This window comes from Muscardinus avellanarius (genome assembly GCF_963383645.1).
Source record: "Muscardinus avellanarius genome assembly, chromosome: 1".
NCBI classification, from domain to species: Eukaryota; Metazoa; Chordata; class Mammalia; order Rodentia; family Gliridae; genus Muscardinus; species Muscardinus avellanarius.
Genome location: NC_137786.1, coordinates 229,325,321 through 229,386,268, shown reverse-complemented (window position 1 = coordinate 229,386,268; position 60,948 = coordinate 229,325,321). Strand labels below are relative to the sequence as shown.

General features: G+C 51.8%; 2 protein-coding genes across 2 annotated transcripts in view; both read left to right on the top strand.

The window, feature by feature from the left end:
• Positions 1 to 716: 716 nt before the first annotated feature.
• On the top strand, positions 717 to 16,396 carry EEF1G (eukaryotic translation elongation factor 1 gamma; the record flags this gene model as incomplete). Its single annotated transcript, XM_080691960.1, has 10 exons — positions 717 to 860; positions 1,894 to 2,052; positions 3,044 to 3,107; positions 3,238 to 3,380; positions 5,318 to 5,461; positions 8,060 to 8,189; positions 8,538 to 8,742; positions 15,569 to 15,741; positions 15,832 to 15,956; positions 16,166 to 16,396. 10 exons carry the CDS (start codon positions 717 to 719, stop codon positions 16,322 to 16,324), a joined length of 1,446 nt encoding a protein of 481 aa, XP_080548086.1. The 3' UTR covers positions 16,325 to 16,396.
• Positions 16,397 to 48,439: 32,043 nt separating this feature from the next.
• Positions 48,440 to 60,948, top strand: part of AHNAK (AHNAK nucleoprotein) — a gene marked incomplete at both ends in the record, with an annotated part of 19,473 nt that continues 6,964 nt past the window's right edge. Inside the window, 3 exons of the mRNA XM_080709463.1 lie at positions 48,440 to 48,596; positions 49,877 to 50,064; positions 51,215 to 60,948. The exon at positions 51,215 to 60,948 is cut by the window's right edge and continues 64 nt beyond it. Coding sequence (XP_080565589.1) covers positions 48,440 to 48,596; positions 49,877 to 50,064; positions 51,215 to 60,948 — 10,079 coding nt within the window. The remainder of the gene's footprint in view (positions 48,597 to 49,876; positions 50,065 to 51,214) is intronic.

The following is a 60,948-nucleotide window of genomic DNA, read 5'->3' as shown; positions in this document are numbered from 1 at the left end:
CTTGGGAAGCTGAGACGAGGATCTCAAAATCGCGGCCAGCCTCCGCTACTACGTGAGACCCTGTTTCAAAATAAAGAATAAAAAATAGGGCTGGGGGTGTAGCTCAGAGAGAAAACACTCCTGGGTTCAAACTCCAGTACCACCAGAAGAAGAAAAAAAAAAGCAACCCATCTGAACTGAGGCGCACTTTGCAGAAGGGGGCAGGGCCGTCTCGGGAGGCGGCGGCGGGAGGGTCGTGGCGGAGGTCTGGCGCCCCTTCCTTGGCCACATCAGCATCTGCAGCCGCGACGTGGTTTCGGGAGAGCAGACCTATTTTGCAGAAGGTTTCGGGCTGGTGCCCCAGTTAAGACACACACCCCTGTCTAGAGAAAAACCCCAGAGGGACAAAAAGAATTCGGCCAGCTGCCACCTCCGCTCAGCGGTCGCTCCTCGCTCCCGTCGGGGGGTTCAGGGCATCAGGGGGTCGGCAGAAGCCCCCAGCACGTCGCGGGGCCGAGACCACCTGCCGCCACGCAGCCCCCCAGGAGGCCGCCCCGCCGGTTCTCACACTTTCCCCTCCCTCCGCGTCGTTTAGCCGCAGTCCGGACTCCGATTGGCCGGCTACGCCTAAGGGGCGGGCCAACCAAGAGCTCCACCGCGCAGGCGCGGGCCTCTTCCGCGGGCCCCACCCCTTGCCTTTTCCAATTGAGCGCGCGGGACGCGGAACTGTCGTGCGTATGCCTTCTGTGTCGTCCTCGCTTTCCGGCCGTGGTTCTCCACGGCTCTCCCCTTCCCCCCTCCCCGCTCGCCTTGGCGGCGTACTTTGCGGCAGCACCGAGCGCCCCTCCCCCTTTCTCTGCGGAATCACCATGGCGGCCGGGGTGAGTTTGCCGGCTCCGCGGGACCGCTTCGCCTCATCCGCCGCCATCCTCCGTTTGAGTGCGGCCGGTCGCCGTCAGGGGCGTTCTGGGGCCCAGAGGAGAGCGGGCCCGGGCTCCACAGGCCGCACTGTCGCAGAGCGGGGCCCCTAGGGCCTGGGAGCTGGGCTGGGGCTCTCAGAGGCCAGAGGTGGGAGGTTTTGGTGTAGACGGGAACAGAAATGTGGGGTCCACGCCGCGTGGAGCCCCAGGAAGTGGATCCGCTTTGTTGCCGCTTTGAGACATGGGGTCTGGGCCGCGGGACGGAACTTTTGCGGCCGTTTTGTGGGACAGCCGCGGGGACGGGGCGAGGAGGGTCTTTGTGGGCAAGGCCAGCCGGCACCTCCTCCTGGCCCGGAGAGATTGGGGAGCGAGAGGAATCTCCGGACCGAGAAGCCCGCAGTTGGGCCACGCTGGCCAGCTGAGTGGAGGGCAACTCGCCGCGGGACAGGACCGGAGGGAGGGATGGAGGGCGCGACAGGGAAAGGGCATTTTAGGAACAAGAGTTGATGTCGGAAGGGAGCAGGCCAGGGCACCGACGTGGCTGTTCTGAGGGCAGCGGGAAAATGTCCTGATCTGTCTGTGCGCGGTGGGGACGAGGTGATGCTGGGCGCAGCTCAGCCGTGGAGTCCTCCGGCGCCGGTGACCATGAATGAATGAAACAGGGCTCCGGGACGGGAGGGAGGGGGTGTGATGGAACCAGCGTTCTGGGTTTTTTTGGAGCTCGACTTGAAGGGATGAGTGCATCTAGAGATGTCCTTAGGAAGGTCAAACCTGTCAGGAAGCTTTATTTAGCAGTTGGTATGTAGTTCTGTTCTTGATATTTCAGAGGACTCTGATTACGGATGGCAGATGCTTGAAGAACTTGGTTCACCAGGCGTAGTAAAAATAAGTTGGACAGATGAGAGTTGCTCAGGAAGTTGTCCTTTTTAGGGGGTTTAGGACTAAGACCTTTCTACTCAGTACTCTAGTAATTCGACTCTCTTTTTCTGCATAGACCCTGTACACATATCCTGAAAACTGGAGGGCCTTCAAGGCCCTCATTGCTGCTCAGTACAGCGGGGCTCAGGTCCGCGTGCTCTCCGCACCCCCCCACTTCCATTTTGGCCAAACCAACCGCACCCCTGAATTTCTTCGCAAATTTCCTGCCGGCAAGGTGAGTAGGGAAGCGGAGATGGGCTTCTGGTCCTGAGAGCCCGAGAAGCCTTAGGATTCCATTACTCCGGGGGTGGCCTCCTCCTCTCTAAGGGAGCTCTCTCCTTGGTATTCGGTGACTTAGAAAAGGTTTATCCTGAGATAATTGTAGATCCATGTATAGTTATCCAGTGACTATTAGCAATTCACAGGCTGGCTTCTCGTTTTGGGAAGGAGAATACATTTCAAGGAAGTAAAATCATATCAAGTATCTGTATCAGCAAGCTATAGACCCTCTACCCCAAGGGGCTTGTACAGATATATATAAACAGGCTAAGAGGTCAAAGTGCAAAGTGGTTGTCACCCTAATACTTAGGGTGACACAGACATAGACGAAGGACTTAGTTTCTGGCCTTCTGCTTATTGGACAGGTTTTTATACGAATGGCCTGTGATATCCAAATATTCGAATAGCTTCAGACATCACTGTGAATTCAGATCACAGGGGATATCAAGAGGCTGAGACAGGAGGATCACAGGTTCAGGGCCAGCCTTAGCAAGTTAATGAAGCCCTCAGCAACTTAGTGAGACCCTCTTTTGTTTGTTTGTTTATTTATTTTGGTGGTGGCGGTCCTGGGGATGGAATCCAGTGGCCTTCTACCTCCGGGCTACACTCCCAGACCTATTTTATATATTTATTTGGAAACAGGGTCTCTTAAACCAGCTGAGGCTGGCTCCGAACCTGCGCGGTCCTCCTGTCTCAGCCTCCCAAGCGCGGGGATTACAAGCGTGCGCCACCACGCCCGGCTGAGACCCTGTTTTAAATAAAACAGAACGGGGGATGTAGCTGGGAGGTAGAACACCTATGGGTTTAGTCCCCAGTACCTGAGTTCCAGATGGTTTCATGAGTTGGTGGCCTAAAGATATTTTATCTACGTAGCGTCTGGTTCCTGGAGTTGGTTAGTGAGGGAGTCCTTTGCATCTTACTTTCTCTCTTCACCATTTTGTCCCCAGGTTCCAGCATTTGAGGGCGATGATGGATTCTGCGTGTTTGAGAGCAACGCCATCGCCTACTATGGTAATTCGCAGAGTTCTATGGGAACGGGAGGGTGGGGAGGTGAGAGCCTAGGAGAGGGTGAGGGGGGGCTGCAGGGGACCTGGCTTGGTGCTGGCGTGACCCCAAGGGTTGCCCTCCCCTGCCTCTGCAGTCAGCAACGAGGAGCTGCGGGGAAGTACGCCAGAGGCGGCCGCCCAGGTGGTGCAGTGGGTGAGCTTTGCCGACAGTGACATCGTGCCCCCAGCCAGTACCTGGGTGTTCCCCACCTTGGGCATCATGCACCACAACAAACAGGTGAGCTTGGAAGTGGGGAGGCGCCAGGGGCGGGGATGGCACCAGCCCCTGCGTTCTGGGGAGCAGGAAAGAAAAAGATGGCAAGAGTCTTTAGGCGATGCAGAGACGTGGCCTGTGATGTACAGGTGTGAGGAGCAGATGCTGATGGTCTCGTCCTTTATCCAACCCAGGGCAGATGGTTTCTGTCTTGAGTGGTCAGAGGTGGGATTTCTGCTAATCCCAGATGGAAGGGGAGGTATGTACGTATGTATGTATGTATGTATGTATGTATGTATGTATGTATTTAGCAGAACTGGTGATGGAGCCCAGGGGCATTCTACCTCCGGGTGTCACCCCCAGCCCTATTTTTTATTCTTTATTTTGAAACAGGGTCTCACTGAGTTGCATAGGGCCTAAATAGTAGCTGAGGCTGTCCTTGAACCACGATCCTCCTGTCTTAGCCTCCCAAATGCTGGGATTACAAGTGTGCACCACCATACCCGGTTCCCTACCCTATTTTTATTCTTTATTTTTATTTATTTTATTTATTTTTTTGTGTGGTACTGGGGTTGGAACCCAGGGGCTTTTCTACCTCCGGGCTATACTCCCAGACCTATTTTATACTTATTTGGAAATGGGGTCTAAGTTGCTGAGAGCCTCACTAAGTAGCTGAGGCTGGCTTCGAATCTGTGCGATCCTCCTGTCTCAGCCTCCCAAGCACTGTACAAGGGTGAGCCACCAAGCCCAGCTTATTCTTTATTTAGAAACAGGGTTTCACTAAGTTCCAAAGGGCCTCACTGAGTAGGTGAGGCTGTTTGCGAACAGCAATCCTCCTGTCTCTGTTTAACTTACTTTTTTTTTTGATACTGGGATTGCATCATACCTCTGTGCTACATGGTTAGCCTGTCTTAATTTTCTGAGGCTGGCTGTGAACCTGTAATCCTCCTGTCTCAGCCTCCCAAGTACTGGGATTGTAAGCATGTACCATCATGCCTGGTTTTATTTTTATTTTGAAGCAGGATCTTGATAAATTGCTGAGGTTGGTCTCAAATTTAGAATTCTTCTATCTCAGTTTTCAAGGCCTGGGATTTGGGATTACTAGTGTGTACCACCATACCTGGCTAGATTAGATGACCTTTGTGCGTGTGTGGTACTGGGGATTGACCCCAGAGGCTTTTTTTTTTTTTGGTGGTACTGCGGATGGAACCCTTCTACCTCCGGGCTACACTCCCAGACCTATTTTATGCTTTATTTGGAAACAGGGTCTCTTAAGCCAGCGATTCTCCTCCACCTCCCAAGTGCGGGGATTACAAACTCGCGCCACCACCCCTGGCTACCCAGAGCCATTCTACCTCCGAGCTATACAGCCTGGCTTTATTTCTCACAGTCTTACTAGGTTGATGCAAGTCTCGCTACTTGCTGAAACTGTCCTCAGATCTGCGCTCCTCCCGTCTCGGCTTCTCAAGTACAGGGATTACAGGCGCGCGCCTCCATGCCCGGCCAAGGCTAGATGGCTTTTTTAAGTTCCCTTCTGATAAGTTCACCTTTGGTGCTGTGGGAAGTGAGGCGAGACTGCAGAGTAACCGGAGAGCTTCACTTGTGGACTTGGGGACGATCCTCCACCGGCTCTATTGGGAGAGGGTGGGTGGGATGAGGAAGGAAGGAGTCAGTGAGTAGCTTCTTTAGTTCTGTTAGCGGGAGGGGGTTGAGGAAAAGGGGTTGGTATTCGCAGGTAAAATTGAACATTTTATTTATATATATATTTTTGGTGGTACTGTGGTTTCTGGAAGCCCTTCTACCTCCGGGCTACACTCCCAGACCTATTTTTTATATTTTCATTTAGAAACAGCGCGGCTGGCTTCGAACCTGCGCGATCCTCCTGTCTCTGCCTTTCAAGCGCGGGGATGACAAGCGTGCGCCACCACGCCCGGCTAAAATTGAACATTTTAAATCAACAGGCCACCGAGAATGCAAAAGAGGAAGTGAGGCGAATTCTGGGGCTGCTGGATGCTCACTTGAAGACAAGGACTTTCCTGGTGGGCGAACGGGTGACACTGGCTGACATCACAGTTGTCTGCACCCTGTTGTGGCTCTATAAGCAGGTGATGTTCCTAAAGACCCTCTTGGGGGTCGCGGGTAGGATCAGAAACAGTGACGAGTCACCTTGGTTACCCTGTGCTCAGTTGAAGACTTGAGTGACGGACTCCTAGGTAACCCTCGGCTGGTGGAGTCCTGGATTAAGTGCCAGGGTGACTCTGAGAAGTTGGGTACAGTTCTGTTACCCTTAGTTTCTGCTTGGCAGGTGAGATGCTCGAGTTTGTTTACCACATTTCTTAGGAAGCCTGGTTGGGCTAAGTTTTGAAGGCAGAGAGCTCAGGTAGCTCTGCAACATTAGGATCTTGTGAATTCCTTTAGTCCCATCTGTAAAACCTCTTCATAACCACTGTTCAGGTCATGGGATCAAAAAAGGAGGACATGTTGCTGATTTCCTAATAGCAGCTCTGGACCCATTCTTGTCCAGAACAGTAATGTGATAGTAGCAAAGAAAAGAGCACCCATTGCCTGCCAGTCCCTGTGCCAAAGGCCTCAGGGATCATCTCTGCCTCTCCACCTGTCGTGTGTGAGCGAGGAGGAGCGGAGCGTAGCCTGCCCACGGCGTGCGGCTAGTAAGTGCTGGACCCCGTTTGAACCCAAGTACTGCAAGACCACTCCTGACTACTGGGTTCTGTCTCTAAAACATTTCCCCCTTCATCTTGTCAAACTAAAAAGTGACAATGAGTTCTTTGTGTTAATTGGTCATACTTCATGTTGATTTTTTTGTTTTTGTTTTTGTCGGTACTGGGGTGGAACCCAGTGGCATTCTACCTCTGAGCTACACCCTGAGTTCTATTTTTTATTCTTTTATTTATTTATATATTTATTCATTTATTTTGCGGGTCTGGGGATGGAACCCATGGTCATTCGACTTCTGAGCTACACCCCCTGCCCTATTTTTAATTTTTTAGTTTGAAACGGGGTCTAAGTTGCAGAGAGCCTCACTAAGTAACTGAGGCTGGCCGTGAACTGCGATCCTCCAGTCCCAGTCTCCTGAGTGCTGGGATTACCAGTGTGTATCCCCCTGCCACCCCCCCCCCCCCCCGCTCCCTGCCTTATTTTTTTATCCTTTATTTTGAGACAGGGTCTCACTAAGTTGCAGAGGGCCTCACTAAGTATCTGAGGCTGGCCACGAACCATCATCCTCCTGTCTCAGCCTCCCGAGTGCGTGCGCTACCATGCCCCTCTTGAGTTGAATGTTTTTTTGAGGTTTTTCTTTGGTGCCGAGGTGGAAGCCAGGCCCTTGTGCATGCTAGGCTTGTGCTCTGCCACTGAGCCCACCCTCAGGGCCCTGAAGTTTGAGGTGTGTGTCTAGTACATAGCTCGTATAGGTAGTTGATGGCGATAGTTGTATGTATGTTTCATCATCTAATTGTAAAGTAAGTCCACGTAGCTGCTTGGGGGCGCTGGGGATCAGACCCAGGGCCTTGTGCCTGCTGGGCATTGTTTTGCCACTGCACTGTGCTCCTCTGGCATTCTTAAACCTTTTTTTATTTTCCTTCTGTGGTGGGTAGGGATTGGAGCCCAGGGCCACCGTACTTCTGAGCTACACTCATAGCCCCCCCCCCTTTTTTTTTTTTGGCGGGTCTGGGGGTGGAACCCAGAGGCATTTGACCTCCGAGCTACACCCCCTGCCCTGTTTTTTATTCTTTATTTTGAAATGGTCTCAGTGAGTTGCAGAGGGCCTCACTTATGTAGCTGAGGCTATTTGAGAACTGCGATCCCCTGGTTTCAGCCTCCTGAATGCTGGGATTTCAAGTGTGTGCCACTTCGCCCGGCGAGCCCTTTTTATTTTGAAACTGGGCCTTGCCAAGTTGCTGAGGCTGTCGTCCTCCTGTCTCAGCCTCCCAAATACTGGGATTACAGCCTTGTGCTTGAATACTAACCACGGTCCCACTTTATTTTTTTTAATTATTTTTTTATTTTTTTATTATTTTTTTTGCAGGTCTGGGGATGGAAACCAAGGGCATTTGACCTCCGAGCTACACCCCCCTGCCCTATTTTTTATTCTTTATTTTGAAACCTGGTCTCACTGAGTTGCAGAGGGCCTCACTAAGTAGCTGAGGCTGTCCGCGAACCGCGATCCTCCAGGTCTCAGCCTCCCAAATGCTGGGATTACAAGACGCCTAGCTGTTGAGTTGTTGGTTTTTTTTTTTTTTTTTTTTTTTTGGTGGAGGATGGAACCTAGAGGAATTCTACCTTGGAACTATACCCTCAGTCCTGTTATGGGTTCTTTTTCTTTCTTTCTTTCTTTTTTCTTTTTCTGGTGCTACTGAGGATGGAATCCCGGACTTTCTATTTCTGGGCTATACTCCCAGACCTGTTTTTATATTTTATTTTGAACCTGTGCGATCCTTCTGTCTCAGCCTCATCCTAAGTACTAGGATTATAAGCGTGCGCCCCTACGGCCAGTTTCAGCCCTAATTGTTTATTTGGAAACAGTCTTACTGAATTGCTGAGCCTGGCTTTGAATCTGTGCTCCTCTTGTTTCAGCCTCCCAAGTCCTGGGATTAAAGGACTGCGCCGCCATGCCCAGCGCGGGCCCTGTTGAGTCTGTTCTGGGCCTTTGCTCTGCTGACTTTGTTCCCACCCTTCCATCCTGGCAGGTCCTGGAGCCTTCTTTCCGCCAGGCCTTTCCCAACACCAACCGCTGGTTTCTCACCTGCATTAACCAGCCCCAGTTCCGGGCTGTCTTGGGGGAGGTGAAGCTGTGTGAGAAGATGGCCCAGTTTGATGGTAGGTCCGAGGGGAGAGCGTAGCATGTGGCCGGGGTCAGGCTCAGACTCCTCTTCGGCTAGCTTCTGGGGGGACCCATCGAATGCAGTAGCACGTGCGGAAATTCCTGTTTTGTAAAGACTTCTCTGCATACACACATCCTTCTTTGGATGGAAATTAGCAAGTTGTAGTATGGCGCCTGCACACGTCTGAGGGTTGTGTGCTTGGTCAAGGGCGCGTGGTGGCAGTCTCGAGTCTGGGTGATGGTCATCCCCCCATCGGTATTCATCTTCCTTCCCTGCCCGCTGCCTGGTTTGGAGGATCTGGAAGGAGGCAAGACATCCACTTTCTTCCCTTCCTCTCCACCAGCTAAGAAGTTTGCAGAGAGCCAGCCTAAAAAGGACACCCCTCGGAAAGAGAAGGGCTCACGGGAAGAGAAGCAGAAGCCCCAGGCTGAGAAGAAAGAAGAGAAAAAGGCGGCTGCCCCCGCTCCCGAGGAGGAGATGGATGAGTGTGAGCAGGCACTGGCTGCTGAGCCCAAGGCCAAGGACCCCTTTGCGCATCTGCCCAAGAGGTCAGGATGCTGGGCGTGTTCCCGCCTCTATGCCTCCCCTCGTGCACAGCCAGGGCCAGGATTTTACTTTGCGTAAAATTGAAAGATTGATTTGACTTTTTTATTTTTATTTTTCTAGTACTCTGGGTAAGGAAGGAGTCCAGAGGCATCCTACCTCTGGGCTACATCTTGTATTTTGTTTGAAATAGGGTCTCTCTAAGTTGATTTGTCTCGCTCCTTGCTGAGGGAGCCCTTGAACCTGTAGTCCTCCTCCTCAGCCGCCCAAGTATTGGGATTATGGCCAGGTGCCACCACACCCACTGAAAGGTATATTTGAAAGCAGTCTCTTGAGCTTTTACACAGAGGGGTAAATTATGAGTGCAGAATGCCAGTTTTAGCTGGGTGTAGCGTCACGCACCTATAATCCCAGCAACTAGGGAGGCTGAGGCAGGGCGACTGCAAGTTTGAGGCCAGCCTGGATATATCTCAAAATAAAAACCCCAAAGCCACGCATGGTGGCACACAATTGTAATCCCAGTGCTTGGGAGGCTGAGGCAGGATCAGAAGTTCAAGAACAGCCTCAGAAGCCGGGTGTGGCGGTGCACACCTGTAATCCCCACACTTGGGAGGCTGAGACAGGATCACACAGGTTCAAGGCCAGCCTTAGCTACTTAGTGAGGCTCTCAGCAACTCAGTGAGACCCTGTTTCCAAATAAAATATAAAAAGAACAGCCTCAGCAAGTTAGTGAAAATATCATAAACATTCTTTGAATATATTCATTTATTTGTTTATTTTTGTGGTACTGGGGGTGGAACCCAGAGGCTTTCTACCTCCGGGCTATACTCCCAGCCCTATTTTATATTTTATTTTTGAAACAGGGTCTCACTGAGTTGCTGAGAGCCTCACTAAGTAGCTGAGGCTGCCTTCGAACCTGCGCAATCCTCCTGTTCCAGCCTCCCAAGCGCAGGGATTACAAGCGTGCGCCACCACGCTGGGCAACCCAGAGGCTTTCTACCTCCAGGGTATACTCCCAGACCTATTTTTTATTTTTATTTGGAAACAGCCTCACTAAGTTTCTGAGACCTCACTAAGTAGTAGCTGAGGCTGGCTCTGAACTTGCATGATCCTCCTATCTCAGCTTCCCAAGTACTGGGATTATGAGCGTGGCCACCATGCCTGACAACCTTTATTTTGAAACATTGTTTCAAATTATAAATAAAGTAGGTCTGGGAGTATAGCCCGGAAGTAGAATGCCCCTGGGTTCAGTCCTCAGTACCACAAAAAAGGGGGGCCTGGGGATGCATCTTAGAACACCCTTGGATTTTATCCTTAGTACTCCAGAAAAGAAAAGGGATAAAAGAAAACCTGTTTCAAATATATCCAGTGTGGTAGGCAAGCCCTTTACTGCTGAGCTACACCTTCAGCCTCTGGAACTCCCTTTGTGACCAAAAAAAAAAAAAGTAAGCCTGAATAGAATTCGGGTGGAGGTAAATTGGTTACATCTGTCCTCATTAAGAGTGTCCAAAATCAAGCCGGGCGTGGTGGCACACACTTGTAATCCCAGCGCTTGGGAGGCTGAGACAGGAGGATCGCACAGGTTCGAAGCCAGCCTCAGCTACTTAGTGAGGCTCTCAGCAACTTAGTGAGACCCTGTTTCCAAATAAAGTATAAAATAGGTCTGGGAGTATAGCTCAGAGGAGAAATCCCCTGGGTTCCATCCCCAGTGCCACACACACAAAAAAGTGTCCAGAAATCTTCTAAGTGAGGGGTGTGGGGAGGAAGACGGAGTGGAGTACCTCCGGTCTGCTCTCAAGGACCAGCAGCGCTCAGCGGTGGGCAGCAGAGCAGGATGCTTTATTTTTTGCAGTACTGGGGTTTGAACCCAGGGGCATATGGCATATTCTGCCTCTGAGCTGCACCCCCAGCCTTATTTTTTCTTTTGAAACGGGGTCTCACTAAGTTTCAGAGAGCCTCACTTAAGTAGCTGAGGCTGTCCTGGAACCTACAGTCTCAGCCTCCCAAGTACTGGGGTTACAAGCGTGCGCAACCACACCCTGCCAGGATCCTTTAATTATTTGCTGTTGTGATGAATCAGACCATACAAAAATTGCTTGTCAACAAAAAGTATAATTTTAGCTAGCTACGTAGTTGTCTGTGAGCTCATTGTTAACAAAATTAGGTAGTTGAGCCCCCAAGGAGGAAGAAATAGATGGGGTAGTTCTCTGTATCCTATTTTCAGTAAATGGTAAGGACTTTTTTGTTTGTTTTGTTTTTGCGGTACTGGAGATGGTATTCAGGAGCATTTTACCTCTGAGCAACACCCCCAGCCCTATTTTTTATTTTTTATTTGAAAACAGGGTCTCACTGAGTTGCAAAGGGCCTAAGTAGCTGAGGCTGTGAACCGCCATCCTCTGGTCTCAGCCTCCGGAATGCTGGGATTACAAGTGTCCATCCCCATGCCCGTCTTTGTAAGGCTTTTTGAAGAAAGGATACCAGTTAGTAAGAGGGAGATTTTAGGTGTGGAAAAAGTAGGGTACCCAGAGCTTGGCCAATTCTTTGCTGTTATATCTTATTTATTTATTTATTTATTTATTTATTTATTTATTTAATTTTTGACTGGGATTGAGCCCAGCGGCGTTCTACCTCCAAGCTAACACCCTCAGATAACACCCCCCAGCCCCATTATTTTATTCTTTATTTTGAAACAGGGTCATTTTGAATGAACTTGAGTAGCTGAGGTTGTCTGCACACCTGGGATTACAAGTGTGCCCCACCATGCCTCGCTGGGCCTCACTAATTTGCCGAGGCTGGCCTCCAGCTTGCGATCTTGTGTCTCAGCCTTCCACACACTGGGGTTAGGGCTTGCACCTCCACGCCCAGCTCATACCTCTCACTGCCCCAAGCCCTTATATTAGGATTTGAAACAGTAGAAGTGTATTTTCTGAGGTCCTCTGCATTGTGCAACTTGTCTCTCCATTCTGCTTGCCCACTCACTGTGCCAGTCCAAAGCCACCCACCCTTTCACTACTTGGTTATTAGGGTTCAGATTATTTGACTTTACCTTTGTTGTGTGTGTGTGTGTGTGTGTGTGTGTGTGTGTGTGTGTGTGTGGTACTGCAGAATGAACCCAGAGGCATTCTACCTCTGAGCTTCACTCCCAGCCTCTTTCTTTCTTTCTTTCTTTCTTTCTTTCTTTCTTTCTTTCTTTCTTTTTCTTTCTTTTTTTCTTTCTTTCGTACTGGGGATTGAACCTAAGGGCATTCTACCCCTGAGCTATTTCTTATTTCTTTATTATTATTATTATTTTGGTGCTACTGGGGTTCCTGGAAACCCTTCTACCTCCGGGCTATACTCCCAGCCCCATTTTTTTATCTTTATTTGGAAACAGGGTCTCTTAAGCCAGCAAGGCTGGCTTCAAACCTGCGCGATCCTCCTGTCTCTGCCTCCCAAGTGCCGGGATTACAAGCGTGTGCCACCACACCCGGCCCTATTTTATTTTTATTTGGAAACAGGGTCTCACTAGGTTGATGAGTGTCTCACTAGTTGCTGAGGCTGTCCTTGAACCTGCGTTTTTCCTGTCTCAGCTCCCCGAGTACTGGGATTTCAAGTGTGCCACCATGCCCTGTTTAGGCATGTTTTGATGTGTATATGTGGGAAAAAGATGAAATGGGGCTTGTTAACACTCATTATCCTGCCCTACATGGGTTGGGCGAGCCTGCAACCCAGTACTTGGAGATGGGACCACAGGGAAAGGCCAGCTGCAGCAGTTAAGCGAGACCTGTAGCACCTGAGTGAGTCAGTATTTTAAGATTAAAAAATCAAAAGGAGGCACGAGCATTCAGGAGATGGGGACCAGAGGATCACGGTTCAGGGACAGCCTCAGCTACTTAGCAAGGCCTTTTGCAACTCAGACCCGGTTTCGAAATAAAGAATAAGAGCCGGGCGTGATGGCGCACGCCTGTAATCCCTGCGCTTGGGAGGCTGAGACAGGAGGATCGTACAGGTTCGAAGCCAGCCTCAGTTACTTAATGAGGCTCTCAGCAACTCAGTGAGACCCTGTTTCCAAATAAAGTATATAAAATAGGTCTGGGAGTATAGCCTGGAGGTAGAAAGTCTCTGGGTTCCACCACCAGTACCACACACACACACACACAAAAAGAATAAAAACTAGGGATGGGGTATAGCTCAGAAGTAGAATGCCCTGGGTTCCACCCCCAGTACTGCAAAAAAAAAAAAAAAAAATCAAAAGGGCTGAAGTGTAGTTGAGAGGTAGAATGCCCCAGAGTCAATTCTGGTATGTATACACACACACACACACTTACACACACAGATTTTATTTAATGGACTGTGAAAGCTAACCCAAGTTATATATGCTGTTGCCATGTTGCCAGCTCTTTTTATTTTTTGTTTGGAAACAGTCTTAACTAGATTGCGCGCGCGCGCACACACACACACACACACACACACACACGGATTTTATTGAATGGACTGTGAAAGCTAACCCAAGTTACATATGCTGTTGCCAGCTCTTTTTATTTTTTGTTTGGAAACAGTCTTAACTAGATTGCCGAGAGACTTGCCATTTTGCTGAGGCTCGTCTTGGACTTGGCCTTGAACTTAGACTTGAACTTAGTCTTGAACTCTTGTCTCAGCCTCCCCAGTAGAGAGTGGAATGCCACCGCGCCATGCTGAGGCTAGCCTCAACAAACCTAGGAGCCTCTTGTCTCAGCCACCTAAGTGCTGGGATTATAGTCATACTACCATGCCTGGTTATAAGAATTTTTATTTGGCAGGCATGGTGGCGGCGCGTGCTTATATTTCCAGCATTTGGGAGGTTGAAACAGGATTGCCATTAAAAAATAAAAAATAGGGCTGGGAATGTAGCTCGGAGGTAGAATGCCTCTGGGTTCCATCCCCAGTACCTCAAAAAATTATTTTATTTATTTTTTATTACAGGCATGTACCACCATGCCCGGCTTAAGAAATGTTTTAGTAGCATAACACAGTGTTAAACTCTAAAAGCACAAGCACAAAAGTGCGTAGATCATGTCTGCGTCTTTGGAAAGCCAGAGGCCAGAGGAAAATGCTTTTTTTTTTTTTTTTTTTTTTTTTGCAGGTCTGGGGATGGAACCCAGGGGCATTTGACCTCAGAGCTACACCCTCTGCCCTATTTTATTTTTATTCTTTATTTTGAAACAGGGTCTTACTAAGTAGCTGAGGCTGTCTGCAAACCACAATCCACTGGTCTCAGCCTCCCGAATGCTGGGATTACAAGCAATATACCACCATGCCCAGCTGCATAAAAATATTTGTTAATCGTCTTTCTCCTTGGTATAAATGATCTTTAAAAATTCAGCCGGGCGTGGTAGCGCACGCTTGTAATCCCCGCGCTTGGGAGGCTGAAACAGGAGGATCGCACGGGTTCGAAGCCAGCCTCAGCTACTTAGTGAGGCTCTCAGCAACTTAGTGAGACCCTGTTTCCAAATAAAATATAAAAAAGGTCTGGGAGTATAGCCTGGAAGTAGAAAGAAAGCCTCTGGGCTGCACCCCCAGTACCACCAAAAAAAAAAAAAAAAAAAAAATTCAGTATGTATTTTATAATTGGAAAGAAAGAAAATTGAACGTCAGCCATGGGAAGAGTGACCCTTTTTTTTTTTTTGGCAGTACTGGGGATAGAAACCAGGGGCATTCTACCATGGAGCTACACCCCAGCCCTTTTTTATTTTTATTTTTTGTGGTACTAGAGATGGAACCCAAGAGCCTTCTACCTCTGTGCTAAATCTCCAGACCTATTTTATATTTTATTTGGAAACAGGATCTCACTAAGTTGCTGAGAACCTCACTAAGCTGCTGAGGCTTCGAACCTACGATCCTCCCGTCTCAGCGTGCGCCACCACGCCTGGCTTTTTTCCTTTATTTTGAAACAGGGTCTCACTAAGTTGCAGAGGGCCTCACTAAGTAGCTGAGGCCGGCTGTGAACCGTGGGCCTCCTGTCTCAGCCTCCCACATGTTGGATTAGAAGTGTGTGCCACCACGCCCAGCCCCTTCTTTATCAATCTGGTCGTCTTGGCACAGTATGCTAAGATGGCTGCGAAGGTGACCTGAGCCTTAGTCCTTCGGTATCCAGAACTGATTTCTGGACAGAGGAACCAAAGGACAGGAGTGAGGTTTGCGGTGGGGCCAGTGGCTTGCATTGCTGTCTCCCCCCTGTATGACCTGAAGAGGCCCTGTTGGGTTGGGGGAAGACTTGGGTGTCAGTAATGAATGTGACTGGAGAGAAATGGCCCAGGAGGGCCTGGACCCAGAGAAAAAAGGAGTCTTCCCTCTGAGCGGCCACCGGGGGGCAGCAGTCAGCCATGCCCTTGCCTGCTGGCTGGTTCACCGGCCCCACCCCCGCCCCCACCCATCCCGCCCTCGTGCCTAGCATACTCAAGCAGAGGAGAGGCTTAGGCCCCTCTTCAGGCCTCTTCCCTCATGGGTTATATGTATCTGCCAGCCAGTGACCACTTCCTGGAAACCAGTACGTTTTCTCTTTATCTATTTTGGGGGGGGGTACTGGGGATGGAACCCAGAGCCTTTCTACCTCCAAGCCACACCCCCAGCCTGGTTCTAATTTCTTATTTAGAGGTTTTCACTGGGTTGCTGAGAGCGGCCCCACGTTGTGGAGGCTGGCTTTGAACCTGGTGATCCCACTGTGTCAGCCTCCCAAGTACTGGGATTACAAGTAGCACCACCGTGCTTGGCTAAAGCAGTACATCTTAGAGGAAGCACCCTTGTTTCTCTTGGCCTGGCGCCCTTTGCTGGCATCTCGGGCCTTTTTCTCATTTTGTGTTTTCTTCCTCCTAGCACCTTTGTGTTGGATGAATTTAAGCGCAAGTACTCCAACGAGGACACGCTCTCTGTGGCGCTGCCATACTTCTGGGAGCACTTTGACAAGGACGGCTGGTCCCTGTGGTTTGCTGAGTACCGCTTCCCCGAAGAGCTCACCCAGACCTTCATGAGCTGCAACCTCATCACTGGTGAGAAGCGGGCACCTGTGGGAAGAACGAGTTCAAAGTCGAGGGTGATGGAGGGACCCGGAGGCTGAATGTGTCCCCTGGTCCCTTCAGGAATGTTTCAGCGGTTGGACAAGCTGAGGAAGAACGCCTTTGCCAGTGTCATCCTCTTTGGAACCAACAATAGCAGCTCCATCTCTGGAGTCTGGGTCTTCCGAGGCCAGGAGCTTGCCTTTCCGGTGAGAAGGGCGGAGGGAGCGAGGGTCTCCTGCGGGCAGGGCAGCGGCGCTGAAGCGCGGTGTCGGGCCTGGGCCAGCGGGCGCTTGGTGTGTGTAGGAAGCATCCCGGGATGTGTGAGGCCTCGCATCTGAGCTGGAATTAGCACCGGTGTGGGGCAGGGTCTGATAACCTGCTCACAGGCCTCTCTTGCTGGCTTTTTTATCCTCAGCTGAGTCCAGATTGGCAGGTGGACTACGAGTCATACACGTGGCGGAAGCTGGACCCCGGCAGCGAGGAGACCCAGACGCTGGTTCGAGAGTACTTCTCCTGGGAAGGGGCCTTCCAGCACGTGGGCAAAGCCCTCAATCAGGGCAAGATCTTCAAGTGACCACCTCTTGCCACCACCTAGCTGCCTGAGCCTGCCCTTCAGGGAGATGGGGGTCATTAAAGGAAACTGAACATTGAACCTGTCCTGTCCTTCCTCCTCTGTGAGTGGTGGGGACTAGATGTGCCGAAGCGGCATTGCCTCTGGCCGCAGCGTCTCACCGGCAGGAGAGGAGCCCTTCAGAGGAGCAGCAGAGGCCTGGTCTCAGCTGCCTCTGTTGCTCCGCCTCGGGCGATGGCCCTGTGTCCACCTGGGAGGATGGGAAGCGATGGGGGGGCTGCCACAGGGCGCGGGCACCACCTCATCCTTAGGAGCCACCAGCTCTGCACTGGACCAATGCTCTACCACTGAGCTGCACCCCGCCTGCGTGTTTGTCTGGTTGAGCTGGTGGATGGAGAAGGCCAGCTGTCTTTTCTGTGAGGTAGGTAGGTGGCAAGATCCAGAGGTCTTAGTTTACCAGAGGCGCGCAGGATGACTAGACATTGGTCCTCACCTGGCTGCAGTTCAGCCCTGGCGGTGTCCGTGCTGCGTTCTCACAAGGAAATGGGGTTCAGAGATTTCAGTAACTTGAGTGTGATCACACAATCACACATCTAGTGTGGTAGGGTGGGGTGCTGAGCCCAGCAGGTGCCCAGCTCAGTCCTGTGCCTCCTAGAATGACAAGTGGTCACAGCTGTCTTCTAAGATCCAGCTGAGACCAGTGGTTGCTATTTCCTCCCTTTTATTTATTTATACCCTTTGGAGATTCTTGTTGTTTTGCTGATTTGCATAAAAGCATTGAAGGTCTCCCTGAAAGTTTTAACAGGTCAGGTTACAAATCAGAAACAGCCAGGTGTGGTGGCTTGTATCTGTAATCCCAGTACTTGGGAGGTTGAGACAGGAGGATCACATGTTCAAGCCTAGCCTCAGCCACTTAGACTCAAAAGGACTCTTATTTTGAACCAGGGTCTCTAAGTTGCCTAGGAGGAGAAGAAGGCCATAACCTGGCCAGGTACAGGCAGGGGCTCGGGAGGGGATAGGCCCGGGGTCTGGCCTGGACACTTGGACCTGCAGTTGGGCTTCTGTGCAAGTGGGCAGAGGAGAGCTGCCGGTTGGAATCCAAGTGGGGCGGGATAGGCTGGTCCTGGCTCAGGCTCATTTCAGGTTAGGTCTAAAATTGTATACCTGTCTTCTGAGTAGCGTGAGTTTTAACCCGGGCTTGGGGTGTGCCCTTAGCTTGGTGCTGGGGCCTTACTGAACCTGTCAGACTCCCCCTAAATTCCGTTTCCCACCACACCTCTTTTGCTTGTGCAATCTTCAATGCTTCGTGTATCTTGATCTTTGCAGTGCTTGAAGATTTAGGCAGGAGAGGCCATATTGCGTACGGGATTGAGGCTTAGGGGCATGCCTGTGAGGAAGGTGGGCTTTCTCCTGGTGGGCCTTTGCTTAGGCTGCAGTCAGCCTGGTGGCCGTGTTGATTGGGTCGGTCTGGGCCCTGGCTGGGGGACCAGGGACCCCACCTCCCACCCTCTGAGCCCACAGGAAGGGTGACTCATCCTGTACATCCTGCCTCTGGCCCTGGTGGTTTGGTGCCAAGCAAGAGCAACCAGGTTGGATGAGGCCTGGGGGAGAGCCAGAATCCAGAAGCTAGAGGTGAGGGAGGATGGGGAGGGATGGAATGTGTCCCTGGCTTGGCTGTTCGCTTGGGGGGGGGATCAGGAAACGGTTCCTAGCGGCAGATGGGGGCAGAAAAGGGAAGCGCATCTGGAGTTGGTTCTGCCCCGCCCGGCCCCAGGGAGGCCTGAGTCACTGCACAGCCAGCTTGGCCTTCCCAGCCCTGCTGGGGCCAGCGCATCCCACTGGAGGCTGGCCTTCCGCCTGGTTGCTGTGGCGGCCAATCAGAGCCTGTGCCTGTGGACATCTCGGGTTGCCAGGCAGTTTTCCCTGTGTACCAGGGAGGCATCTGCCACCCAGCACCTAGCGTGTGTTTGTGTGTGTGTGTGTGTGTTTGTGTGTGTGCGTGCGCGCGTGTGCCAGTGCAAGGTGGCAGAAGCTGGGTTTGGGGCAGAAAGGGAGGGGTGTTGGGAATGGGTTGGGTACACTGCAGTCTTAGAAAACTAGGAGAAGCTGGGCGTGGTGCCGTATGCTTGTGATCCCCGTGCTTGGGAGGCTGAGACGAGGATCGCACTGGTTCAAAGCCAGCCTCAGCTACTGAGTGAGGCTCTAAGCAACTTAGACCCTGTTTCCAAATAAAGTATAAAATAGGTCTGGGAGTATAGTCCATAGGTAGAAAGCCCCTGGGTTCCACCCCCAGTACCACCAAAAAAAAAAAAAAAACAAAAAAACCCCCAAAAAACTGGAGAATGAGGAAAGGATCGTATTTTATCCATTTACTGGTCCGAATCTCAGAGGTTGAGAAGGTTGAAGGCAGCTGAAGAGGAGGTGAGGCTGGGTTGCAGTTTCCTCAGAGAGAATCTTTGCCGAGCCTGGAGTGTGAATGAGAACGCCAAGACTTGGTTTAGTTTGTAGATAAACCAGTAGATACTGGTTAGAAGCAGCTATTTATTTTAGCTTTGTTGGCAATTCTACTTAAGTCATGTATTAAAAAGTTAGAAGCCTTTAAAGTTCTTCCAAGAAAGAACTAGGCTTTTTTTACCGTCTTTTAGCCAGAGCTGGACAGCTGTTGCTCCCCGTGGGTCAGGCCCATCCCCCCCTGCCTACATGCCCCCTGTGTGCCACTTCCCCTTCTGAAGGGCGGGGGAGGGTCTAGTTCTCTGGGGGCTCCACCCAGTCATTTCTGAAATTCATGCTCATGTTTTCATAGCAACCAGGACGCAGAGCTTACCCTACACAGACATTAGATAGATTTTTCTGGGTGACTGTAGCTTCGTGGGCTCTCTTAACTTTCCCAACCTGCTTGGGCCTTATGTTTGAATGTAAATCTGGGGTCCCCACCCTGTTCTCTCCTTCCCCTAACGCTGTGGAGCTAAAATACTGACACTCCTCAAAGGTTAGAGCACCACCACCTGCTCCTGTCTGTCTGCTCTAATCAGGCTGGCATGGCTCCCAGAGTAGGCCATCATTTTACTTCAGAGGAATTACTGGGGTGTCCCAGTGCCTCAGCACCCAAGGGATGGGTGGAGAAGGGGGCACAGGGGGTGGCTGGAGTCTCACAAGAGGAAAAATACCTTGGGAGGTGGCACTGGTTCGGTGGCAACACCCCCGATGCTGTTGACTGTCAGAATGTCCCTGGGATTTTTTTTTTTTTGTACTGGAGGTGGAACCCAGGGCCAATCTACCTCTGAGTGACATCTCCATCCCTATTTTTTACTCTTTATTTTGAAATAGGGTCTCACTGAATTGCAAAGGGCCTCACTAAGTAGGTGAGACTGGCTGCAAACCCAGATTCTTTGGTCTCATCTTCCCAAATACTGGGATTACAAGCCTGGCCCCACACCCGGCTCCCTGGGGCCTCTTGCCTCTCATCTGCCTGTATCCCAAATTTCCTCATGTTTGGGGGGGCGGGGTGGCTACTGACTCTACCCTTTCTACACAGGGCTTGGCGGGTGCAGATCAAGAGCTGGGCAGGCTTTGGGGCTATTTCTGATAGGATTTCCCGTGGAATTCGCCTCTTCTTCCAGCTGCTTTCTCTGCAGCAGCGGCTGCAGCAGCTGTCATGTGAAGGCCTCTTCGCTGGCTCAGCCCTTTTGCCATCCACGGGCTGGCTCTGCCAGGATGGGGGTGGATGGTGCGATGGGCAGAGCCAGGGGGGAGATGAGGGAGCAGGACCGTGCTGGGGGGGCTTTTGGAGGACAAGGCGGGGCCAGAGCCTTGAGGGAAGAGTGGTTGCCAAGGTCGGTCGGGTGTGGCTGGTGAGGGGGGGGCAGAAAGATGAATTTAGGAAGCCCAGCGTGGTGGTCACCCCAGCATCGGGAGGCCGAGGCAGGAGGGTCGCGGTTCGCGGACACCCTCAGCTACTTAGTGAGGCCCTCTGCAACTCAGTGAGACCCTGTGTCAAAATTATAAAACAAGTTGGGTGTGGTGGTGCATCCTTGTAATCCCAGTGCTCGGGAGGTTGAGACAGGCAGATCGTGCAGGTTTGAATCCAGCCTCAGCTACTTAGTGAGGCTCTCAGCAACTTAGTGAGACCCTGTTTCTAAATAAAATATAAAATAGGTCTGGGAGTGTATCCCAGAGGTAGAAAACCCCTGGGTTCCATCCCCAGTACCACACACACACACTAATAATAAAACATAAGGCTGAGGGTGTAGCTCAGAGGTAGAATGCTTCTGAGTTCCATCCCCAGTACCCCCCCCCCCAAAAAAAAAAAAAAAGAACTTAGCTTAGGGCTCCCTTCACAGGAAATCTGGGCTGGGATTGGACTAGGTGTAAGACGAGTTGGTTATAGCGGGACCCTGGCCAGTCATTCTTCAGGGAGACCGCATATCCCTTGACTCATACGGGGAAGCCATGGGCACTTTCCGGCCAGTCCACTGCCGCATGGGGCCTGAGTCACTGAGGCGTGGGTGCCCTTTGGTGGCGGTGCCTCTGCCCCGCCCGGCCCCGCCCCACTCATTCACTCCCGCTGTTAAGGACTGGGGTGAGCACACGCCCCTTTCGTGGTAAGCAGCCATCTCTTTGACTCAGACTTACAGAATGTACCTCATGCAGGAACTGCCTGAGAGACCATCTCAACTCTTTATTTACCCATGAATAAACTGGAGCCCCGGAGAGGGGAAGTGACCTATCAGGGGTGCAGCCAGGCCTTCCCACAGTTCTGGCAGGCCCTTTTGAGTCAGATGGCTCCCAAGTCAGGTCGAGGGCGCCTCCCTCTGCAGCGAGGGCAGGCGGCTAGTGGATACCGCAGGCTAGCTTTGGAGGAGCTGGGGAGGATGGTATCCAGAGGCTTCCAGCAGCTTGGTGTTCTGTGCTAAGGTGTGGAGCAGGTCCTGGGCAGGGGCAGTTGTGGCGATCTGAGTCCTGGGGTGGGCAGAGGGCACTGGCGTAGCAGTGTCAGGAACCTCAGCTCTGCGGTGACTCAGACTAGGCCCTTCCTTCCTTCCTTGCTCAACCTGATCTTGGGCTGGGCGGGAGGAATGTGAACAGGAGTAGAGGGAAACCCGGGCTGCTAACCCTTTCCCCCGGAAACTTAGGAAAAGGCGGAGGAAGCTAGAAGGGACCAGAGGAAAGTAGATTCCAGGGAAGGGGCGAGGAGGCCGGCCTCCCCTCCCGGCTCCTCCCTCCCGGCTCCACTGGGGAGGGGAGCTGGCTGCTCCGGTCTCCCCAGCTCCCTCCCTCCGCTCCTGTTTACAGCCCGGCCCGCCCAGTCCCCAGCCCTGGTGTTTTCTCTCCCTCCCTCCCTCCCTCCCTCCCTCCTTCCTTCACTGCCTCCTGCAATCAGGTTCTGCCACTTCTTTTCCCAAATCCTGGGTGCACATCTCCTCTGTTGCTCCTACAGGCACAACTGCCTGGATTCCACTCACAGCCAGTGTGGCTACCTGAGCGCTTCTCTCTGCTCAGTTCCTTACCTTTCTCCTGCCTGGACAGTCTTTCTTGGCTCTCTCTCCCCCGCCCCCAGGCTTTGTACTCTGGAGACTGAGACCTGTGTCTCTTGTTTTCTAACCAGCTTTAATTTGGGGTCTGTTTGGGCCTTATGATTTCATTTGTGTGGGAGAATTTCTATGCATTAGCTATCTGATCTGAGTAATTCAGAATTCCTTCTTTGAAGTTTTTTTTTGTAGTATTGGGGATTGAACTCATGGCATTCTACCTCCAAGCTACACCCCCAGTCCTATTTTACTTTTATTCTGAAACAGGGTCTTACTAGGTTGATGAGAATATGGCTACTTTCTGAGGCTGTCCTTGAGCCTGTGATCCTCCTGTCTCAGCCTCCTCTAAGTACTGGGATTACAAGCATACAAGTGTGTGCCATCATGCCCTGCTTACCCAGCCTCTTTATTTATTATTATTATTATTATTATTATTATTATTATTATTATTATTATTATTTGCAGGTCTGGGGATGGAACCCAGAGGCATTCACCCTCTGAGCTACGCCCCCTGCCCTATTTTTTATTCTCTGTTTTGAAACCGGGTCTCACTGAGTTGCACAGGGCCTCACTAAGTAGCTGAGGCTGTCCGTGAACCATGATTCTCTGATCTCAGACTTCCGAATGCTGGGATTACAAGCGTGCGCCAACACGCCAGGCTCTCTTATTTTTTACTTTGAAACAGTGTCTCGCTGTATTGCTGAGGTTGGCTTCCAACCTGTGATCCTTCTGTCTCAGCCTCCAAAATCCTGGCATTACAGGCATGTGCCACTGCCCCCGGTTTATTTGGAATTTGAGGTTTAATACAGGCTGAGATGTGTGTTGATCTGGGGAAGGATGATTTTGTTTGGCTTTATATTTTGAGTTAAGGCAAGGAGATTGGAGTTTAAGATTTGCTTAGGAAACATTTGGATTCCAGAGTTACCCAATAGGGGTGCTCTTTGGCTGGGAAGCAGGGCAGATTAGGAAGGGCTGAAAGTGAACAGAGCAGGCCGCTCTGGCAGAGATGCTAATCCCAGAGCCCTGGTATAGGGCGGAGCTGGGGTCTGGGGGGATCCCCGTGGTTGGTCCTATGAAACGCTGACAGTCATTTCTCTGCTTCTAAGGAGGCCACGCAAAAAGAAAGTCTGTTTCTAAAGAGACTGCGAACAGACTGAGTACTTGACTTCCTTTCTGGGCTCACACTTTAAACACGATTACCCTTTGAGCTGTCAGCCGCTTTTCTTCCCTGTAACATGCTGATTTCAGAATGGGGGATTGTGGCAAGAAGGGAGGGGAAGGGGAATCCCCTGGCACGGGGCCTGTCCACAGAGCTCCCCTTTGTAGTTGCCATGGAAACAGGCATAATAGGAACAAAACAGAGGCCCGTTGCCTAGCTACAGAAGAGCCCAGGGTTCATCACACACACTCATACCATGTACACTTCAGGGAACCCCCAGGAGGGAGCGTCACTTGTGGGGAAGCTGGGCTATCCCGGCGATGACGAATCCTAGAGTTCACCTAGCTTTGCCAGAGTCTGGAGGGCCAGGGCACTGGACACTCCTGAGCGGGGTGGAGTGCCAGCCTGAGGGCTGACCTCCTGGTTCGGGTGGGCGTGTTAATAGAATAGCCTTTATCTTGGCAGAAGTCTAAAACCTTGGAAAAGACATTTTCTTTGCAACACTGGCAAAGAGGGGACTCTTTGTAAGTAGCCAGTTGTGCTAGCCAGGTGTCAGTGCACCTTTGTTCAGTGTGCGTGAAACTGGGATTGAACCCCAGCCGCGTCCCACCTCCGAGCTACACCCCCAGCCATATTTATCTTGTTCTTTATTTTGAAAAGGGTCTCACTAAGTTGCAGGGGGCCTCACTAAGTAGGTGAGGCTGGCTTCCAACCTCCTATCCTCTGTCTTTGCCTCCCAAGTACTGGGATTACAAACGTGCGCCACCATGCCTGGTTTTTTATTTTTTTTTTTATTTTTATTTTATTTTTATTTTTTTGCGGGTCTGGGGATGGGACCCAGGGGCATTCAACCTCCAAGCTACACCCCCTGCCCTATTTTTTATTCATTATTTGGAAACCAGGTCTCACGGAGTTGCAGAGGGCCTCACTAAGTAGCCGAGGCTGTCCGTGAACTGTGATCTTCTGGTCTCAGCCTCCCAAATGCTGGGATTACAAGCGTGCGCCACCACGCCCGGCTTCCGGCTTATTCTTTATTTTGAAACATGTTCTTGCTAAGTTGCAGAGGACCTCACTAAATTGCTGAGGCCAGCTCTGAACCTGCAAATCTTCTGTCTCAGCCTCCCAGCTAAGATTACAAATATGTGCTACCATGCTCAGGTACTCAATACACCCTTGTGATCCCAGTGTTTTGGGAGGCTGAGTCAAGGGGATGACAAGTTGGAGGCTGGCCTGAGTAACTTAGTGAGACCCTATCTTACAATAAAATATTTTTTAAAATGACTGGGGGAACTGGGCATGGTTGCGCACGCTTGTATTTCCGGTACTTGGGAGGCTGAGATGAGAGGATCACAGGTTTGTGGCCAGCCTCAGCTACTTAGTGAGGCCCTCTCCAATTTAGTTAGACCCAGTTTCAAAATCAAGAATAAAAAATAGGAGCCGGGCATGGTGATGCACGCTCGTAATCCCACAATTTGGGAGGCTGAGAAGGGATGATCACAGTTCATGGCCAACCTCAGCTACTTAGTGAGGCCCTTTGCAACTCAGTAAGACCTTGTTTCAAAATTAAAAAAAAAAAAAAAAATAGGGCTGGGGTGTAGCTTGGAGGTAGAATGCCCCGGGGTTCAATCCTTGGTATCACAAAAATAAATTGAAAAGTAAAGTAATTAAATAAATGGACTGGGGGTGTAGCTTGGAGGTAGAATGCCTCTGGCTTTAATCCTAGGTACCAAAAAAAAAAAAAAAAATAGGGCTGAGGGATGTAGCTTTGTGGTAATCTTTGAGTTCAACCTGCAATACCACGGAATAAAAAGTTATGTGCACGTGTGCACCTGCTTATGCTCTCTGCCTGTGTCGGGAGGAGGTATTAGTATAAAAGGCTTGACTCTTGATTTTCTTTCTTTCTTTCTTTTCTTTTCTTTTCTTTTTTTTTTTTTTTTTTTTTTTTTTTTGCGGTACTGGGGATGGAACCCAGGGCCATTGTACCTCTGAACTACATCCTCAGCCCTATTTTTTTGTCTTTTTTTTTTGTGTGTGTGTGGTACTGGGGGTGGAACCCAGGGGCTAGCTACCTCCGGGCTATACTCCCAGACCTATTTATATTTTATTTGGAAACAGGGTCTCACTATGTTGCTGAGAACCTCCCTATATAGCTGAGGCTGGCTTCGAACCCGTGGATCATCCTGTCTCAGCCTCCCAAGCATGGGGATTACAAGGGTGCGCCACCACGCCCGGCTATCTTTTTATTTTTGAAACAGGGTCTCACTGAGTTGCAAGGGGCCTCGCTTAGTAGCTGAGGCCGTCCGTGAACCGCGATCCTCCAGTCTCTGCCTCCCAAATGCTGGGATTACAGGCGTGCACCACGCCCGGCTTGACTCTCAATTTTCTCACAGCATAGGACCTGCAAAGAACTCAGAAGACAAGGTAAAATACGGGGAGGGGGGTCCGAGCCATTTCCTGCTGGATTAAGTGCACCAGGGCAGGGATTCCATCTTGCCAAGTTTTCTATAACATTCTCCACCACCTGCAGTCCCTGAACCCTGCGTTGGACACACAGTAACTTTAAAAAAAAATTTTTTTTTATTGGTGGATCAAATTCAAACATCTTATTGGGTAAAAAAACTTTTGTGTATGAACATGTACACATCGCTGATTTAACCCCTAGCCAGTTCCCACCCCATTCCCTCCCTGGCTTAGTGTTGTAGAGATTTTCCTCTCCCCCAACCCCCTCCTTTCTCCTCCTACACAGTAATTTTTGTGCTGCTGCAGGAGACACCTACAAGCAGGGAGCTTGGCTGCCTGGGACTGAAAGCCTGGGAAGCTGTGACAAGCATGACATGCAGGGCGCTGTTGTGAAAGGCTTTGGGGTCACTGATACCTGGGGTTCATTCATTCATTTAAAACCTATTCCTGAGCCGGGCGTGGTGGCGCACGCTTGTCATCCCAGCATTCGGGAGGCTGAGACCAGAGGATCGCGGTTCGCGGACAGCCTCAGCTACTTAGGCCCTCTGCAACTCAGTGAGACTCAGTTTCAAAATAAAGAATAAAAAATAGGGCAGGGGGTGTAGCTAAGAGGTCAAATGCCCCTGGGTTCCATCCCCAGACCTGCAAAAAAAAAAAAAAAAAAAATATTCCTGGCTGGGCGTGGTTGCGCACGCTGTAATCCCAGCATTCATTTGGGAGGTTGAGACAGGAGGATCGCGGTTCATGGATAGCCTTAGCTACCCAGGCCCTTTCCAAGTCAGCCAGACCCTGTTTCAAAATAAAGAATAAAAAATAGGGCTGGGGGGGTGTAGCTTGGAGGTAGAATGCCCCTGGGTACCATCCCCTGTATCGCAAACAACAACAACAACAACAACAACAACAACACCCTGTTCCTGGCCAGGCGTGGTGGTGTATACCCGCAATCCCAGTACTTGGGAGGTTAACAAAGGAGGATCCCAGGCTTGAGGCCAGTATCAGCAATTTATTTATTTTTATTTTTATTTTTTTGTGGTATTAGGGATCGAGCCCAGAGGCATTCGACCTCCAAGCTACACCCCTAGTCCTATTATATTTTTATTTTGAAACAGGGTCTTGCTGGGTTGATGAGAGTCTCACTACTTGCTGAGGCTGTCCTTGAACTTGTGATCCTTCTGTCTCAGCCTCCCAAGTACTGTGATTACAAACCTGCATCATTATACCCAGCTGACCCTGTTTCAAAATAAAAATAATAGGGCTGGGGGTGTAGTTCAGAGGTAGAATGCCCCAGGGTTCATTCCCCAGTGCAAAATTAATCAACCAAATGGGCGTGGTGGCCCACGCGCAATCTCAGTACTGGGGAGGCTGAGATAGGAGGATCGCTGACTTGAGGCAGCCTCAGCTATTTAGTGAGGTCTTGTGCAACTTAGTGAGACCCTGTTTCAAAATAAAGAATAAGGCCAGGTGTGGTGGCCACCCTTGTAATCCCAGCATTTGGGAGGCTGAGACAGGAGGATCTCAGTTCTTGGATAGCCTCAGCTACTTAGTGAAGCCCTTTGCAACGCAGTGATACTCTGTTTCAAAATAAAGAATAAAAAATAGGGCTGGGAGTGTAGCTTAGAGGTAGAATGCCCCTGAGCTCCATCCCCAGTACTGCAAAAATTAGAATAAAATTATATAAAATTAAAAAAATAGGTCTTGGGGTGTAGTTCAGAGGCAGAATGCCCCTGGATTTCATCCCCAGTACCACAAATAAATAAATTAATTAATTAATAAAAACTAGAGTTTTATTCATAGTAAACTCCCCCATTAAAAAAATGTGTTCAGTAATGTAAATGGAGACACCACACAGTTTTATAAATTTCTGCCAGCCCTTTTCCTTCTGCCCAATGCAGAAGCCCCCAAATCCCAAGTCCCCCAAAGTTGCCCTAACGGTGATTTGCCTGCGGCAGGTGTTTTCATATGTTAGCTCATCCAGTGCTCATTTAATATTCTGGGAGAGAAGCCGGGCGTGGCGGCGCATGCTCGCAATCCCAGCATTCGGGAGGCTGAGACAGGAGGATCGCGGTTCGCGGACAGCCTCAGCTACTTAGAGAGGCCCTCTGCAACTCAGTGAGACCTGGTTTCAAAGTAAAGAATAACAAATAGGGCAGGGGGTGTAGCTTGGAGGTCGGATGCCCCTGGGTTCCATCCCCAGACCCACACACACAAAAATATTCTGGGAGGGAGGCGCTCAGCGAGGAATGGTTTCTGAGGATGCGAGAAAATCATCAGCAGAGTCAAAGCTCCTACCAGCACTTAAACTGCACAAGGAGAGGGATTTTTTTCTTTATGTTTCTGGTGCGTAGAGCTGTGGTGGAATCTTAGTAATCACTCGGGAATAGATTTGATTGATTGGTTGATTGGATGGTTGATTGATTTTTTGTGTGATTACTGGGGATGGAACCCAGGGCCATTCTACCTCCAAGCTACACCCCCTGCCCTATTTTTTATTCTTTATTTTGAAATGGTCTCACTGAGTTGCAAAGGGCCTCACTACGTAGCCGAGGCTGTGTGTGAACCGCGATGCTCCTGTCTCAGCCTCCCGAATGTTGGGATTCCAAGCGTGCACTGCCACAGCCAACATCATATTTTATTTTTTATTTTGAAATAGGGTCTCATTAAGTTGTGGTGGGCCTCACTAAGTGAGGCTGAGGCTGGCCTTGAACCTGCAGTCCTCCTGTCTCAGCTTCCCAGGTACTGGAATGATAAGTGTGTACCGCCACACCTGGCTTGGATCATGGTTTCTTTAGGGGCAGGGTGGAGGTTACCCATTTTCTACTCTCCTAGAGTGGAATGGAACAGGAGCCAGTTTCTAGAGTCCCCCACCCCCATCAGGTAATCCTGACACCCTTCTCCCTGCATGAAGTACCTGGACCCCCGCCCCGCCCGCTGCCCCAAAGCCAGCCGCACCCTCCTGCCTTCTTCTTCACCCTCCCGCTGTTGACCAAGAGGGCGGCCAGAGCAAACAGGGAGCAGAGAAGTTGGCTCTGAGCCTGGGAAGCTTTGCTCTTTCCCTCCTGGGGGGCTGGTGAGGCTGAGCTGTGGGGATGACAGCCATGCCCCCCCATTCCCAGGCCCCGCGGCCTATTCTGTCTCTCCTGTTCTGGTCTGGTCTTCCTCCAAAGCCCTACAGCCCCCTCTGCAGACGCTCTGTGTTTTTGTGACATATGTCATATCATATCATAGCCACCTTTCTGTAAACCTGGTATAAAATCAACACCTATTTTTTGTTGTTGTTTTGGTGGCACTAGGAATGGAACCCAGGGGCATTGTACCTCCGAGCCACACCCCCAGCCCGGATGATGATGGTGATGATAATTTTGCAGCACTGGGGCGTTCTACCTCTGAGCTACACCTCTAGCTATATTTTGAATCTTTATTTTGAAACAGGGTCTCACTGAGTTGCAAAGGGCCTCACTAAGTAGCTGAGGCTGGCCGTGAACCCGGGTCCTCCTGTCTCAGACTCCCAAATGCTGAGATTACAAGCGTGCGCCACCACGCCTGGCTTCTTCAACTCCTATTTTTTTCTTTTTTCTTTTGTCACACTGGGGATGGAACCCAGGGGCATTCTACTTCTGAGCTACTCCCCCGGCCCTATTTTTTTTTTTTTTTTTTGGTGGTACTGGGGTTCCTGGAAGCCCTTCTACCTCCGGGCTACACTCCCAGACCTATTTTTATATATTTTTATTTGGAAACAGGGTCTCTTAAGCCAGAGAGGCTGGCTCCAAACCAGCGTGATCCTCCTGTCTCCGCCTCCCAAGCGCGGGGATTACAAGCGTGCATCACCACGCCCGGCCCCAGCCTTATTATTTTGAAACAGGGTCTCACTGCGTTGCAAAGGGCCTAAGTAGCTGAGGCTGGCTGCGAACCGTGATCCTCCTGTCTCAGCCTCCCAAATGCTGAGATTACAAGCGTGCGCCACCGCGCCTGGCATCAGCTCCTATTTTAATATGCTCTACGAGAATTTGCTCTTTCAAGGAACCAAATGATGATTCATTTCAGTTAAAAATCCTTAGGTAAATGATGAACAGTGCTTGCTTTTGGGGAGAGGGCCTGAGTTAGAGGGGAGGAAGGCATTTGTTTTCTATATTGTTTAAATGGGCTGCTCAGCAGGGAGTGTGTGCTCGGCCTGTGGGAGGACCTGGGTTCCATCTCCAGCACCAAGTAAATAACTAAAGGAAGAACACCCTCTCAAGTAAAACAAAACAAAACAAAACAAACCTTACCTTAGGGAGGTATTGATTTTGTTTCTTAAAATGTCGACAGGAGCCGGGCGTGGTGGCGCACGTTTGTAATCCCTGCGCTTGGGAGGCAGAGACAGGAGGATCCCGCAGGTTCGGAGCCAGCCGCGCACGCTGGCTTAGGAGACCCTGTTTCCAAATAAAAATGTAAAAATAGGTCTGGGAGTGTAGCCTGGAGGTAGAAGGGCTTCCAGGAACCCCAGTACCACCAAAAAAAAAAAAAAAAAAAAAAAAAAATTGTCTCAAGGAAGCTGGAAATGGTGGCGCAGGCTCGTAATCACAGTACTTGGGAGGCTGAGACAGAAGGATCGTGGGTTCACCAACAGCCTCAGCTACTTAGTGAAGTCCTATGCAACTCAGTGAGACCCTGTTTCAAAATAAAAATAAAAATAGGGCTGGAGATGTAGCTCGGAGTTAGAATGCCCCTGGGTTAAATCCCCAGTGTCTGTCTGTCTGTCTGTCTGTCTGTCTGTCTGTCTGTCTGTCTCTCTCTCTCTCTCTCTCTCTCTCTCACACACACACACACACACACACACACACACGTTCCAAGGAGCAAGGAGCCGGGTGTGGTGGTGTATGCTTTTAATTCCAGTGCTTGAGAGGCGGAGACAGGAGATCACAGCTTCAAAGCCAGCTCCAGCTACTTAGTAAGGCCCTCCAAAACTTAGCGAGACCTTGCTTCAAAATTAAGAATAAAATATCGGGCTGGGGGTGCAGCTTGGAGGTAGAGCGTCCAGGATTCAATCCCCAATTGCCGCAAAGGAAAAAAAAAAAAGTGTTCCAAAGTTTCAAGGTTTAGATTTGGGTGGGGGATACTGGGGACGGAATCCAGGAACGTCCTACCCTCAGTTTACATCCCCTGCCCTTTTTATATTTTTAATCTTGAAATGAGGGTCCAGCCAAATTGTTGAGGGTCTCACTAAATGGCTGAGGCTGGCCTTTAACCTGTGATTGATCGTCTTGTCTCAGCCTCCCAAGTACTGGGATTATAGGCATGTACCATCATGCCTGAGTAGTTTTTTTTTTTTTTAAGTCAGGTAGGTGCTAGGTAAGGTGGGCAGAAAAAAACGGGCAGGAGGTAATTTGGGGGAGAGTCTGGCTGCGTGACTGTGTGTTTCTGATGTGGTGTGGTTGAGTTGCTATCTGGGTACCTGGTCCCTGTCTCCGCTTCGGCTGTGTGTCTTTGCGTGTCTATACCTGTCTGAACGTCTCTATGTGTCCATCTTAACGCTTGCCTGTGTCTGCCTTTGCTGTCTCTCCCCTCCCCCACGGCCTGTACCCTCTGCGGGTAACTGGACCTGTACACAGCCCCCAGGGCTGGCAGCCTGACTCGCTGCTGGTATTTTTAGCCTGTAAACATGTTTGCCGTTTCGGAGGACAGGGCCAAGCTGGTCTCAGCCCCAGCCCACTCATGATCTTGAAGCAAAGAGGTCGCTCCGGCCCCGGGCCAGCCGCCCTCGGCTTCCCAGCTCCAGGTCTCCCTTCTCCAGCATTGGGGAAGAAAGGGAAATTGGAGGGGGCTGCGGGAGGTCACCTGCAAAGGGGGAGAAGAGAAAGGAGGAGGGAGAGGAGGAGGGGCGGTGTAGCCCGAAGGCCCCTGCACCCCGTCATTAAGCATTTAATAAAATCTCCATGTAGTTAGAAGTGGCTGTGGGAAATGGTTGTAAATTGGGAAAGTCGGCGGCATCCTGCAAGCGCGCAGACAGGGGAGGGGTCGGAGGGGCTGGGGAAGGCCGAGCTTCGAGGAAGAGGGTGGGCGTCCCGTGCCCCCCTCCAACGACCGAGGGCCCGACTCTGCCGTGGCCGCCGCAGCCACCAGCACCGGGAGGACCCTGAGTCCTGGGGGGGCGGTGGTGGTGAGGAGATGAACGGGCCCCAAGAAAGACTGAAGGCAAGAAATGGGCGCGGTTCCTTGGAGCTGGGGAGCCGAGCGAGCAGGCTGGGGCCTGGAAACTCGAAAAGCTCGGCGTCCAGGCTGTCACCCGAGCCCCCGCCCGCTCCGGGTCCCCGGACCCCGTCTTTAAGCGGGGCCGACCCTCGGTTCTGCGGGGACGAGGAGCCCCGGGGCCCGTCCAGGAGTTTCTGGCCGGGGACGCCGCGCCGAGGGCTGGGGCCGTCCAGGCCGGGGGCCGCGCTGGGGGCGGGCAGGGCGGCGCCCCGGGCCCACTCGGGTCCGCGGTCGCCCCGGCCCGCGCCCCGCCCGGCCCCGCCCCCCGGCTCGGCAGACCCGCCCGCCCCGGGGTACAAGAGCCGCCTCCGCGCGCGGGCCCCGGCCACTCGGAGCAGCTCCGCCGCGGGGACTGCGCCGCCGCCTGCCGGGCCCGCCCCGACGGACCGCGCCATGGCTGCGCCCCGGGGCTGAGCGCGCAGGTAGGCGCGGGCGGGCGGGGGTCGCCGTCGGGCGGAGCTCGGACTCCGGAGTTGGGGCGTGAGTTGGGCAAAGTTGGAGCTGGCTCCGCCGGGCGCTCTGCGCCGGTCCCCGCGCCGCCCCGCAGCAGCCCCCCAGCCCCGGGACCCCGCCCCGCAGCAGCCCCCCAGCCCCGGGACCCCGCCCCGCAGCAGCCCCCCAGCCCCGGGACCCCGCCCCGCAGCAGCCCCCCAGCCCCGGGACCCCGCCCCGCAGCAGCCTCCCAGCCCCGGGACCCCGCCCTGCAGCAGCCCCCTAGTCCCGGGACCCCGGCCCGCGCCCAGATCTGCACCCTCGGCCTCCGCCCCGCAGCCCCCCCCCCCGCGCCCCTCCGGGCGCCCCGCTCCAAAAACTCCTTTCCCCGGAGCCGCGGAGCCTGGGAGTTTGCCGCGGGATGGGTGGGAGGGGGGCCCGGGGACAGAACTGGGGAGATTCCTGCGCGGGGGTGGCCATGGAGGGGGGCCGTGCGGCGACACAGCGCCCAGGACCGCCCCTTCCCCTCCAGAGGCGGCGCTCTCCCCCCACCCCACTCGCAAACCCGTCCGGGCGGGATGGCCCCCGCCCCAGCGCCTGGCCCCGCGCCAGCAGCCTGAGGAATGTGGTGGTTGGAGCCGGTGACTAATTCAAACCAGAACTCGGGGAGGAGCGGTGGGGGGCACAGGGGCGGGGCGGGGGGCTGTGTGTGGGAGGTGGGGGCCGGAGCGGGCCCGGGCGTGGAGGGAGGACTCCGCCGCCCTCGCTGGAAGCCTCGCCCCGGCCGTGCCAGCCAGGCCCGGGCGGGGGGCGAGGTCCCGCTGCGGGCGTGCAAAGGCGGCGTGCGCAGGGTGTGTGCAGGGAACTGTGTTATGTAAGGCTTTCCCGGGCAGGGAGGGGCGTGCAGTGTCCAGGGCCTGCCGGGTCCGCGGGGGCACAGACCCTTGCGCCCGCCCAGGGGGGGCCGACTGGCGGGTGTCTGGGCCCCTGGCTGAGAGGGGCGCTGCTGGGGATGTCACAGGGCTAGCTGACACAGGGCTGACAGCCAGGTAGGGGGCAGCCCTGGCGCTTCTGCACGGTGTGACCACAGAGGGTTGTGCCAGTTTTGTGTGCGCCCCTTGCATGTAGCAGGGCGTGGCCGGTGGCTGTGGCGAGGGTGGCTTCGAGGTGCTCCCGAGGTGATCCCGAGCTTGCCTGTTGGGTGCTCTGTGCGGGATTTTTGAGAAGGCAGTGCCAAGCTCGCCCTCACAGGGAGGTCCTCGGGGAATGACCCCGAGACCCAGATATATGCTTCTGTCTTTCCACCTCGGGGCTGGGCTCCCAACAGATGGTTTTGAGACAGTGATTCCCATTAGTGTGTGTGTGTGTGTGTGTGTGTGTGTGTGTGTGTGTGTGTGTTTGGTACCGGGGCTTGAGCTATGTCTCTGCCCTCTTTGATTTTTTTAATTTTGAAACAGGGTCTCACTAAGTTGCTGAGGGTCTGGTCAAATTGCTGAAAGGCTGGCTCTATTGCTGAGGCGGGCCTTGAACCTACGATTCTGCTTCTCCTGTCTCTCCCGGCCTCTGCCTCCCAAGTACTGGGATTCCAGGCCCCGTGCACCACCACACCCAGCTTCCCCCTTACAATTTATCCTTTGATTTGCAAGGGACCATCTTGGCTGCAGGTCCTTGCAAAAGGCAGCCGAGCGCGCAGGCTAGGTGTTGGGTCGATGTGTGGAATCCAGTGATCCAGTGGGGCGCTGCCCTGATAGGTGGGTGTGGGGGCAGTGGGGGAAGACGGGAGGGATGGAAGATGTCGTGGAAGGCACTTAAGGGCCTCCCCTGCATGCTGGATATAATTTAGGGAGTCGATCTTGCTTTGGTCTCCACCCCATGAGGGAAGTCCCTGGGGCAGGGTGTGGCACCCTTCCCTTTCCCAAGCTGAATGGGGTGGCTTCCTTCTCCTGCTGCTTCGAGGGACTGTGGGGCTGAGGCCGCAGCTGGTGGGTAGAGTGTGCAGACTGGAGAGTACTGGGGATCCCCCAAATTTAGGGGGCTCGGGGCTGGGGGGGAGAGGGAGGGTGGGAAAGGAAGTGGGCCAGGACTTGGCAATGGCTCCGGACTTGGAGACAGATAGGAGATGAGTGTGGGAGTTCCTCTGGAAAGCCCTTGTCCCTAAGAGGTTATACACTGGCAGGGTCTTGGGTCAGTGGGCAGGAGTTGCTGGGTTGCACACCCTTGGCCTAGTGCTCCTGATATGGTGGCACGCCGTAGCAAGTCAGGGGCCCTGGCTCGGGCGATTTCTTGGCAGAGCTGAGCGCTCTTGCCAGCCTGGTATGGTTTAGGGGGTGAGGCCACAGTTCCTCGGAGCCAGAAGGCCAGCATTAGTCGAGGGAAGGGACCGGGCTGGAGTCCCCAGGTCACCTCAGTCCCAGGAGGGCCCAGCATGGAGGTGCCCGGGCACCAGCAGCCTGGGCTCTCTAGATGTGGAGCTGGCTGGCACTCGCTGGCCACGCATGGCACCCTGAGCCTGCGGAGCTGGTTTGAGGGGTTGGGGCAAAGCCGTGGGGGCGGAGGGGCGTGTGGGGCAATGGGGCGTGGTCACTACCTTCCTCAGAACTCTAGAACCGCCTGGAGACAGACAGACAGGCCGACTGGGAGAGCTAGTCTGACTCCTGACCGACGGGAACTTGGCCTGGACGCCCCCAATTTCTCTCCCCGGAGCTAGGCCGACCACGTGCTTGTGGCCGACTGAGGTTTGAGGCAGGGAGGTGGCCGCTGGGGAGGGTTTAGAATGTGCGGTCCCCTTGGGCCATGGCAGAGGCAGGTGTCTAGGGGCCCCTTCGGTCTTGGCGTAGCTAGGCCCCCTGGGGAGATTGCAGTTCTCTGGGCTTGGTCACTGGAGCCTGGGGCTGGGCTCCCAAGCCTCCATGAGCCCTCGCAGAGCAGAGCAGTCTTCCCAGTGCCAGAGTGGCCCGTAGGGGTATATGGGCGGCCACGGAAAGGCTGTGTTTCAACAAAGTTGTGTTTCTTCTCTTCTGGCCGGTGTGGCGGTGGGCCTGGATGAGTCGCCTCTGCTGGCCGCGTGGGGCTGGGAGGGCAGGGCCCTGGCAGCCTGCTTGGGTGGTGCAGTTTCATGCAGGTGTGCAGAGGCTGTAGTGACCACCGGGCTCAGCGTCCCTGTCCGGGGCAGGTCGGGCCCTGGAGCTTGTGTCCGGAGAGAGGGCTAGGACAGCCCTGTGAACGCAGGCCCCACCGAGCGAGGCCCAGCGAGGCGCTGCACACGGCCTGTCAGGGAGGGGCATCCTGCCAGGTCCCCGGGGGCCGGAGCGGAGGTTCTAGGGGAAGGGGAAGTGCCTGGAGCCGATCTGGGCTACGTGTCCTGGCTGGGCTGGGGGCGGCTCTTGGGCGGCCGGGCCCTACGCCCCTGTAGTAACGTGGTCCTGCCGCGAGGGGGAGAGCGCAGAACACCCCCTTCGGAGCCCGAGGACGGCTACCGCCCCCCCCCCCCCCCAGTAAAGCATCCTTCACTGTCCCCTCCCCGGCCTTGTAGGACGCCACCCCTCGTTAGGCGTTGCCTTAATCCCAGGGGTCCTGGGTAAAGGCCCATTCCTCTTTGCCTCTGTGGACTCTCCCCAGCCCCTGATGGCCCCAGCCCCTGTCACAAGGAGGGGCTGGGAGAATCTCTCTGGGCCAGGGGAAGAAGAGGGAATCTCCCTCCCTGCTAGCAGGGAGAATGTGGACCTTTGCAGTTTGAAGCCTGCTGGGAGAGAAGATAGATGTGCGTGGCTAGGGCAGAGAGAGGTAGAGGAAGATGTTGGCCTAGGGAGCCGCCGCCCTAGAGGTCAACATTCAGAAAACCCCAGCAGTAGGCAGTGGGGCAGGGGACCCTTCAGGTGATGGGGCTGCAAAAACTCCGCCCCCCCCCCCCAGAGTTGTGGGCTGGACCAGGGCAGCCTCCTATGGAGGGCAGGGAGCAGGGCCCGAGGCCCACAGGCGCACCCACAAAGAGGGAGGCGTAGACACCAGGTAAACATGCAGCGGGCCTCAGCCGGGCCCCGCTGTGCGCTGGCAGAGCTGGGGCGCCGGGCCTGCTCTCGGCTATGAAGAGCAGGGTCTGTGTGCGCGTGCGCGTCTTGGGACCTCCCTCCAGCGCTGTGTCCCTGTGTTTTGCAACATGTTGGTCTAGTTCTCTCATAATTCTGCACCCCCATGACTTGAAAGTGCCCCTTTGAGGTGTACTGGGCAAATCAGCTGGATGGGTTTGTAAAGGTGTGTGTGTGTGTGTGTGTGTGTGTGTGTGTGTGTGTGTGTGTGTGTTGGTGTTACTGGGGATTAAACCCAAGCTATACTCCCAGCCGATTTTTACTTATTTGGAAATAGTGTCCCACTAGGTTTCTGAAAAGCCTAGCTAAGGTGCCCAGTCTGACTTCAAATCTGTGATCGATCCTGTTTCAGCCTCCTAAATTCTGGAATTATAAGCATGTACTACCACACCAGGCTTGTAAAGTTTTTTTTTTTTTTTTTTTTTTTTGGCACTAGGGATTGAATCCAGGGGTACTCTTTTACTGAACTATGTTCTTTAAAAAAAATTTTTATCATATGCCGGGCGTGGTGGCTCATGCTTGTAATCCCCATGCTTGGGAGGTGGAGACAGGAGGATCACACAGGTTCGAAGCCAGCCTCGCTGGCTTAAGAGACCCTGTTTCCAAATAAAAATATAAAAATAGGTCTGGGAGTGTAGCCTAGAGGTAGAGGGTTTCCAGGAACCCCAGTACCACCAAAAAAAATTTTTTTAGCCGGGCGTGGTGGCGCACGCTTGTAATCCCCGCACTTGGGAGGCAGAGACAGGAGGATCGCGCAGGTTCGAAGCCGGCCCCGCGCGCTGGCTTAGGAGACCCTGTTTCCAAATAAAAATGCAAAAATAGGTCTGGGAGTGTAGCCCGGAGGTAGAAGGGCTTCCAGGAACCCCAGTACCACACAAAAAAAATTATCATATTTATTTGTGTTTATCTACTTATTTATTTCTGGTACTGGGGATTGAACCCAGGGGCATTTTACCTCCAAGCTATACCTCCAGCCCTTTTTTTTTTTGTCTTTGAAACAGAGTCTAGTTAGGTTACGGAGTGTCTGGCTGAGTTGCTGAGGATGGCCTCGAACCTCCGATCCTTCTGTCTCAGCCTCCCAAGTACTGGGATTACAGGCACGAGCCATTGTGCCTGGCCACTTCTTCCTTCTGGTGGGCGTCTCCCTCCAGCTTGCGTTCTCCCCTCTCGCTTCTTTTTTTGACATGTATGGAATGAGGATTGAACTCGGGGGGCATTCTACCGCGGGGCCACTGTCCTAGCCGTGGGTTCTTCCCCTCTCTGCCTCTCAAGTCCTGGCACTAGGTGTGGGCCCCTGCCTGGCTCAGGTCTCATGTCTGAACATCTTTCTCTGGGGTTTCATGCGCGTCTCATCCTGTATGTACATTTACTGTGCCTCTGTCTCTACCTGGTGCAAACCGTTGGCCTCAGAGAACCCTGGGCTTGCGTGGCACCTCAGTCATCTCAACGCTGATGGTTCTTTTCACACCCTAGAATAAGGATGTTAATTTTTTTTTTTTGTGTGTGTGTGGTACTGGGGACGGAACCCAGGGGCATTCTACCTCTGAGCTACCCCTCCCCCAAGCCATATTTTTTTGTGTGTGCCTTAGGGGATGGAACCCAGGGGCATTCTATCTCTGGGCTACACTCCCTGCCCTATTTCTTATTCTTTATTTTGAAACAGGGTCTCACTGAGTTGCGGAGGGCCTCGCTAAGTAGCTGAGGCTGTCCGCGAACCGCGATCCTCCCGTCTCAGCTTCCCGATACTGGCATTACAAGGCTGCGCCACCACGCCCGGCTGAATTCTTATTACATAGGATTGTTCGGCGAAGGAATGAGACCCCAGCTGCTGCCAGCACGGTTCTTGGCACAAAACAGTGCTCTTCAGAGTTCTCTCTTTTGACTTGTGGTGAGCGCAGTTATAGGGCTCTTTCAGTGCGGCTTTCTCTTCCTCTTTGAGTGTTTATGAGCATGCATCACCCCTCTGGGTGTGTCCCTTTTCTTTTCTTTTTTTTTTTTTTTTTTGCGGGTCTGGAACCCAGGGGCATTCGACCTCCAAGCTACACCCCAGCCCTATTTTTTTTATTCTTTATTTTGAAACGGCCTCGCTAAGTTGCAGAGGGCCTAAGTATCTGAGGCTGTCAGCGAACCACGATCCTCCGGTCTCAGCCTCCTAAATGCTGGGATGACAGCGTGTACCACCACTCCCAGCTTACGAAACTGGGTCTTACTAGGTTGCTGAGAGTTTCACTACTTTCTGAGGCTGTCCTCGAACCTGCGATTCTTCTGCCTCAGCCTCCCAAGCACTGGGATAACAGGCACGCACCACCACGCCTGGCTTGTCTCTCTCCTTTGAATATCCGACCCTTCCTCCTGGTTCTGTGTCCGGAGCTTTCCCTTTGGTGAGGGCGTCTCAATTTTGGGTGTAAGTCATTGCATTCTCGGGATGGGGACTGCTGCGTTCTGGCCCCAAGCGTCTGGTGTGTCCGTTGGTGCTTGGGTGGAAGTTTCTCCATTAGCGTCCTTGCCGTCGTGGGTGTAGGGGGTGCTGCCCTCTCCCAGGAGTATCGCCTTCTGTGTCCAGCCTGTGCTGGACAGATGCATGATTGTATGCCCCTCGGGGTGTGTGTGTTCCGGTTGGCGTAGTCAAGCACGGAGGCCCATGGCTTGTATCTATCATCTGGACACCAGAGCTGCCTCCGAGGCTGTCAGTAGCGGCTGTAGCAATTAGTCTGCGCCCCCTCTCTGGCTGATTCAGATTGGTTCTTGGGAGGAAGGGGCCAATCCTGTGCCCCTGGGCTGGGGAGGAAGAATCTTCTCTGGAAGTCACCCCGATAGAGACCCTCTACCTGGGCAAGGAGTCGGCTTCGCCGGCATCTCCTGGATCAGCTTGGTGGGCACAGGTGGAGGCCCGCTGCTCTGAGAATTCTCCTCAAGGCCGGCTGGGCTGACTGCCTTCCTTCTTTCCTTCCTTCCTCCCTCCCTTTTTCTTTTTTCTTTTTTCTTTTCTTGTTACTGGTGATTGACCTCAGGACATTTTACTTTTTTTTTTTTTTTTACAGTACTGAGGATGGAACCCAGGGGCATTGTACCTCCAAGCTCCACCCCCAGCCCTATTTGTAGTCTTTTTATTTTTTTTTTATTTCTTTGCGCGTCTGGGGATGGAACCCAGGGGCATTCGACCTCCAAGCTACACCCCCTGCCCTATTTTTAATTCTTTATTTTGAAACCGGGTCTCACTGAGTTGCAGAGGGCCTCACTAAGTAGCTGAGGCTGTTCGCAAACCGTGATCCTCTGGTCTCAGCCTCCCGAATGCTGGGATTACAAGCGTGCACCAGCACTCTCAGCCGGCAAGAGCATTTTACTTTTAAGCTATTCCAGCCCTTTTTATTTTGGAACAAGGTCTCAATAAGTTTCTGAGACCGGCCTCGAGCCTGTCATCCTCCTGTCTCAGCCTTCCAAGTTCTGGGATTTCAGTCATGGGCCACCACACCCAGCTCTCTTACAGCCTGATTTTATTTTAATTAAATTAAACAATTAATTAATTTAGTGGTACTAGGGGTTGAATCCAGGAGCATTCTATCTCTGAGCTACATTCCCATAGTTTATTATTATTATTATTTTTTCCCCAGGGGCATTCTACTTCCGAACTACATCCCCAGCCCTATTTTTTATTCTTTACTTTGAAACAGGGTCTCACTGAGTTGCAAAGGGCCTCACTAAGTAGCTGAGGCTGTCTGCGAACTGCAGTCTTCCTGTTTCAGCCTCCCAAATGCTGGGATTACTAGTGTGTTCTACCATGCCTGGCTCATAGTTTATTATTTATTATTTTTATTATTTTTTATTTTTTGGTGGTACTGGGGATGGAACTACCTCCAGGTTAGACTCCCGGACCTATTTTATTTTATTATTATTATTTTTTGGTGGTACTGGGGTTCCTGGAAGCCCTTCTACCTCCGGGCTACACTCCCAGACCTATTTTATACTTTTTATTTTGGAAACAGGGTCTCTTAAGCCAGCGTGGCTGACTTCGAACCTGTGCGATCCTCCTGTCTCCGCCTCCCAAGCGCAGGGATTACAAGCGTGCGCCACCACGCCCGGCCTCCTGGACCTATTTTATATTTTTATTTTTGCAAACAGGGTCCCTTAAGCCAGCAAGGCTGGCTTCGGACCTGTGTGATCCTCCTGTCTCTGCCTGCCAAGTAAGGGGATTACATGGGTGCACCACCATGCCTGGCTTATTTTTTATTTTGAAACAAGGTGTCAGTAAGTTGTTGAGATCTCCTAAATTGCTGAGGCTGGCTTCGAACCTGCGAATCTCTTATCTTGGCCTCTAAATTACTGTGATTACAGACATGTCCCCAGCTTCTTTGAGGTTTTAAATTGCAGGATGGCCCATTTTTTTCTTTTCTTTTCTGTTTTTTTTTTTTTTTTTCAATACTGGGGATTGAATTCAGGGCCATTCTACTTCCAGTCTATACCCCCAGACCTATTTTCTTTTTTCGGGTCTGGGGATGGAACCCAGAGGCATTTGACCTCCGAGCTATACTCCCTGCCCAATTTTTTATTCTTTATTTTGAAACAGGGTCTCACTGAGTTGCAGAGGGCCTCACTAAGTAGCTGAGGCTGTCCGCGAACCGCAATCCTCCGGTCTCAGCCTCCCAAATGCTGGGATTACAAGTGTGGGCCACCATGCCTGGCCCCCAGACCTACTTTTTATTCTTTATTTTGAAACACGGTCTTGCTAAGTTGCTAAGAGCCTCAGTAAGTATCTGAGGCTGGCCAAGAACCTGTGATCTTCCTGTCTCAGGTTCCAAATACTGGAATTATAAGGGTGGGCCACTTTTTGTTTTGTACTGGGGATTAAACACAGGGGCATTCAGTCTCCCCAACCCTTCTTATATGCTTCCAAATAAAAAGGTCTCACTAAGTTGCCGAGGCTAGCCTCAAACCTGCAATCTTCCTGTCTCAGTCTCTCAAGTACTAGGATTACAGGTGTGCACCACCACGCCCTGCTGGCCCATTTTTCTTTCGCAGCTTCTGGTCTGATTTACACACTGTACTTGCAGATGTGTGGCCTCTCACCTTTGCAGCTAGGATGGTTCACCATCATTTATTTATTTATTTATTTATTTATTTATTTATTTATTTATTTATTTTTTGCAGTACTGGGGATGGAACCCAGGGGCATTCTACCTCCAAGCTATATTCCCAGCCATTTTTTTTTTTTCTGGTGGTACTGGGGATGGAACCCTTTTTATCTCTGGGCTATACTCCCAGACCTATTTTATATTTTATTTGGAAACAAGGGTCTCTTTAGCCAGCGAGGCTGGCTTCGAACCTGTGCGATCCTCCTGTCTCTGCCTCCCAAGCTCCGGGATTATAAGCATGCGCTACCACGCCCAGTCCCAGCCCTATTTTTATTCTTTATTTTGAAACAGGGTCTCACTGAGTTGCAAAGGGCCTCACCAAGTAGTAGCTGAGGTTGTCTGCGAACCGCGATCCTTCTGTCTCAGCCTCCTGAATGCTGGGATTACAAGCGCCACCATGCCCAGCTGGCTCACCATCTATTGATCGCAGTATTTTTTTTTTTTCTCCCTTCAAGCAATCCTCAGTCTTAGAGGGTCTCCACTCAAGCCCTGCCTTTTCCTATCACAAAGGGCACGGTGAGCTGTGGGCCTCAGGGCCCTAAGGTTGGGAGCTGGCCAGCCGGGGCTTAGGACCCCATTATTTCTCTGTTCCCCAATCTCCGTCTGCCTAGCTGTCAGTGCTGTCTCCTAGAACTCTTCAGTGGGGGAAATCTTCTCTATCTGCACACTCTAATATGGTAGCTGGTGGCCACATGTTGCAATGAGTGAACTAAAATATTAATTTGTTTAAACTACGTTTTCATTATTTATTTATTTATATATTTTATTTATTTATATTTTTGTGGTACTGGGGATGGAACCCAGGGGCCTTTTACCTCCATGCTGCACCTCCAGGCCTATTTTATATTTTATTTGGAAACAGAGTTTAAGTTACTGAGAGCCTCACTAAGCTGCCGAGGTTGGCTTTGAACCTGCGATCCTCCTGTCTCAGTCTCCCAAGTGCTGGGATTACAAGCGTGCGCCACCATTCTCGGCTCTAAACTAGGTTTAAAAAAAATTTTTTTTTTTTTTTTGGTATGGTACTGGGGATTGAACCCAGAGGCATTCTACCTCTGAGCTACATCCCCCGTCCTATTTTTTTTTTTTTTTTTGTGGGTCTGGGGATGGAACCCAGGGGCATTCAACCTCCGAGCTATACCCCCTGTCCTATTTTTTATTCTTTATTTTGAAACCAGGTCTCAATGAGTTGCAGAGGGCCTCACTAAGTAGCTGAGGCTGTCCATGAACCGTGATCCTCCAGTCTCAGCCTCCCAAATGCTGGGATTACAAGCGTGCGACACCACGCCTGGCTTTCTATTTTTTATTCTTTATTTTGAAACACAGGGTCTCACTAAATTGCGGAGGGCCTAAGTGGCTGAGGCTGGCTAAGAACCTGTGATCCTCCTGTCGCAGCCTCGGCCTCTAAGCTATGTTTTTTGTTTTTTTTCTGTCTTGCAGGTTGGAGGAGGGATGAGGGATGAGGGAGATGGGACGCGGGGCACCATGCAAGCTAGGCAAGTGCTTTACTACTGAGTTACAGCCTAGCCCTGTTTAGACTAATTAATTGACTTAATTAATTAAGTCAGCTCTATTCTTTATTGTGTGTGTGTGTGTGTGTGTGTGTGTGTGTGTGTGTGTGTGTGTGTTTTACTGGCGAGTGAACGACTGAACCCAGGGGTATTCTACCTCCAAATTATACCCCAGCCCTATTTTTTTTTTAATTCTTTATTTTGAAACAGGGTCTCACTAAGTTCCAGAGGGCCTCACTGAGTAGTTGAGGCTGGCCATGAACCTGTGATCCTCATGGCTCAGCCTCCCAAGTACTAGGATTACCAGTGTGTACCACCACCTCTGGCTCCTAGTTTCAATTTAAATAGCTCGGAACATGCCTGTAATACCAGTGCTTGGGCGGCTGAGACAGGATCATAGGTTCAAAGCCGGTGTCCTCAGCCACTTAGTGAGACCTTGTTTCAAAATAAAATAAAATGAAATAAGGCTGGGGGCATAGCTCAAAGTTAGAATGTCCCTGGGTCTAATTCCCAGTACAAAAACCAAACAAAAAATTAAATAGTCACGTGAAGCTACCATGTTGGACGGCGAGGCTCCGTGCCCTCTTCTAGACCAAATAATCAGTGATGCTTGACTGAATTGAGGTGAATTCCCCACAGCTCCAGAGGCCTCCCCTTGGCGGGAGCAGCTTAACCTAACATGTGTGGGAGGAGAAAAAGAACCGGTTGGACTTTTCGAGACTCCGGCAGGGACCCAGATGTAAAATACAGGCCCTTGTTACCTGGTCTTACATCTCCCATCTCTCTTTATCCTCAGAACTGAATGGGCTGGCTGTATCAGGAATTGCAGCTGGAGCTGAAGCTGTAGCTGACGGGTGGTTTGTAGCTCCACCTGGCCAGGAAGCCATCCCTGGAATTCTCAGCCAGACCCAACCTGCAGCCTGAAGCCTCACAGGCTCACAGGCTGGTCTCACAGGCTGTCAACCCTTCTCTATGTTTTGTGTGTGTGTGTGTGTGTGTGTGTGTGTGTGTGTGTGTGTGTGTTACTAGGGATTGAACCCAGGAGCATACTACTTCTGACCTATACCTCCAGCCCTATTTTTATTTTTTATTTTGAAACCAGGTCATCTGGGTGTGGTGGCATACACCTGTAATACCAGTATTTGGGGGGGGGCAGCTGAGATAGGAGAACAGGAGGATCACAGGTTCGAGGCCAGCCTCAGCAACTTAGTGAGACCCTGGTTCAAAGTAAAAAATGCAAAAGGCTTGGGCTGGGCGTGGTGGCGCACACTTGAAATCCCAGCATTCAGGAGGCTGAGACAGGAGGATTTCGGTTAGTGGACAGTCTCAGCTGCACAGTGAGGCCCTCCACAACTTAGTGAGATCCTGTTTCAAAATAAAGATTAAAAAAAAATAGGGCAGGGTTGTAGCTCAGAGGTCGAATGCCCCTGGGTTCCATTCCTAGCCCCACAAAAAGAAAAAAAAGATGCTCTGGGTTCAATTCCTAGTACCCAAAACAAAACAAACAAACAAACAAAAAACAAAAAACAAAACAAAGAAGCTGGTTGTGGTGGTGCAAGCCTGTAATCCCAGTATTTAGGAGGCTGAGATAGGAGGATGGCAGGTTTGAGGGCAGCCTCAGTAAGTAGTGAGACTCTCCTCAACCCAGTGAGACCTTTCCTTCCTTCCTTCCTTCCTTCCTTCCTTCCTTCCTTCCTTCCTTCCTTCCTTCCTCCTCCCTCCCTCTTTCTTTTTCTTTCTTTCTTTCTTTCTTTCTTTCTTTCTTTCTTTCTTTCTTTCTTTCTTTCTTTCTTTCTTTCTTTCTTTCTGTGGGTCTGGGGATGGAACCCAGGGGCATTCGACTTCTGAGCTACACTCCCTGCCCTATTTTTTATTCTTTATTTTGAAACCGGGTCTCACTAAGCTGCAGAGGACCTCACTAAGTAGCTGAGGCTGCCCGCCAACACTCCAAGCTACATCCCCGGCCCTATTTTTTAATATTTATTTATTTTTGCAGTATTGGGGATGGAACCCACGGGCATTCCTCCGAGCTACACCCCTAACCCTATTTTTTATTCTTTATTTTGAAACAGGGTCTCACTGAGTTGCAAAGGGCCCCACCAGGTAGTAGCTGAGGCTGTCCGCGAACCACGATCCTCCCGTCTCAGCCTCCCAAATGCTGGGATTACAAGCTTCTCTACTCTTACGTGGCTTCAGCGCTGTGCTTCCAGGATTCCTGTCCTGGGCTCCATCCTGGGGAGGCAGTTTGTGGAGAGACGGCCAGACACCCCAGCCTCTGTGCAGATCTGGTTTAGGCGTGACCCTTTGCTTGTCTGGCGCTGGTGCTGCCGCTGTGATGAGTCACTAGAGGGAGGCGGGCGGGGCGACGAGTGGGCGAGGGCGAGCTGCTTTCCCCCCTCTGCCCCGCTGCTGGCTCAGCACCCGGCGTGCTGGGCTCAGAAAGTGGCCCCCCTCAGGAGGAAGACAGGGGTTCCATGGTAACCTGAGGCAGGGCGGAAATCTGGGGGCGGGGGACACTAGTTCTCAGCGGCCTGGGCTGGCAAATGTGACCTTCCCTGTCTCTGCCTGGCCCGCTGTCCCCAGGGCTGGTGTCTTAGCCCTGGGCTCTGCCAGAGGTGCCATCTCAGTTCCGGTTTCCCATGGGGAAGGATCCGCGTGATCTGCTTGCTGGGAAGGGGTGAGGTACTTCCCCAGCTCACACCTGCGCCAGCTGGCCTCTCCTGGCCAGCACCTGTGTTGATGGAGGAGGCGCTGCCTTTCCGAGTTTGTCAAATGGGAGGACAGGTGTGGGGACCTGGCTGGGGGCTTGTGTTTATCTTTCATCTGTGTTGAGCTCTACCTGAGACTACCAAGAGCCCATGAATTTCCAAGAGCCTCTGTCCTCGGGGGCAAACTCTAGCTTTTTTTCTTTTCTTTTTTCTTTTTTTTGTGATTGCTGGGAGTTAAACTCAAGGGCATTCTACCTCTGAGCTACAGCACCCCGCAGCCCTATTTTACTTTTTTATTTGGAAACAGGGTCTCGCTAAGTGGGTGTGAGCCTCATTAAGTCACGGAGGCTGGCTTTGAAACCTGCGATCCTCCTGTATCAGCCTCCCAAGTGTTGGAATGACGGGGCGCGTGCCACGGCGCCCGGCCTAAACGCCAGCACCTTTAAGACCCTGTTTCTATTTCGTTTCTCTGAGAAGACTCTCAAGCCTTCTGGAATATTCTCAGGCTACGTTGGTCACACCCAGAGCACCTTGCCCATAATTTGTATTTGGGACAGGATCTAAGGGTTCTCAATCTCCATATCTGGCACACGGAGTACATTCAGTAAATACTGAGAGGATGCCTGAGTGGCGTTAGGTAACAATCTGTCGTGGCCTGCAATTAAGCGCTGGGCTGGGCTGGGCTGTTTGTCCCTGGCTGTGTCCTCTGCAGTAGCCAGTACAGCGTTGGACACAGAGGAGGCCATCTGTACGCATGTATTTATCGATTGGTTGACTAATTTCTGGGTTCAAACAGCCTCAGGGCGGGGCTTTGGGTGAGGCTCCCCACCGATGATAGTATTCTCCGCCCAGTTTCACAGGCCTGCCTTTGATGGCTGCCACCGCCATCCTGTGTGGGTGATTGTAGTTGGTGGCCATATCCAGGGTCCCGCCTGGTGTCTTACCAGAGTGCCTCGGAGCCGCCAGCTCATCCTGTGGCCCGGGGCGTCTTTACCTACAAGGCCTGGCTCAGGGCCCAGTGTGGGCAGCCAGATGGGCCTTGACTCATCCTGGGCCTGAGGCGGCCCAGCTTTACCCCAGCCTCTGGGTTCAGGCCTGTGCTTGTGCCTTTGTTTAGGCTGCTGCTAGGGGGGATGGCTTCTGAAGTTTCCCCCTGGCCAGAGTTCCCCTTGGGTCTGAGGATGGGATTAGAGATGCTGAGATACAATTATTGTTGTCACTGAGAGAGGGAGGGTACCACCATCCCTCCTCTGGAGGCCCTTTCTTAATTTTTTTCTTTACTTTTTTTTTTTTTTTTGTGGTTCTGAGGATTGCTTTAATTTTTTTCTTTGCTTTTTTTTTTTTTTTTTTGTGGTTCTGAGGATTGAACCCAGAGGGATTCTACCTCTGAGCTACACCCCCCAGCCCTAATTTTAAATTTTGAAACAGGGACACACTAAGTTGATGAGGCTGGCCTCAAATCTGCAACTCTCCCGTCTCAGCTTCCCAAGTACCAGGATTAGAGGGGTGCCGCAGTACACCCAGTTTGGAGGCACCTTTTGAGGTGTCTCACGTTAGTGACATACTGCGGATTTAGATATAGTTTAGGGCAAAGGGTTATAGATTCAAATTAGAGACTGAGCCAGGCGTGGTGGTGTACACCTGTAATCCCAGTTCTTAGGAGGCTGAGAAAGGCGGATCGCAGATTTGAGGCCAGGTTTCAGCAATTTAGGGAGACCTTCAGCAACTCAGTAAAACCCTTTTTCAAAATAAAAAGTAAAGCCAGCGTCTTGTGATCCCAGCATTCGGGAGGCTGAAACAGGAGGATCCGGGTTCGTGGCCAGCCTCAGCTACTTAGTGAGGCCCTCTGCAACTCAGTGAGACCCTGTTTCAAAATAAAGAATAAAAAATAGGGCCAGAGGTGTCGCTTGGAGGTAGAATGCCCCTGAATTTCATCTCCAGTACCGCAAAATAAATAAATGAATGAATAAATAAATAAAAGAGCTGTGGATGTATGCCTCTGGGTTTAATCCCCAATACCAAAAGAAAAAAGAAAAAGAAAGTTCAGTATCTATAAAGTGGGGATGGCAAGGTCTCCCTCTCAAAACTGCTCTAGAGAATCCCATGAACATCATTATGCCGGGGACTCCTGTGTGCCAGCGCTCTCCTCCAGCGACTTCCATCGTCTTGAAAACCCCAAATCACCTCTGTTTTCACAGATGAGGAAACGGAGGTTCAGAGGCGTGAAGTGCCTTGGCCAGAGTCCCGCAGCTAGGAGGCTGCAGAGCCGGCGCTTGAGTCTGGCTCTGGCCTCCTCTAAGCCTGTTCTCTGCTCTGCCTGGCTCGGGGGTCATGGGGTTGCAGACTGTTGTGGCACCTGGGGTTCGGGCTTGGCCGGGGGAATGGACAACATCCAGCCGTCCTGAGGGTGCGGCTGGTCAGGCTTTCCGGGAAGCCCAGTGGAGCATCATCATGAATTTTTCCCTAGGCTGTGTGACCGAGATTCCCGAGGAGAGACTGAGGAGAAGAGGAGGGGGCGGGCTCCTGGCAAGGCCTTTGCTTCTGAACTGCATCCTGCAAAGGTCAGTGGGAAGAAGGGTGTGCGGGGATGGGGCCGCTGGAGACGTCTTGTGGCGTGGGGAGGCTGGGCCCGGGGTGGAAGCCGCCGAGGGCTGGTGGCCTAATCATTTTCCTCTTCTCTGCTGTGCCTCGGGAGAATTTCCACAGTAGAAGACTGTGTGTGTGCTAGGCGCCCTCCATCAAACACCTGGCAGGGGAGCCGGTGCTGCAGGGGCAGGCGCTCCTCTCCCTGGAAGTGCGCGGCGCCAGACACCCCGGCTTTCTCATCCCCTGGTGCCCACCTGTGCCCGCTGACCTGAGCCCTGTTCCCTTATCATCCCAGATGGAGAAGGAGGAGGAGACGACTCGGGAGCTGCTGCTGCCCAACTGGCAGGGAAGCGGCTCCCATGGGCTGACCATCGCCCAGAGGGATGACGGCGTGTTTGTGCAGGAGGTGGTGCAGAACTCCCCTGCGGCCCGCACTGGGGTGGTCAAGGAGGGTGAGTCTCCTCGGGGTGTGGACTGGGTGCTGGGCACGGGGGTGGGTGAGTGTGCTGGAAGGAAGGGCAGGGGACATAAGCAGGCGAGTGGTGGTGGACAGCCTGGTCTCAGCAGCATCACGGTCGTCAGTGCCTACCGGGCACAGGGACGCACACCTGTAATCTCAGTGCTTGGATACTTCAAGGGCAGCCTCAGCAACTCAGTGAGACCCTGTTTCAAAAAATATACGGGCTAGCTGGGCGTGGCGGGGCACTCTGTAAATCCCAGCATTCGGGGGGTGGGCGCAAGACCGGAGGATCGCGATTTGCGGACAGCCTCAGCTATTTAGCGAGGCCCTCCGGAACTTAGTGAGACCCTGTTTCAAAATAAGAATAAGCTGTGCGTGGTGGCGCACGCTTGTAATCCCAGTGTTTGGGAGGCTGAGACTGGAGGATCGTGGCTCGCGGACAGCCTCAGCTATTTAGTGAGGTGCTCTGCAACTTAGTGAGACCTTGTTTCAGGGAAAAAAAAAAAAAAAAAAAAAAAAGGGCAGGGGGTGTGGCTCAGAGGTAAAATGTCCCTGCCAAAAAAATAAAAAATAAAAAAATAGGGCAGAGGGTGTAGCTTGGAGGTCAAATGCCCCTGAGTTCCATCTCCAGACACCCCCCCCAAAAAAAAATATATATAGGCTAAAAAATAGGACCAGGGGGGTGTAGCTCAGAGGTAGAATGCCCCTGGGTTCTACCCCCAGTACCTCACACACAAAAAAATAAATAAAATAAAAAATAAAAAAATTAGCCGGGCATGGTGGCACACGTTTGTCATCCTGGTACTTGGGAGGCTGAGACCGGAGGATCACAGGTTCACCGACAGCCTCAGCTACTTAGTGAGGTCCTCTGCAACTTAGTGAGACCCTGTTTCAAAATAAAGAATAAAAAAATCAGGCTGGGGGTGTAGCTCGGAGGTAGAATTTCCCAGAGTCCAATCCCCAGTACCCTCCGCCCCCCAAATAAAATAAAATAAAATAAAAAAGGATGGTCAGTCCCATTTCATCCACAGGACTGAGTAGTTGTCTGGGGTCATGGAGATGTGATCTTCAGATCCCCAACCCAAGCTCTGCAACTCTGAGCACATAGTTAATCTTTCTAAGCCTCAGTTTTCTCACTCCTGCACTGGGTATTACCCTTCCCACTCAGTGCTCACGAGGGCACAAGTCACTTCCAGTGCCCACCACGCGGCTGTTTGGAGCTGTTTGGCTGAGACCCCGAGTCTTATCTGCTTGTTGCTCTGTCCTGCTTAGGGGACCAGATTGTGGGCGCCACCATCTATTTTGACAACCTGCAGTCGGGTGAGGTGACCCAGCTGCTGAACACCATGGGGCACCACACCGTCGGCCTGAAGCTGCACCGCAAGGGGGACCGCTCCCCCGAGCCTGGCCAGACCTGGACCCATGAAGTCTTCAGCTCCCGCAGCTCCGAGGTGGTTCTGGTGAGTACCTAGTGGCCCATCTGTGCCCTGAGCCCCCCAGACCACGCTGGCCTGCTGGCTCCCCCCCAAGCCTCCGTCTACCTCCTGGGCTTCTCCAGCTCCTTCTCCTTTCGTGTCCCTGTGCTTGTGTGCACGGCTTGCTCTCTCTGTCTCTCTGTCTCTGTCTCTCTCTCTTTCTCTCTCCTTATTGTAGTCCTGGGGATTGGACTCAGGGGGTATTCTACCTCTGAGCTACACCCTAGTCCATTTTTTAATTTGAAACAGAGTTTTGCTAGGTTACCGAGAGCCTCACTGAGTTGCTGAGGCTGCCTTTGAACCCGCAATTCTCTGGTCTCAGCTTCCCAGGTACTGGGATTACAGGCGTGCGGCACCGTGCCCGGCTTCTGTGCTCTCTTGAGCCCTCGGCCAGGTCTTTCTTCCTAATCACAGTGGTGGGTAGCTGATGCTGCCCCTGAAGGTTTTCCGCCAGTCTCTTGAGAGTGCCCCCTGTGCCACTCATGGGAACCAGCTGGGGCCGGGCGCTAGGAGGAAGGCCGGCTACTTTGCAGGAGCCTCAGAACCATCTCACAGGGGCCCGCCTCTGCCTCACAGATACCATTTTTTTTTTTTTTTTCATAGAATGGTCTGAAATTCTTCTGTGAGCCAGAGGCTGGGCAGCAGAGTGCCTGTAGGATGCTTCTCTCTTCCTTCTGATGCTTGTTTATTAAACAAAAGATGGGTCCTCAAAGCCAAAGTGTTAACCCAAGCCCAGCCAAGCTCTTAGGCTCAGAGAAGGCCCGGGAGGCCCTTTTTTTGATTCAACAAGCAAGCCAGTGAGTTGAGAATTGAGAGCCAAAGGATCGGGTCAGGCAAGGTCCCTGGAACAAGCTGGTTTGAGCCTCTGTCGGAGCGTGCATCTCTCTCCAGGAGTCTATCCCAGGCCCTCCCGTGGCTCTCACTCATCAGAATTTCTCCCAAATGATTTCTGCTTTCCTCCTACGATGTGGCTGTCAGGCCCCTTCTCCGGTCCCATATGCTCTGCCCCTGGACCTCCACCGCGGTCTCAGCTTCTTTGGGAAGCAGGCAGCCATGTGGTCCGCTGGGCCGTGGCCAGGTGTCTGCCGATTTGGGGGGGCTATGCTGCAACCTCTGCCGGCGTGTCTCTCTACAGAGCGGGGATGATGAGGAGTACCAGCGTATCTACACCACAAAGATCAAGCCTCGGCTGAGGTCGGAGGATGGAGTGGAAGGGGACCTTGTGGAGACTCAGAGCCGCACCATCACAGTGACCAGAAGGGTCACAGCCTACACGGTGGATGTGACCGGCCGGGAAGGAGCCAAGGACATCGACATCAGCAGCCCCGAATTCATGATCAAGATTCCAAAGCATGAACTGACTGAAATTTCCAACACGGATGTGGAGACGCAGTCTGGGAAGACAGTGATCAGACTGCCCTCAGGCTCAGGGGCAGTCTCTCCGACTACGGGCTCTGCTGTGGACATCCGGGCTGGGGCCGTTTCTGCTTCAGGACCAGAGCTTCAGGGTGTTGGCCACTCAAAAATCCAGGTCACCGTGCCTGGGATAAAGGTGGGAAGCCCGGGCGTCAGTGTTAACGCGAAGGGTGGCGAAGGAGGGGTCCAGGTTCTGGGAGCGGATGCAGCATCTTCTCTTGGGGGCAGGGCAGTAGAGGTACAGTGCCCCTCCCTCGAGAGTGGCGATAATGGGAAAATTAAAATTCCTGCCATGAAGACGCCAAAATTTGGTGTCTCGACGGGGCCCGAGGGCCAGGTACCCGAGGTGGGGCTCAGTGTTCCTGCATCTGAATTCTCTGTGGGGCCCAAGGGCGGCAAGCCAGGCCTGACCACCGGTGGGAACATCCAGGCCCCTCATCTGGAAGTCAGTGCCCCCTCTGCCAATATGGAGGGGCTTGACGGGAAGACAAAAGGTCCCCAGATCACTGGGCCATCACTCCAGGGTGCCTTAGGCCCGAAAGGTTCCAAGTCATGTGGGAGCATAGGAGTGGAGGCCTCTGCGCCCAAAACCGAGGGCAGCATCACCAGCCCCAGTGTGGAAGTTCGAGCCCCTGATGTTGATGTGCATGGGGGCAAGCTGAATGCACCCAAGATGAAGGTCCCTAAGTTCTCTGCGTCAGGTGCAAAGGGAGAGGGAGCTGGCATTGATGTGGCGCTGCCCGCAGGTGAAGTGACTCTTCCTGGGGTCTCTGGGGATGTCAGGCTGCCAGAGATTACTCCTGGTGGGCTGGAAGGGAAGATGAAGGGTGCTAAAGTCAAGACTCCTGAGATGATTATTCAGAAACCTAAAATCTCTCTGCAGGATGTGGATCTGAGCCTTGGGTCCTCTAAACTAAGAGGAGACGTGAAGGTTTCTGCTCCTGAGATGAAAGGTGACATTAAAGGCCCTCAGGTGGCAGTTAAAGGCTCCAAAGTGGACATAGAGACACCAGACCTAGAGGGCACCTTGTCGGGTGCCAAGCTTAGTGGTCCTGCAGGGAAAGCAGGAACCTGTAGGATCTCCATGGCAGATGTAGACTTAAGTGTGGCTGCACCTAAAGCGAAAGGGGGTGTGGATGTCACACTCCCAAAAGCAGAAGGGAAAGTCAAAGGCCCTGAAGTCGATGTCAAAGGCCCCAAAGTGGATGTCAGCGTCCCGGATGCGGATGTTCATGGCCCCGACTGGAACCTGAAAATGCCCACGATGAAAATGCCCAAGTTCAGCACTCCAGGGGTCAAAGGGGAAGGCCAGGATGCAGATGTGACTCTCCCTAAAGGAGAGATCAGTATTTCAGGGCCAAAGGTCAACGTGGAAGCCCCGAACGTCAACATGGAGGGTCTGGGGGGCAAACTCAAAGGCCCCGATATTAAAGTGCCTGAAGTGAGTGTCAAGACACCAAAGATCTCCATGCCTGATGTGGATTTTCATGTGAAAGGTACAAAGATGAAGGGAGAATATGATGGAACAGCTCCAAAGCTTGAAGGAGAACTGAAAGGTCCCCAAGTGGACATTAACGCCCCAGGGGTGGATGCGCATGGTCCAGAATGGCACCTGAAGATGCCCAAGATGAAAATGCCCAAGTTCAGTGTGCCAGGGGTCAAAGCAGAGGGCCCTGAAGTGGATGTGGACTTTCCCAGGGCTGATGTAGACATCTCTGGGCCCAAGGTAGAGATTAGTGCTCCAGATTTGGGCATTGAGGGACCAGAAGGGAAACTGAAAGGGCCCAAGTTTAAAATGCCCGAAATGAATATTAAAGCCCCAAAGATCTCCATGCCAAATGTGGACTTACACTTGAAAGGCCCTAATGTAAAGGGAGAATATGATGTCACAGTGCCAAAGGTCGAAGGTGACATTAAAGTTCCTGATGTTGAACTTAAAAGTGCCAGGCTAGACATTGATGTCCCAGATGTGGATGCTCGTGGCCCAGATTGGCACTTAAAGATGCCCAAGATGAAGATGCCCAAGTTCGGCATGCCGGGCTTCAAGGCAGAGACTCCAGAAGTGGACGTGGACCTCCCTAAAGCCAACATTGATGTCTCAGGACCCAAGGTGGATGTCGAAGTTCCAGATGTGAATCTTGAAGCACCTGAGGGGAGTCTGAAGGGTCCGAAGTTTAAGATGCCAGAGACGAGCATCAAGGCCCCCAAGATCTCCATGCCCAATGTGGATTTGCATATGAAAGGCCCCAAGGTGAAGGGAGATTATGATGTTACAGTGCCCAAACCGGAAGGGGACCTGAAGGGCCCCAAAGTAGATGTCAGTGCCCCAGATGTTGATGTCCACGGTCCTGAGTGGAACCTGAAAATGCCCAAGCTTAAAATGCCCAAATTTAGCATGCCTAGCCTCAAAGGAGAGGGCCCAGAATTGGATGTGAGTCTGCCCAAGGCCGACGTGGACATTTCTGCACCAAAGGTAGATATTAGTGCCCCAGATCTGAGCCTTGAAGGACCAGAAGGGAAGTTGAAAGGCCCCAAATTTAAGATGCCCGAGATGCACTTCAAGGCTCCAAAGGTGTCTCTGCCAGATGTCGACCTGGATCTTAAAGGGCCGAAAATGAAAGGAGATCTAGATATGTCTGCACCAAAACTTGAGGGTGAGATGAATGTCCCAGCTGTAGACATCAAAGGTCCCAAGGTAGACATCAAAGCGCCAGACGTGGACGTTCAGGGTTCAGACTGGAGCCTGAAAATGCCCAAGATGAAAATGCCCAAGTTCACCATGCCCAGCCTGAAAGGTGAGGGTCCAGATTTGGACGTGAACCTGCCGAAAGCTGACATTGACGTCTCAGTTCCTAAAGTGGACATCGAAGGCCCAGATGTGAGCCTTGAGGGTCCAGAAGGGAAGCTGAAGGGTCCCAAGTTTAAGATGCCAGACATGCACTTCAAGGCCCCCAAGATCTCCATGCCCGATGTGGACTTACACTTGAAAGGCCCCAAAGTAAAGGGGGATGTGGATGTGACCGTGCCCAAGGTAGAAGGTGAAGTGAAAGTGCCAGATGTGGACATCAAAGGCCCCAACGTGGACATCAACGCTCCAGATGTGGACGTTCATGGCCCGGACTGGCATCTGAAGATGCCCAAGGTGAAAATGCCCAAGTTCAGCATGCCTGGCTTCAGAGCAGAGGGCCCGGAAGTGGATGTGAACCTGCCCAAGGCTGACATTGACATTGCTGGCCCCAAAGTGGACATTGAAGGCCCAGATGTGAGCCTTGAGGGTCCAGAAGGGAAGCTGAAGGGTCCCAAGTTTAAGATGCCAGACATGCACTTCAAGACCCCCAAGATCTCCATGCCTGATGTGTACTTGAATCTTAAGGGGCCAAAAGTAAAGGGAGACGTTGATGTGTCTTTGCCAGAGGCTGAAGGTAAAATCAAAGTGCCAGAGGTTGACATTAAAGGGCCCAAAGTTGGCATCGATGCTCCAGATGTCGATGTCCATGGCCCAGACTGGCACCTGAAGATGCCCAAAGTGAAGATGCCCAAGTTCAGCATGCCTGGCTTCAAAGGAGAGGGTCCTGAAGTTGATGTAAACCTCCCGAATGCCAGCATCGATGTCTCAGGACCCAAGGTGGACGTTGAAGGTCCAGATGTGAATATTGAAGGACCAGATGCAAAACTAAAAGGTCCCAAATTTAAAATGCCAGAAATGAATATTAAGCCTCAGAAGATACCTATACCAGATGTTAGTTTGAATTTGAAAGGTCCCAAAGTGAAAGGAGATTATGAAGTTACAGTTCCAAAAATAGAAGGAGAAATCAAAGCTCCTGCAGTTGATTTGAAAGGCCCCAAAGTAGACATTAATGCACCAGATTCAGAAGTTCATGGCCCAGACTGGCACCTGAAGATGCCCAAGGTGAAAATGCCCAAGTTCAGCATGCCTGGCTTCAAAGGAGAAGGCCCAGATGTGGATGTGAACCTGCCCAAGGCCGACATTAGTGTGTCTGGACCCAAGGTGGACATTGATGCTCCAGATGTGAATATTGAAGTTCCAGAAGGGAAACTGAAGGGCCCCAAGTTCAAGATGCCAAGCATGAATATACAGACACACAAAATCTCTATGCCTGATGTTGGGCTTAATCTGAAAGCTCCTAAACTGAAAGCTGATGTGGATGTTTCCCTTCCCAAAGTGGAGGGAGACTTGAGAGGTCCTAACATTGATGTGAAAGCCCCTAAGATGGACGTGGATGTTGGTGATATTGATGTCGAATGTCCTGATGCAAAGCTGAAAGGGCCCAAGTTTAAGATGCCAGACATGCACTTCAAGGCCCCCAAGATCTCCATGCCCGATGTGGACTTACACTTGAAAGGCCCCAAGGTCAAAGGGGATGTGGATGTGACTGTGCCCAATGTAGAAGGAGAACTGAAAGGCCCCAGTGTGGACGTGGAGGTGCCTGATGTTGAGCTGGAATGTCCTGATGCAAAGTTGAAAGGCCCCAAGTTTAAGATGCCAGACATGCACTTCAAGGCCCCCAAGATCTCCATGCCCGATGTGGACTTACACTTGAAAGGCCCCAAGGTCAAAGGGGATGTGGATGTGACTGTGCCCAAGGTAGAAGGTGAGATGAAAGTGCCAGATGTGAACATCAAAGGCCCCAAAGTGGACATCAACGCTCCAGATGTGGACGTTCATGGCCCGGACTGGCACCTGAAGATGCCCAAGGTGAAAATGCCCAAGTTCAGCATGCCTGGCTTCAAAGGAGAAGGCCCTGATGTGGATGTGAACCTGCCCAAGGCCGACATTAGTGTGTCTGGACCCAGCATGGACGTTGATGCTCCTGATTTGGATCTTGAGGGACCAGAAGGAAAATTGAAAGGCTCCAAATTTAAGATGCCCAAGTTGAATATCAAAGCTCCCAAGATATCTATGCCAGATGTGGACTTGAATTTGAAGGGCCCAAAGTTGAAAGGAGATATAGATGCTTCTGTGCCAGAACTGGAAGGTGATTTCAAAGGTCCACAAGTTGATATCAAAGGTCCTAGTGTGGACGTGGAGGTGCCTGATGTTGAGCTGGAATGTCCTGATGCAAAGTTGAAAGGGCCCAAGTTTAAGATGCCAGACATGCACTTCAAGGCTCCCAAGATCTCCATGCCCGATGTGGACTTACACTTGAAAGGCCCCAAGGTCAAAGGGGATGTGGATGTGACCGTGCCCAAGGTAGAAGGTGAAGTGAAAGTGCCAGATGTGGACATCAAAGGCCCCAAAGTGGACATCAATGCTCCAGATGTGGACGTTCATGGCCCAGACTGGCATCTGAAGATGCCTAAGATGAAAATGCCCAAGTTCAGCATGCCTGGCTTCAGAGCAGAGGGCCCGGAAGTGGATGTGAACCTGCCCAAGGCTGACATTGATATTGCTGGCCCCAAAGTGGACATTGAAGGCCCAGATGTGAACCTTGAGTGTCCAGAAGGAAAGTTGAAGGGACCCAAGTTTAAGATGCCAGACATGCACTTCAAGACCCCTAAGATCTCCATGCCTGATGTGGACTTACACTTGAAAGGCCCCAAGGTCAAAGGGGATGTGGATGTGACTGTGCCCAAGGTAGAAGGAGAACTGAAAGGCCCCAGTGTGGACGTGGAGGTGCCTGATGTTGAGCTGGAATGTCCTGATGCAAAGTTGAAAGGCCCCAAGTTTAAGATGCCAGACATGCACTTTCATGCTCCCAAGATCTCCATGCCTGATGTTGATTTCAACTTAAAGGGACCTAAAATCAAAGGAGACATTGATGCTTCTGTACCAAAGCTTGAGGGAGAGCTGAAAGGTCCTGAACTGGATGTCAAGGGCCCCAAATTGGATGTTGAGCTGCCAGAAGTAGCCGTGGAAGGCTCAGATAGCAAATGGAAAAGTCCTAAATTCAAGATGCCAGACATGCACTTTAAAGCTCCCAAAATTTCCATGCCAGATGTTGATCTACACTTAAAGAGTCCTAAGATAAAGGGAGAGGTGGATGTAGACATTCCTAAATTAGAAGGAGATCTCAAAGGGCCACATGTGGACATCAGTGGGCCAGAAATTGACATCGAAGGGCCGGAGGGCAAATTGAAAGCTCCTAAGTTCAAGATGCCTGATGTACATTTCAAAACCCCCAATATTTCTATGCCTGATGTTGACCTGAATCTGAAAGGACCCAAAATCAAAGGGGATGTAGATGTGTCTGTGCCTGAGGTAGAAGGTAAAATTAATCTACCAGATGTGAACATCAAGGGTCCCAAAGTAGACATAAATGCTCCTGATGTTCAAGGCCCAGACTGGCACCTGAAGATGCCCAAGATGAAAATGCCCAAGTTCAGCATGCCTGGCTTCAGAGCAGAGGGCCCAGATGTGGATGTGAACCTGCCCAAGGCCGACATTGATGTCTCAGGACCCAAGGTGGACATTGAAGGCCCTGATGTGAATATCGAAGGTCCGGATGCAAAACTGAAGGGCCCCAAGTTCAAGATGCCAGAGATGAACATCAAAGCCCCCAAGATCTCCATGCCTGACATCGATCTTAACCTGAAAGGTCCCAAAGTGAAGGGTGATGTGGATGTGTCTCTGCCCAAAGTAGAAGGAGAGCTCAAAGGTCCTGAAATTGACATCAAAGGCCCCAAAGTGGACATTGATGCCCCAGATGTGGATGTCCATGGCCCAGACTGGCACCTGAAGATGCCCAAGGTGAAAATGCCCAAGTTCAGCATGCCTGGCTTCAAAGGAGAAGGCCCCGATGTGGATGTGAACCTGCCCAAGGCCGACATTGATGTCTCAGGACCCAAGGTGGACATTGACGTTCCTGATGTGAATATTGAAGGACCTGAAGGAAAGTGGAAAAGTCCAAAGTTTAAGATGCCTGAGATGCATTTTAAGACTCCGAAGATATCCATGCCAGATATTGACCTTAATCTGACAGGTCCAAAAATGAAAGGAGATGTGGATGTTAAAGGCCCTAAAATAGAAGGAGAGCTGAAAGGCCCAGAAGTTGACATCAAAGGCCCCAAAGTGGACATTGATGCCCCAGATGTGGATGTCCATGGCCCAGACTGGCACCTGAAGATGCCCAAGGTGAAAATGCCCAAGTTCAGCATGCCTGGCTTCAAAGGAGAAGGCCCTGATGTGGATGTGAACCTGCCCAAGGCTGACATTGATGTCTCAGGACCCAAGGTGGACATTGAAGGCCCTGATGTGAATATCGAAGGTCCAGATGCAAAATTGAAGGGCCCCAAGTTCAAGATGCCAGAGATGAACATCAAAGCCCCCAAGATCTCCATGCCTGACTTTGATTTGCATCTGAAGGGTCCTAAAGTGAAGGGTGATGTGGATGTGTCTCTGCCTAAAGTGGAAGGAGACCTCAAGGGCCCTGATCTTGACATAAAGGGCCCCAAAGTAGACATTGATGCCCCTGATGTAGATGTTCAAGGCCCAGACTGGCACCTGAAGATGCCCAAGGTGAAAATGCCCAAGTTCAGCATGCCTGGCTTCAGAGCAGAGGGCCCAGATGTGGATGTGAACCTGCCCAAGGCCGACATTGATGTCTCAGGACCCAAGGTGGACATTGAAGGCCCTGATGTTAACATAGAAGGTCCAGATGCAAAACTGAAGGGCCCCAAGTTCAAGATGCCTGAGATGAATATCAAAGCCCCCAAGATCTCCATGCCTGACATCGATCTTAACCTGAAAGGTCCCAAAGTGAAGGGTGATGTGGATGTGTCTCTGCCCAAAGTGGAAGGTGACCTCAAAGGTCCTGAAATTGACATCAAAGGCCCCAAAGTGGACATTGATGCTCCAGATGTGGATGTCCATGGCCCAGACTGGCACCTGAAGATGCCCAAGGTGAAAATGCCCAAGTTCAGCATGCCTGGCTTCAAAGGAGAAGGCCCTGATGTGGATGTGAACCTGCCCAAGGCTGACATTGATGTCTCAGGACCCAAGGTGGACATTGATGTTCCAGATGTGAATATTGAAGGTCCTGATGCAAAACTGAAGGGCCCCAAGTTCAAGATGCCAGAGATGAACATCAAAGCCCCCAAGATCTCCATGCCTGATTTGGATCTTAATCTTAAGGGCCCTAAAATGAAAGGAGAAGTAGATGTTTCCCTTCCAAATGTAGAAGGTGATTTGAAAGGGCCTACTCTTGACATAAAGGGGCCAAAGTTAGATGTAGATGCTCCAGATATTGATATTCACGGCCCAGAGGGCAAATTAAAAGGTCCCAAACTGAAGATGCCTGACATGCACGTCAACATGCCCAAGATCTCCATGCCAGAAATTGACTTGAATTTGAAGGGCTCAAAGCTGAAGGGAGACGTTGATATCTCTGGGCCCAAATTAGAGGGTGACATTAAAGCTCCCAAGTTGGATGTGAAGGGCCCAGAAGTGGACATTTCTGGTCCTAAGGTCAACATTGAAGGCAAATCAAAGAAATCTCGTTTTAAGCTTCCCAAATTTAATTTTTCGGGCTCCAAAGTTCAGACACCTGAGGTGGATGTCAAAGTTAAAAAGCCAGATATTGATGTAACTGGTCCAAGAGTTGATATTAATGCTCCTGAAGTTGAAGTCCAAGGAAAAGTGAAAGGATCCAAGTTTAAAATGCCTTTCCTGAGTATTTCATCTCCCAAAGTTTCCATGCCTGATGTGGAGCTAAATTTAAAAGGTCCTAAAGTCAAAGGAGACTTAGATGTTGCAGGTCCAAATTTAGAAGGAGATTTTAAAGGTCCTAAAGTCGATATTCAGGCACCAGAAGTCCAACTTAATGCACCTGAAGTAGATGTTCACGGTCCAGATTGGAACTTGAAAATGCCCAAAATGAAAATGCCCAAATTCAGTGTGCCTGGATTAAAAGCAGAAGGGCCTGAAGTGTCTGTGGATCTTCCAAAAGGCGACATCAACATAGAAGGTCCCAGTATGAACATTGAAGGTCCAGAAGTCAACGTGGAAGGTCCAGAGGGAGGCTTCAAAGGTCCTAAATTCAAGATGCCTGATATGAACATAAAAGCTCCCAAGATCTCCATGCCTGACATTGATTTAAATCTGAAGGGCCCTAAAGTGAAAAGTGATATGGATATTTCTGTCCCCAAACTTGAAGGGGATCTGAAAGGGCCAGAAGTAGACATCAAAGGCCCCAAAGTGGACATCGATGTTCCAGATGTGGATGTCCATGGCCCAGACTGGCACCTGAAGATGCCCAAGGTGAAAATGCCCAAGTTCAGCATGCCTGGCTTCAAAGGAGAAGGCCCTGATGTGGATGTGAACCTGCCCAAGGCTGACATTGATGTCTCAGGACCCAAGGTGGACATTGACGTTCCAGATGTCAACATTGAGGGTCCAGATGCAAAACTGAAGGGCCCCAAGTTCAAGATGCCAGAGATGAACATCAAAGCCCCCAAGATCTCCATGCCCGACTTTGATCTGAATCTGAAGGGCCC